The 72,089-nt window shown below is 36.0% G+C and overlaps 1 protein-coding gene across 1 annotated transcript; it reads left to right on the forward strand.

The window, feature by feature from the left end:
* The first annotated feature begins 18,564 nt into the window (after nt 1-18,564).
* On the forward strand, nt 18,565-45,741 carry LOC131049226 (uncharacterized). The gene is made up of 2 exons (XM_057983270.2): nt 18,565-19,288; nt 44,777-45,741. The coding sequence occupies exons 1-2, from the start codon at nt 19,003-19,005 to the stop codon at nt 45,154-45,156; spliced, it is 666 nt and encodes a 221-aa protein (XP_057839253.1). The 5' UTR covers nt 18,565-19,002; the 3' UTR covers nt 45,157-45,741.
* Nucleotides 45,742-72,089: the final 26,348 nt, after the last annotated feature.

The raw sequence follows: 72,089 nt of genomic DNA on the forward strand, positions 1-72,089 counted from the left end.
AAGCCGAGGATTTTCTTTGAACCATTCCTTTGTTTTCTTTGGCGGATTTTCTGTTGCAGCCTCAGCGGCTTTAAGTGCTTGTGTACCACTAGCCAAGTTGAACATTCTGGATTTTGGGTTGGTTTTGATAGTGTCTACTACTCCATCGTTAACAACATTCTTGTTATTGTCTTTGCCAAACTTTCAATACTTGTCCTTCTCTTTAGAGCTAGATCCTGGTTGTGTTTCTTTCCAAGGTGTGATATCCCCCTTGTTTATGAGCACATCTTCCATTCGAATGGCATTATCTACCATTTTGTTAAATGATGGGTGTACTTGCATTTGTATACTATATTTTAGCTCGGGGACCAAGTTATTGACAAATATATCCATTTTCTCAGAGTCTGGGATAGGTCGAGAATACCTAGAAAACATCTTTCTCCAGCGTTGGAGAAAAGTAAGAAGAGGCTCTCCTAATTTTTGTTTAGTATTGCAAAGCTCGATCATAGTCATAGGATGTCGAATGTTGTATGAGTACTGTTGTAAAAATAGTTGGATTAGATCTTCAAACATTTTTATTCCTTTGGGTAGACTTGATAACCATTCCATTGCTTGACCCCCTAAACTCCTCGGGAAAAGGCGCATGAGGTACGTTTGATCGTGCATGAACTCCATACAGGCAGCACAAAACTCTCTGACATGATCTTGGGGATCTGAGGTACCATCATACTTATCAAATTTTGGGATCTCCACTCGTGAAGGAAATGGAGGCATGTATAGATTTTTGTCAAATGGAAAGGGACATATTATTTCCAGAGAATATTGTTTTGGGGACTCGTCCTTATTCTTCAGTTCTGTGACTTCCATCTGTAAGGCTAGTAATTGTTTGTGTACCATGAGTATAGGTGATTCTTTGTTTTTAGTAATGAGTGTCTAGACATCATATCCAGTAGGAAGTTTGGCACCTTGTTTTGCTAGTTCTAAGAAATAGTCTTCCTTTTCTCGGGTCATGATAGCTTTCATCATTTTTCTAAAGTCTTTGTCCTTTTGACAGTCAAGGATTTCTTTTTCTGGAGGTTCAGTGTCTTCGTCAGGCTCACTTGATGATGAGGAATCATTATCATTTTTGGGAATGTTATTATCATCCTTGTTTCCATCATTGTGTTCCGTCTCATATATAGTGGGATATTTAGGCTCATCAAAAATTGGTTCAACTGATGACGACGGTATGTCAGTGAGTGGATCCTTTTCGTAAAATGGATTGTCGGTGTATGAAAAGGGTATTCCTTTGCCTTTGGCTTCTTTCTTACTATAACTCCTGGTTTGTGTAGGCATTTTTATGGATTAGTGCGACCTAAAGTTGTTTGTGATGTAGAGGTCAAGATCAATTTCAGAGCTAGTTGTTCGGTTAATGTATTGTTTGGGAGAAACAACTGAGATTCAGTCTGGTTTCAAAAATGATCTATCATGTATAAGACGTTTATCTAAGTTGATTCTAAGCGTAGTGTAAGATTCAGTCTGATTTCAGGAACAATCTATCTTGTATAAGACGTTATCTAAGTGACTAAAATTTGATAGGTAGTTGATTGAACTAGCTGAAAGATGATCGACCAAATCGTGCAACGCAAATGGCAGAGGTACACTATCTTGATCTGTTTATGCTCAGGAAGATTGATAACCAGTTTTATGTTCGCTGTAAGATGTTTTTAGGCAAGTTTGACTGTTTTGTTCTGACAAAACCAGAGACTTTAACGACAAGATTTTCTGAACTGGACGATAATTTAGTAGTTACAGGACGACAAAAGTTTTGTTTTGTACGATTTGTTGTCTCGTACCGTACGATAGATGGGTATGTGCAGGATGACAAAAGACTTAGAGCAGTTATTTTTCGTATGACATAGGATACAAAACTAGACGACAAATTAAAATGACTCGTACGACACAGGATCAGGTATAGGACGACAAATCAAAAGACTCGTATGAGACAAGATCAGGTGTAGCACGATAAATTATCAAACTCGTACGACTGTTCACAGGACAGAGCCTAGAAATTCTGAGTTTTTTCAATTGCTGAGTATGACCAATTCTGAGATGGACTGATTTTGGACCAGGATACAAAGTTTTGACTTAAGATGGACAAGTTTCTGACATGGACAGAGTTTCGACTTAAGATGGACAAGTTTCTGACACAAACAGAGTTTTGACTTAGGATGGACTAGTTTGTGACATAGACAGAGTTTCAAATCACTGAGTTGTTTCTTATCTTCTCCAATTTTTGGTATTTCAGTTTTTGTTTCAGGGATGAAAACATAGAAAACAAGTAGTATAAATAGTGACTCCAATCACAACATGCAAACCCTAAGGAATTTGGTGAGGAAAGAAAACCTTTGCTTGTAGACTCAGGTACACACCCAATAGCTAATCAGAATACGGCCGTTGAGTCTCACGCAATGGATTCTCAACGCCGTATTATCTGACTCCAAACGCTAATGGGGGCACGAAATGACAAGTATCTTGGGAGAGTTACTATCTCTCTTGCACAAAGATTATCCCCCTTTCGGAGGTGAACTAGGTAGCTTCTAATTTTGAATTGGATTTAGTCAGGGATCTGTTTAGCGCGTCAAGGTATAAACTCAATTAAGAGGTGGGTCAGTGCAAGAAGTTGAGTCCACTTATTGGCCAAAAAGTGGAAGTGTTTTCCCTGATTTTCATATTTTGTCTCATTTGAGCTTAAATTTTGAAACACTTGGAGATTGAATCTTGGAAAAAGTTAGTAAAATAAAAGATAGCCCTTTGAGTGTACCTTCCAAATATTTAATTTATTTTAATACCCACATAATAAAAAATAACTTTTGGAATGGAGTTCTAAAAACTATGTTTTAAAAATGTCTGTTTCAGGACCATACCATGCATGTGTACGATCCACACTTTTTGACACAATTAAAATTATTTTCTCAAATCGTTTTGGGAAATGGTTGGTAACTCAGTGAAGATTGATGAGCATATTTTTTTGTATTTTTTTTTAAATATTTTATTTTTAATTAATTTTTTAATGACCGTAATTATGTTTTTTAAGATTTGACGTGTACGGCCCACATAATTTGACATAAACTTAAACATTTTTAATTTTTAATTTTTTTTAAATAGAAAATAATTTTGTGTAGATTGATGACATATAATTTCTTTTTCAAAATTCATTAAAATAAAAAAGTTATTAAATTAACAAAATTAGTTAATATTTCAAGTTTATGGACCCGATTTAGTATAAATTAAATGAAAAATAGTTAAACAATTAATTTTTAAATAAATTTACATATTTAGAATCTAAACAGTATAATCTGAAATGGGTTTTAATTTTGTATAAAAATTCTCTAATTACAGGCACATAAATTATTTTAGAAGATCATATTTGTGCTTTCATTCATGGAGATTTGAATTTGTAGGTCCATGTCTTAGGTGTGGCCATCCCATGCCTATCCGAGGCCTAATCCCTAGTCAAGTGGTAGGTTGTGGAATCAAATTCTACAGAACGGGGCCCCATTTTCAAACAAGGACAACTTGTTGAAAAAAAAGGAAAAAAATGATTTAGAATGGGGGCCCACTTTTTTAAAAACGGCCCTCGTTTCTAAAAATGGGGGCACGTTTTGTTTAAAAGCGAGCCCCCATTTTAGAACAAAATGGGGGCCCGTTTATTTTTGCTTTGGGCCCCCGTTACCTTTCGGCTCGGGAGCTCGAAGCATAAACGGGCCCCCATTTATAAGAGCATGTTTTCCAACGCGTGGACTTCCACGAATTTGTGACTCATTACCTTGCACTTGCCCAGGTCTCCCAACCTTGAAAACCAAGGTTTAATATACCCGAAGGTACGAAGGAGAGCTATTCCTGAGCACTGCCGTTGACTTGGTTTTCATCAAATCACGTTTATTTTATAGTGGGTTGGAGTACTTGGCGTCTAGTTGTTCCCACTTAGGTCGTTCCCCTCACACCAGTCGTAACGGCTTTAAGAGTTTTTCAACCCCTCGGGAGGGCAGGCCTGCTAAAGATGTACAAATCTCAAACAAAGAAAAAGCCTCAAGGGTCTGGATTTCTGATTGTCTAGAAAAAAACGAGCATACTCTCCTACCTCTCAGAATCTTCTAAAAACACAAAAGACAGATTTGTTCTTTAACCAAATAGCAAGTTAGGTTCCTAAAAAATGAATTTAAAGAATACACGATATTTAGTCGATTCTCCTTAGGCAACCTGCAAAGACAACGAATCAGTAGTCATATTGTCTTTGTGCAACAAGCATATTCTTTGACAAGCATTTTGCAAAAACTGATTAGGCTATGAAAAATTCTGAGATAGATAGATAAACAGTCAGGGTCAGTCGTCAGAATAATCAAAAAATCATGAAAATTTGCCTCTTTTTTTTTATAATTTTTTTTTACCAGAAAATACAGAGTCGTACGACAGTATAAAAACTCGTACGATATAGGATCCCAACTCATACGAGATAGGATTCCAGTTCGTACGACACCTGTAGTTTGTCGGTTCAGCCTGTGGGAATTGTCGTACGAGATGTACGGATGAAAAATCGAAAAATCCAAAATCTGGAAAATAACAAAAAAAAAACAAGCAGTTAGTCTTGGAGGCCGAAAAATGTAGTCTTCTGCCCCACGGTGGGCGCTAGAGATGTGTGTGTGTGAAAAAGTGGTCTGTAAGCTGCAAGCACAACACTTCAATTAAGTCATTATATGCATGGTTAATAATCAATAATCAATAAGTACAAAACCATAACAAAGCGACTAATTGCCTTCTAAAAGATGCGAGTATAAGATTGCTCTCAGATTGTTATAAGCAATACCAGTGACTAGACTACACCAAGACGAAGGATTTAATCTATATGATATTTAACTATATGGATGCAAGATGGATGAATAATTCAAACAAATAATCAATTCAAGCAATAATGGATGCAAATAATCTAAAAAACATAATAATCTTCAATGACTCCAAAGCGAAATTAGCGTGATAATAATCTCCAAGCGTGTTCTCAAAAATCTTTGGGGTAAATTGAAATGAGAGCTGAAGACTGAATTTATAGAGAATCACAAAAGAGAAAAGCTCAATTTAGAATTAATTGAAAATAATTGAGAAATCAGGTTTAGTTAACCTTGAGATAGATTCCAATTATAGTTTAATTGAAATGCATTCAAATTAGAAGTGCAAGATGCATTGGAAATAATAATAAATTAATTCCATGCATTTGTGATAAAAATAGATAATTCTTTTATTTAATTTTCAAGAAAACAGTCTTTTCAATGCAACTGAACTTCTTTTTCTGAAAAGCTTTGAGTTCCAATTTTTAGAGAATAATTCAATAATTCAATTAAATTGCTTTTCTGATTTCAAGTTCTAAATTTAGAAAAAGAAATAATATCTCAAGTTTGATTTCTCTTTCAATTCAATTCTTTTTGTTTAATTTCAATTCAACTCTTTCTTTGTGATTAATCCCACTTTTGTAATAAATTAATTCCTTTTGCATGATTAAATGACAATTTTATTATTTAATTAAATATGCAAGGATATTTAATAAATTAAAATAGGATAATTGATCAAAAATGATATTCTGGGAAATGATTCAATTAATTAAATGAATATTTAAGAAATATTGAGTAATTGATTTGCCATGTGATATTTGATAATTAACGAATTAATAATGTGCTCAAGATTGATTTAATTGCCTTTTGTTAGGACCTTGGTGATGTTGTCGAGATTAGGGGCCCATGGTTTAGATGACCATTTTAGGGTATTACAGTAACGTTGTAGTACGGGAAAGGAAGTCTCAAGAAAAATGACATCCCTGTTGCGAACAATTCTTTTATGAACAGGATCCCACAATCTGAAACCAAATTGCTCTTCACCATACCCCACAAAAATACATTTCAACGACTTTGGATCCAATTTGGTTTGCTTCTCCTTGGGTATATGCGAGAAGGCTTCGCATCCAAACACATGAAGATGCGAGTATGAAATCCTCTTCCCTTGCCATTCCTCTTCCGAAATCCCAAAATCGAATTTAGATGAGGGACTTCAGTTGATTAAATACACTGTTGTGTTACACGCTTCTGCCCAAAATTCCTTGCCTAAACTTGCATTTGACAACATACATCGTGCCTTTTCAAGAATTGTCCTATTCATCCTCTCGGCTGCACCATTTTCTTGAGGAGTGAAAGGAACAACCTTAATTCATCTAATCCCATTATCAGCACAAAAATTATCAAATTCATGTGAGCAAAATTCTCCACCATTATCGGTTTATAAACACTTAATCTCATGCCCAATCTGATTTTCAACTAATGCTTTGAAAATTTTAAATTTTGAAAAGACTTCAGGTTTATTAGAAATCATATAAATCCATACTTTTCTTGTACAATCATCAAGAAAGGTGACAAAATAGTTAGCTCCTCCAATGGAGGTTACCTCGGTAGGCCCAAAAATATCTAAGTATACAAGCTTCAATGGTGTTGTCTTTGTGTCATGCCCACCTTTCAAAAAACTGACTCTCTTTTGTTTGCCATAAAGGCAATGTTCACAAAAGGCTAAGTCAACAAGTTTGAGGCTCGAAAGCTGATTTCTTGTGTGCATAACATGGAGTCCTTTCTTGCTAATATGTCCAAGTCTTTGATGCCAAAGCTCCGCTTTGTTGTCCTCAATCACCATTGCAGCTCCCACTTCACCATGAGTCTTAAATATATATAGACTACCCACTTTATTACCATTTGCAATCAGCATGGTACCATGAGTTACCTTCCATGTATCCGAAAGAAAATTTACATTAAGACCTTGATCAAAGAGTTGTCCAACGGATATCAGATTCCGCTTCAATTTTGGGACATGGCGAACATCTTTGAGCATCCATGTTTTACAACCTTCTAATGGTAGCAACACATCACCTTTGCCTGTAATTTCACAAGCTTTGTTATCTCCTAAGAAAACATTTCCAAAATGACCTTCATGGTAGTTAATGAACGCTTCAAGACATGAGGTAGCATGATGGGAGGCACCGGAATCAAGCACCCATGAATCCAAAGTAGTGTCGGTTGTTGAAAGGATTAGTACACTATCATCTTTATCGTAGACACTATTTGCTTCACTATCCCGCACCCTCTCTTGTGCCCTTTTGAAGTTTCTACAATCCTTCTTTACATGACCAACTTTGCCACAAAACCAACAATCACCATTTCTGTTTCTAGACTTTGATCTCCTTGCTGATTTCGAATATCTATGATAATTATTTCTGCCTCTATTATGGCTTCTACCTCTATTTTTGGTGCTGATCATCGTTAAGGCTTCACCGGATGAAGGTTCATCATTCTTTCTTCTTAAATCCTCATTGAGAAGAGTAGTTGCTACATCATTAAAAATCAACTTATTTTTACCGGATATAGATGTGCTAACTGTTGTTACAACACCATCCCAGCTGCTTGGTAAAGAACATAATAAGAGAACAACCTTGCTCTCGTCATCTTATGTCATCCCCACCGAATTCGCTTGATTGATCAATGTATTAAATTCATTGATGTGGTTTGTCATAGCACAACCTTCCTTCATCTTCAGTTTGTGCGCTTCATGATAAACATTTTATTTGCAGTCGATGCCATTTCATACGTGGCTGTGAGTCTATCCCATACATCTTTTGTTGTTGCATCACCCGGACATTGAAGAGAACATTGTTGGACAACAAGAGAAAAATTGTCGCTCTTGCCTTCTTGTCTAATTTTTCCCATTCTTCATCAACCATCCCGGCTGGCTTCTTTGCTTTCCCTTCAAGCGCAAGTGAAAGGTCTTGCTTTATCAACAAAGACTCCATCTGCACCTTCCATAACTCGAAACTCTGACTGGAAAACTTCTCTATCTTCGCTTCTTCCATGATTTCAGAATTTCAACCACCGAAATCTTAACAACGATCTAACCTCGCTCTAATACCAATTGTTAGGATGAAGAAACGAATTTAAAAGAGCAGAGAAAACAAAATTATAAATACACAAAACAGACAAATGAGACACACGGATTTATTGTGGTTCAGCAATTGCCTACGTCCACACTTAAAGGTAGGGGAATCAATATATTAGTAACCAAGTCTAGTTTGTACACACACAACTGCAAGTAGATCCAGAATTCATCTCTACAAATGATATGTAATTAGCTCTTAAAGAGATTACAAAAGAGAAGTTGAAGAGCCAAGAGTTTTGGCGGTAAAAGGAAGGAGTTCGTTGGACTTCACTTCCAACACATCTTAAGCCTAAGGAATATAAATCAGTTCATATTATTTTCTTCATATGCATCTTTGTGTGTATTAAAGACGTTTAATATGCTTGTTCTTTATTGCCATTGAGGCATCGTATTCAAAGTTTCATCCCTATCTTTATATATCTCTTTGTTCATATTGTGTTCAGATCTCAAGGGAATATGCTATGTGGGTCGAATCTCTTGGGGCTCATGTAAGCACACATTCCCATATAGGAATTGCAACAATGATCTATGGTATGTGATAGAATCCTACTCACCCTGAAGTCTACAATTTTAATTCACTTGGGACTCTTTCTAACCAAGAGATTGGAGGGCTTTCTAATTCTCTCGTCTTGAGTGATGATGCTAGAGGAGAGGGCTGCGATAATTACATATTGTGTTCAATTTTCATAGCTTGTAATCGCTTTAGCTTATGAAATAACTTTTTAGACTAATGTATTAAATAATTTATTATATTATTTTACTTTGTAGAATGCAATCCATGGATTATTTTCCTTCCAACCATGGTGTTTTCTAGTTTTATCTCAATATGTAGGCCATTCATGTTAATCAATTGCCATGAAGCACTCAATTCAAAGATTATGGAGCTAACAATATGAAGTTTTTTTTTCCATCTTTGACTAACCTATGCTTATCATGGGCACACAAAAGACAAATCAGAAAAAAAGGACAAGGCGAAAGGCTAGTGGAAAAGTAAGAAGACTATCGATATAAATGTGAATGATAGGTGTAAAGAAAATTAATGTTATAATTGATATGCTAAAGAAAAACATGCAAAGAGACTTATTGCGAGATACATTTGGGATTAGATCCATATAATAATAAACTATTAATAATATAATGTATTTAATATAAAAAGCTTATTAGAACCTTTCAATTGAATTTGAGCATAGCTTGGTCAATTCATAATGGCTACTTAGATAATAGAATATTCTACGCGAAAAGAAGCTCATTAGTTAAATATGTATTTCTACAAATTTAATGCATTGGTTTATGTGACTTGAAATTTATCATTATAGTCTTGATTTTATCCTCATGATAAAAAATAAAAAAAATAAGTGAGAAAAAATGGTTAGAGAAAGAAAATAAAAATCCACATCCATTGTTATTTCTCCTATACATCATTCTACAAATGAAAATAATCAATATGAAAAATGATCTCCATTGAATTGTTACCCACAATTGAAACATGAGATAGTGCAATATTCAAAGGAATCAAGAACAAGTGAAGATAAGCTTTCCTTTAATCATTTTTATCTAGATAGCACACAAGAAACCTTACAAACTTGAAAGTGAATGGTTTGAATTTCATGTATGATAGTAATTAACAATTGAATTAAATTCATAAAATTATATCAATTGAAAGAAAATAAATTTGAAGTTTTAAAACATAAAAATATAAAGTGGTCTGAATTTCATGTATGATAGTAATTAACATTAATTGAATTAAATTAATAAAATTATATCAATTGAAAGAAAATAAATTTGAAGTTTTAAAACATAAAAAATATAAAGTAATGGACCAAAATTTGGTATATTGCAATTTCAACGAGTTTTCAAATTTCCAATATATGAAACCCTTTATAATGAGATCCATCTAAGTATAAATAGGCACTTTTGAATAGGAGGACCAAGACTCATTCCATCCAAAAGACACATGGTGCAAATTTCAAAGGATGTGAACGGTTGTTTTAGACTTTTCACTTGCACATTATATTATGATAATAACATACTTGAAAGAAAATAATATTATTATTACACACTAGTTTGACCCCTTTTGTAAGTCTTTTCTTAAACAAGCCTAGAATTGATCTACTTTTACTATATTAGCACTTAAACCATCTAAATGAACAAAGAAAACACTTGATTGCACAAATTAAATAAAACTTATTTATCACCTTTTTTCATATTGTAAAATATTCATTTTGAATTCTTCACATGCCATCTACACTCTCATTAGCCTAGTAACTAAAGAAGAATTAAAGTTGGTTGTCTTGGTGAGTCATCTTTCATTATATAAGCAAATTGTGTTTTTAAAATAGGTTGCACTGAGACTTCCTTGAGAATCAATCATCTAACATCATATCCTTTTTCACAAAATTATTTATTTTAATTGAAGTACTTCAAATCATATTATAAGAAGCTCAAAACTTGTTCTTATAACCTTTCAAAATGTCTTGTCTAAAATTATAAATTTTAAACCACTTTTATGCAACAACTCATCATTTCCTTTGAAACTATTCTCATATAAAAATTTGATGATATGCAGAAACTAGCTCCAAAATTGTTGGCAAATCATTACCTATTTTCTTGATCATCCCTTCCTCTAGTTTCTTAGTTATCTCTTCTCTACTTGTTAATTTCTTACAAATTGCTATTGTCGAGCATTGATTATCTTATAACTCATTCTAACAATTGTGCACCAGAAGTTCTTGGAAAGGAATCAATAGTACCTACCATTATTTTAACATCTAAATTAAGTAAGATACTTCATCCTTGAGATTGGTTTTAGTAGATTTGGCCTTTTTTTTTCCATTTCCTATAACATTTACTTGACTAAAGCCTTAGCTATCTATGCCCCCTCTTCCATTGTTGGCTTCCTTGACTTGTAATAGTAGTAATTTTATAATCTTTTGGTTTCATTTATGTTTATGGAACATCATTAAATAGGGTGATTTTTTGACCTTTTCAAGATCCTTGTGCGTCAATGGTTATGTTGGATCTCACCCAAGATTTAGTAGGGGAGGTGATCTAACAAACATGGATGGGAGCGGAGAAAAATCATCACTAGGAGGCTAAAATGTTCACTTATTTCTTTGTATTAAATTTTTAAACTTGATTTAGGATCATTATCACCTATTGTCTACTAATGAGAAGGATGTTGATCTTATAATTTTTTTCTTCCCCTTTTTTATCACTGTTATGGAGAATCTCTATAAACTAAATATTTTCTTGTTCAACTTGAATTTGGACTTGCTAAATTTTTTGAGATCTAGGGGTTGGAGAGGGATTCCTTGGAAGAGAGAGAGATTTTCTTGGAGGAGATCTTCTTGATGGAGTGAGTATTCTTTGTAGAGGAAAATAATGTGATATTTTGAAAGAAGCAGAGGGTTGCATAAGAATGGTGAAGTAATTCTTTCAAGATATGAAGACTTCACTACAAATTAGATCTTATGGAAAGTAAGAGATGGAGTTTCAAAAAAAGAAATCTCATGTACAATTTGAGAAAAATTAGGCCCTTTAGAAGTCCTTGGCTCTTTTTTTCTTATGGTAGGTAAGACACAATGTGAGGAGATTGAGTGTGAAGAGGAGACCAAATAGGAGGAGATCAAGCAAGAGAACTCATTTTATATCTATTTATCAATAGTTTCAAGAATCTTCAATTCTTTAGTAGGAAGTCCATAACTAATTCTTTTGTCATTGATCCATTTCTTCATTCTAGATTCTCTTTACTTCCTTTTATCCGAGTCTATCTTGGGTAAAGGATTATAAGTAATGTACTATTTTCGTAAGGAGGATCAACAATACTTCCATCATCATTCATAACATGTGGCACTATAGCAATTGAATATGCTTTTAATTGTAGAGAGGTCATCTTGGAATGGTCCCTCTTTCACACTTCATGGTCATTTGAACAATTATCCGCAAAATATTTTATTCTTTCTTATTTTTTGCAAATATTTCTCAAACATTCGGTTGTTGACTAAATGTTTAATGAAGACTCAAGGATTTATACAAGTTTAAGTTTATTTGTTCTAATTCAACCTATATACTTTTGGCTACTTGTTTGTTTACAAAGTTATAAAAAGGTTAATCAATATCTTACATGTCATGGAAGCATGCAAGGTGCACTATTAGAGCTCCCTCGCCCTTTCTCATTCTTTTTAGTTTGTTTAGGTCTAGAACTGATCCATATTTATACATATTGATGATGTATCCCAAAGTACAATTATAAATATTAGTGCAAAAAACTCATCCAATCAAATCCAAAAGCAACAATTTAATAAATGTCACACTATGGAAATCTATTAATATTAAGTCATATTTCATCTTATAAATAATAATATAATTAATATAAAAAATATCAAACTCGTTAAATTCAATTTTTGATTAAACGATATTCAACTATATTAATATGATATTCTTCTATGTTGAAAAAAGTCAAAATTCATCTCTAGGAGTTGAACCATTCAATTTTTAAGTATTTTGTCAATTTATTTCAAATTGAACTTGGTCATTGATTTGCACTTCTAGATCTCACAAACGCTAACCTCTACATATCCATTTGACACAAGCTCACTAATGTAAATTTTTGAAGCACTAGGACATGTGGTAAGTAATACTTTTGCATGCATAAACCTTTGAACATTTCTATCAAGTGTGGTTCCCTTGAAATATAACCAAATTTGTAAACTACATAGTGCATTCATTCATAGTAGAAAATTGAATTATAATAAAAATAATTAGGCTTTGTGAATGAGAACAATTGAATAGAAACTCAATTGACTTGTGTCAAATCTATTAGGAAATATAATCACATGTTTATAAGAAAGAAAGATAGTTATATCTAAACTGTATTGAACCATAAAAATAGGGAATCAAATTATGAATTACACATACCTAGTAATCCATCATGCTTAAACCTTTGAACATTTTAATCAAGTATGGCTCCTTTAAGATATGACCAAATTTGTAAAAACTAATTAATTAGTGCATGTTGACAGAGTAGTAAAGTATATTAGATTAGAAATAAAGGTGTTTTATGAATACAATTGATGGGATCCTAAACTAATTTACTTGTGCCAAATCTAGATGAGGAAATAAAGTTACAACATGTAAGAAAGAAATATAGCCATATTGAATTTGCACTAGAATCATTTAAAATTAGAAAAATATTACATACCACTTATGCTTAGTAATCCTTTTTAAATGAGAAATATCCCACAAGCAATCAAGAAAGAGCATTATAGAGAAGTTTTTAATGAATTATAATTGTTAGATATTAATCAACTTGTCATTACCCCAAGCCAAGAAATGTGGCAAGAGAGGATCCACAAATAGGTTCAATCACCCCCTTGAAATATTATAGACTATCACGAAAACATATGACCATGCAACTACCTAATCCAACTATTCTTATAGCATGTACAAATAATATCGATCACTTACAATTATGTGCATGCAATAATCCATCTCCTAAAATATATTCTCAATGACTAGGTCATACATAATTAACTTAGAGACCATCTCTTAACACATCATACAAGCATGAATATATAACCTTCTACATCACTCAAATGACCATGAAGATACAAAGAGGGAAATTCAAATGCATATACAGTCACCATTAAGTTGCCCCCAAGATCCATATGAGAGAGGACCCATGCCTTAAGAAAGTGGATCTCGTTAGGATCACACAAAATTTGGGCTTTCTAGGTAAAGATAACAAATCTTTATTGAGCTAAAGGACCAATTGCAATTGCTTCCTCTTCAAAAAAATCTTTGACTTGCAATAACCATAGGAACATTTCACCCAACACAAAGACATGACTACATACAAACCAACCAATCTACATGCAAGCAAAGAAGACCTCCTTATGCCTCGTCACCACCAAATTGAAATGAAAAATAATGTCATAAAGACAAAAATATTTGCAAGCCATTTAGGGGAGAAGACCCAGTAGTTGAAAACCCTAACTTCACGCTTCTCAAAATCCTACGTGGAAATTTCAATCTCCCAATTTTTTACAACGACATACTTGGCATGTCCCTTGCTTATAACTAAGGTTTCAGGGCCACATCATCAAATATGATGCCACATCAACATGCTTTTTGTCAAGGCGTCCAAAATAGCCCAAAAAAAGGTGAGACCAAAAGTCATGCATAAGGGGGCCTCATACTTGTGCATCTGATGTGGCATCACATGATTGGTTGCTTTTTACAATCAAGGATACATTTCATTCAATTGTGGGTATTAAAGTCACAACTATTGGTGCAATGTTGTCAAAAAAATTGGACACTAAATAAAAAAATATGGGTATTAAATTAACGACTACTATCACAACAATTGAAACACACTTAACTACTCGATACTCTCCCCTACCTACAAAATATTGCAGCCACAAGTCTTTTAAATTTTAAATCATGTGGGTTTTTAATCCTGTACATGGATAATTTAATTTTTATAAGAAGCCATGAGAATCTTATAAGATGAGGCATGGAGCAGTTGGCCTCTACATTTGACATGAAATGTATCAACCTTATGCAGTTGAACAAATCTTCAAATATGCTAAACAACATGTATGCAAAGTGCAGGTATTTTATAGATTGTCTGAAAGTTGTTGCATCTCCTAGAACATAATCATTGTAGCTGACTCGAGACATGAGTATTTTAATGAAGAATCAATACTATTATATCAAAATCAACAAACACTTGTCCAACTTGATCAGCTAAACATACTCCCGGGATGTAATAAAGCAAGAACTTTATAACAGAGTATGTAAATCCATCAAAGGATAACAGGGGATAGTTTCAGGATGGCAATTATTTTTCATATTTTGGGGACAGCTATTGAAAAAATTACATAAAAGTTAATATTTGAGCTAAAAGAAGTTGAGATTTTTAAAAACTATTTTCTGGCTGTTTGTAAGCAGCGACAACTGAGGATATTTTACATAGGTTGAAGCCTCGGGACACCTCGCTATCACCAGAAAAACCGAAAAGATACAAATAGAAGAGGAGCACAAGGAAACTTTTTGAGTTCTTAACAACAAAGAGTTTCCCTCCCGAAGAATAAAACTTTGTCCGCTAAAACATGGCAAAAATTACATAATCAATGAGCAAGGTCCAAAATAAATTTGTGTTGCAGGAGCCGGATGCGATGAAAAGAGCTACAGTAAGCCAAAGTAACTGTATCAGACAATCAAGGAGCTTCAACATATGACAGTTGATCTGAATGCCTTCGTCGCTGTCACCAAGAGAGTATGCAGCCAAATACATTGGTTCTTATTGTGCAGGTTAGTTTGGTTGATTACCAAAACTCGTTTAAAAAATTAGGCGGGATTTTGAGGGGGGAAACAGAGCAGTTAAACTACAGTGGAAATGGTAAATGCTAATGTCTAGGCGAACGGGAACGACAACGACAAGTATGAAAATGGAAAGCTGAAATGCTACGGTAACATGAAAGGTCTGAGCGGCTGAGTAGATTGCATAGATATTTTTCATTTCATCTTGAATCGACTTGATTGCATGCATCAATTGTCTTTATTTTGATATTGATATATTATAATGCTTTCAATTATGAAAACTAACTCATGTTGTGAGTTGATATCTTAGAGTCTAATCGACTCTTAGGGGACATTAGGTGAGTATATTATACATTTATAAATTGTGTTACATTTGATTATTTATCTCTCTAAATTTTACAATTATCCTCAATAAGAATGACTTTCTTAATTGGGTAGTATTGATTTTACTTTTTATTATTTATTTTAATTTGAAAAAACAAATAATGATAGTTTATTTTTATAATTGAGAAATAAGGTAAAATTATTACTAAATTAATAAATTCGGGAGGGGTTAATATAATTGGTCTATCTATGATGGATGATTGGAAAAGTGTGCTTGATTATGGGTTAACCAGGGAAGGGTGTTTCCTTCACCTACCCCAATAGGGTTTTATTGGCCAATAAATTCTTAATTTTTCTCCATGTAATAACACATGTAGTTAGTTCAACAGATGGGTTGTTAGTTCTACATGCATGCACATGTTCCATTCCCACCAGTTGGTTCCGGCTTGCTAGGAAACTCCGTTGTGAGGGACGAGAGCTTATCATGAGCATCCGGGAAGCATAAGCTTCATTTGGTTGGGCGGATAAAATGCCTGGGTCATATGTCTGTCTTCCAATTGTAGGTGGAAGTTTGTTTGAGGGCAATGGAGACAACACATCCATTTGTAAATTGACCAGGATGGTCTCATGTAAAAAGCTATGTAAAAGACCCATGAGGTCCAATGGTGTAATGTGACAGAAAGTCGCCATGTAAGATGTAACTAACAGAAAGAAGAGAGAAAACCCACTAACCTACTAATCCACTAACATGCGTCTTTCCTTGTATGATTTACTCTCTTTTGATTAATTTTCTTTTCACGTATGCATGCATGTTCGAATTTAATCTTTAGTTAATTAACTTGATCGTCATGCATTGATTATGCATTTTGCATGTTAGCTTAATTTCGTGATAATTCATGCAAACGTTACTTCTATTTTTCTTTCATGAATGCATGCATGCACTTAGTTCTAAATCATTGAATTAATTACAACACATTAATTACGGTTTATGCATGTTATTCTACCGTCGTGCACTTTTTACTTATACTTCACTTTTACTACGATGCTTGATTAGTTTTGCATGTTAGACGTGATTCACATGAATGTTAAGTTTCACTTATTTATTACATGTCAATTATCGTAAATCTCGCATGTACATTTAATGGAATCTTATTATAACGGTTTAATTATGCAAGTTTATTTAGGGTTAGGACAAGGGGGTCCCTACAATGAGGATGAGACTCCCCAATTGCGGCCTTGCCAATCAAGGCTACCTAATCCCATATTCACTAATAAAAAGAATTCCTAGGAATAAGAATTGGGAATCATAGTGCTAAAAATGAGAATATAAATGGAAACAAACAACGATGTAAATTTTCTATTCAAATCAAAGTAAAACCTCTAGATAGAGCTCAACAAAGGAGAATTTAATAAATCATAACATAATCAATCAAACTCAAATGTTACCAAAACCTCCATTGTTGAAAGATTATGCTCCAATTGATGGTATGTAAATGCTCATTTGCTTGAAGATTACATAATTTGACAATGTATACTTAGCAAGATGATAATGGATGGGGATGCTTGAATTTATAGATTTTTGGAGAAATAAATGAATGGTCAAGATCAAAAGATGAGATTAAAGGTGGATAATTCTTGAGAGGAATTCCCTAGAATCAAGGAGGGAAAGAAGAGATGCGATTGGAGGTAGTTAGAATACGAATGACTAGGATTGACTGACTAATTTTAGCAAGTTGGTTTGACCATGAGATAAATAAGAAACATGTGCATCTAGTGAGGCTAGATTCTTGGGCTTGTTGGAGGGAATAGTGGAACCACAAGGACAAGTGTTCTTGTGTCCCCTTCAATCATTGATTGTGTTGAGGGAATATAGGCCTAATTAAATAATACTATTATTTAATTATTTTAGTCACATGGGTGAGGTGGATAATAGGCGAAAATAATATTTATTTATTCACTTGATTTATTGTGAAGAGATGGAAAAGGTGTTTAATTAAATAATAAGAATTATTTAATTAAGTTTGAACCTTAGGTAAAGGGGAATTATACCGAGTGAGGAAATGGACTAGGTAACAAGTACTAAGTGATGGTGGTGAATTGGATTAGGCCTAGGAAAATATTTAGGTGTGTAAGAATGATAAATATGTTGTAATAAGTTGCATTTAATTTAAATACATAAATGCAACTATTTAGCACCAGGCTTAATGCATAATATTATTCTACCAAGTATCCCCATGCAATTTGTTATTGCAAGAAATCAAGTTTAGTAAGACAAATTAATTAGAATCTATAAAATCGTTTTTCTCCTATGAGGACCATTTTCATGATTGCACAATTGACTACATGAGTACAAACTCAAACTAAATCCCTAAATTTGATTTCTACCTATGGATTCAATCTTTGCTAATTTTAAGGACTTCACTTCTACTCACCCTAAGAGATACAATGTCTACTCCCACATATAAGCTAGTTTTTATACTTCATGGTTTGCATGTGACGTAGATAATTACTCATTTGTAATTCATGTAAGGGATGTCAGGTCAATGACTTTGCCAACAAGAAATTGTGTATGTGTGTCTTGAAATATTATTGCATTGTTAACATTACTAGTTGAGGCTTGTGATATGTGTTAGAAGGTATATTTTAAAATGAATTAGAATTTGCAATTCCATTATTTTGTACTTTAAGTTAGACTAAATTGCCCAACCTAACTTAATCTAATTTTTAAATTTATTTTTCAAAAGAAAATTTATGAGTGAAAAAATAAATTGAATCACTCTCACGATTGTTAATCTGAAATAAAATAATAAATAAACGAATTTGAAATAAAATAAAAAACCTGGAAAAAAATACACATAAAAATAAAATTCAAAATTAAATCATTTATCAAATACGCATAGGAGACAAATGGGAAAATTCCGCCTAAACTGTGATTTCTTTTTCCTTACAGGTGGCATGCACTACAGTAGAAGCCCTTCATGGAAGAACAAACAAATACAACAGAATTTTCTGTCGAAGTGATGACGCATCCTTTCTGGAGGGAAAAGGGCAATCTGGACGGAAGAAAAGGCTCGAGATATATATATATATGTATACTAGTTGAGGGATGAGACTATCCAATGAAACGTTGAACTTGGGCTTTGTGACGCAGTTATGGTGGGTCGGAGTGGGTGGGCCCTATGCCTTTTTAGATCCCATAGGTTGGTTGCTATGATGACATTCCAGTGGATTTCATCATATTGAATTGGATCCTTTTTAAGACTGGCTGAACCTGAAATCCATATATTTCTGTTTAGCTGGTGATTGTGCTGGTGGAAGTTGATATATGAAAAAAAAAGTTTTTTCTTTATAAAGGTGGGCTTGTCAAGGAGGAAGGATATGATCCAATTACTGTTTCTTGTGTTGCTTGGAGAGGCAGCAGTGGCATTGCTGCTGATGATAAAAGTGGGGCCCTTGAGAAAGCTGAGCATGAATGCCCTAGATCAGCTCAAGACAGGGAAGGGTCCTGCAATGGTCAAAACACTCGCCTGTACTCTTTCTGTAATTATGCTGTCCAGCATTACCAGCATTCTCAAAATTCAGAACAGAGCCACCAAGATAGGCACCATCACTCCCATGGATCAGATTCTCTTGAAAACCCACCTGCTGGAGGCTTCACTCATGGGTACGCATCACTCATATTCTCTCTTTATACTAAACTAGCTTATCTTGTTTGTCATCGAGTCCCAATTTTTGATTTCAAGTTTGGGTTTATTTATTACTTGTTTAGAGTAGCATACACATTTCACTTGGTAGATCCAGCTAGGATGTCACGCTGTTTGGGTCTGCGGAGAGCAGAGCTCAAGACATGCCTAGTTGATAAATAAGGTACAGTTGTTCTTGACTTGAGTGGTAGAAGTGCTTTTTCAGGGCAGAAATATTCATATCCGTGAGACACTAACTTCCTTATTGTTCGCCGTCCTGTTGAGCTAGTCCTTTTATGTATTCTGGTTTCTATTTTTATGCAAATATCTTTATTGTGGGTATGCATTCCTTCTGAGGTGCATTTGAACTCCCTTTGTTATACTTTTTGTTGTACTAAATGCAGCCCCTTTGCTTAAATTTGGCCTTACGTAGATATGAACATATAATCGTAATTAAGTTTGGTTTGGCTGGATTTGATCCAAGACACTCATAACAACCTATGTTAGAGTTGGGTGGCATTCTTTCTAGATTTTAAATATGCTAATGGCTTCAACTTCCTTAATAATCTTGACTGGGATTTATAGCTGGCCAGGCTTGACAAAACACAGATGGATATCTGGATGAGTAAGGTTGTTGGACTCATTCTTCTTGCTCTCAACCAGCGAGAATTTGAATACTTCGTGGCAAGCGGCTAGCAGGAATGGTGTGAGGGAATGGGCAACAGTTTCCAGGGACTGACTGCGTTGGATGCTACGTGTCCAGTTAGAGTGATATAGTATGTTCATTGATGTACTACCCTAATGACGCCTAATCTGGCATCCGTCTGTGACTTTATCTTCTTTTATACGGGACTAGGATATTTGTACTCTGAGAGTTTGCACTGATTTTCCAAAAAGACTAAACTCATCCTTAAACCGGGGAGAAAACTACAAAATTGTTTTGGGGAAACACAATTTTGAGATAGGGAGAGAGTACCATATCTGTGGCCGACGAATGCAATATTTTTTTTAATGAAATATTTAGCCCTAAATAAGCAATTCTTGCTGCCATCTGGTCTATGCCAAGGAGAACATGCTTGGCTTTCAATTTTTTCCTATATCGATCGAGGAATATACAAAACATATTAAATCATGTAAATGGTTGTCTAAAATAGGAATTACTTACTTCAATTGCATGCCAAGAAAGTTGGAGTAGATATTCCGCAGAAATAGGGTTATTATATGCCAGTACAGATTATCCAAATCAAGATTGCCATAAGAGATGGCTGAAGACTTATGAGCAAGTGCTCATTATCCTTGACAAATATAACACACTGCCGCCAAATGTGAGCATAATTCTCTACTTCCTTAGAACTCATACCGGTTGATTTAGTTCAAAACCGAGCATGAAACTATTCTGTGCCTTAGTGAACACAATAAAATGATGTCTTCAGGTAGAACTACCGATGTGTCTTTTCATCTATTGTGAACGCTACAAAATGATTTTTTCAGGTAGAACTACCGACATGTTGTTTCATCTGTCCAAATTTCATTGTTCTTGAGTGCGCTTGAAACTAATCTTTTAGTTGCATCTGAGACTGTCTCTTATGTTCTATTGCTGTCTTCCAACAAGGAAAGGAGAATTTCAAGATCCTTAAAAAGAACCGCCTTCTTCTTCATTTGAAAATGAGGATATAGATTTCCAATTTGCAAGTGCAATTGCCCATGAATGTTATGTAATGTCCCATTTTTCTGAACATGCAGTCTTCCTAGGATTCAGGTATGCTAACATCTGTTTGAGAAATAATCAGTACTTATTTTACCATTTTGATAACACATTGCAAATTTATCACAAGTATTCCAGTTCTTAGAAGTTAGAAAGACTGTTTTCAAAGACCGCTTTTTGCTGGTTACTGCGTATCAGATTGAGAGTATTTGTGAAGTTTGCAGATGATAATTAGCTTAAGAAGTTTAATGGTAAGATTATGGAAGCTCTGTCCTGTGAGATGGAAGACATGCTGTAAGTACCTGTTAATTTTGCAATGCATAGGCCATGCTTAAATTTCCAGCTGTAGTTTGATTCTCTGGCCATAGTTTTTGTTGGACGGGCATTTGGCTTTCCATGTAATTCTGATGCTTCTTCTGATTTAACTTTCATGCTATTTGGTGTGATGGAAGGCACATGTGTAAAACAAAAGCAGGACTCTATAGTGTCTCCTGGATGCCACTTAAAACTAACCAATACACAGGTTTGTCTAGATGTGGACTGCAAATATTTTCTTAGGGCAAGGATCGATGAAGCATAATGCACAACAAGTACATGATTTGCCATGCCTGACAATGCGAAGGAATCCTGCTGCATTTAGTATCAAGGAAGAACCTACCAAAATTAATAAGTGAAGAACCCTTTCATATGTCAAGTTTATAATCATCATCCATGGGTGAGACTTCAAGTTTAGTATCAAGGAAGAACCAACCAAAATTAATAAGTGAAGAACCCTTTCATATGTCAAGTTTATAATCATCATCCATGGGTGAGACTTCAAGCTCAGTAAATGCTTAGGACATCTACTCTAGTTAATTTCCTTTTTCTACCAGATAAAGAGCAAGAAGGTAGAACGATGGCTCCATCCAAGACTCCTAATCCTCTACATTAGTATTGTTAACTAGATATTGTATTAACAAGAGAGATAAGGAGATGAAGGAACAAAATGGAGACTTACATCACATTCTACTATCACCATATAATGTGAACAAACAAGGCTGTATACTTCTACATGCTAACACCACAACCATATCGTAACAAGTTTAGGTATCCCATCATCCAAAAATAAGCACCTGTGAGCTCATTTGTACATCACTAAAAGATGAAAATGAGCCTTCCATTGTATTCATGATTGACACAGCATAATGAATGGTGTTGCCCAGTGAAAACATGCATAAGAAAATAGAAATAAAATCTTATTTATATCATATTGTACAAAAATATAGATAAATTAGAAGATGGATCTAGTTTAAATCACAAACAATCATTGATATACAAAACGAATATCCTTTCTCGACAATCCCTTAATTAATACAAGGGATAGCAGGTCAAGGCCATTGAAAAGCTCAACGTGCTAATCTAAACAATGAAAATTGCCACTAATAAGCATATGTGCACACATTTTTCAGTGCCAAAGTGTCATGCCCCCGATCTTTCCCCAATAATAAGCTTGTACGTGAAATCGTCTTACAAAGTAAGACCTCATGATTTCACCTACAAATCGCTATCAAAGCAACAATGCTGGAAATGAACTTATGCTAGTCGATGGATTAATTCACCCTGATCGGTTTCAAGCTAAGTTACCAGTTTGGGTTCTTTAAATCCTCTAGCGAGGTAACCTTTAACAGGGTTTCAACCTTTAACAGGGTATATAGCCATCCCTTAACCTGGTGATCTCTAACTGGATCGGTTCCTAGCAGAACCTTATTGTAAAGTCTTTAACCGGACTAGGCTCCTAACAGGGCGAGCTTCAAAAGAGTTCAAAACAAGCTTGTGGGTATTCATCCCCATCGTGGTTTTTCCCATTTGGGTTTCCACGTGAAAAATCTGTGTGTTATATGTTATGCATTTTTCATGTGATGTTTATGAAGTATTTGGTTGAAAGATTATACATGCAGGGTTAATAGGTTATGGTATTTTTAGTATACCACATGCATATGTTTATGGGTGAAGTTGATGTTGCATAATTGATCGTATTTGAAGTATTCAGACCTATTAGTTTATGGTGTTTGGTGTCTTATTGTGTTTAATCGGTATCGCCATGGTTAAGTTCATTAATGGTGATAACCAATTGGTTTTGCTTTAGCTAGATAAGTTGTTAAGAGAGTTTTTATCTGTACTGATTCACCTCCCCCACCACCCCCTCTTAGTATTGGTTGGGGTATCTGCTGTTCATCATTATTCATCAATTGGTATCAGAGCGCCTCCAAGTCCTCGGTGATATAAGCTTAACCGCTTGAGGTAAAAGATCCTACTGTAATGATGAAGAGGGAAGGTCCTAAGTTCAATAGAGATAACTTTAAGATATGGAAGGACAGAATGAAGATTTACATCAAGAGTATGGGTGCTCAACACTGGAGCTATGTTGAGAATGCATTTGTAACTCCCACTGCCACTTTGACTGATGATCAGAAGAGAGAAATCCAGGAAAATGGGCAAGTCATGGACGCCCTTATTAGCAGCCTGTCAGATATTGAGTTTATTGATGTTCAAGACAAGGACACACCTAAGGATGTATGGGATGCACTAGAAAACATCTATGGTGGTGATGAGCATGTAAAGCAAGCTAAGGAAGAAAGCCTTAGAGGTAAATTTGAGGATATGAGGATGGTTGAAGGTGAAACCATTCAGCAGTATGGTATTAGGATTAAGACTGTGGTTGGTGATATCAAAAGCACTGGTGGAACTATTGATGATACCACTGTTGTTAGTAAAGTCCTTAGATCATTATTACCAATCTATGCAATCAGAGTTGCTACTATCCAGGAGCTAAGGTCTATTGATAAGACAAGGTATCCTTAGATTCTATTATTGCAAATTAACTGCATATGAGTTGAATAGCTACGATGGTAGTGTTCAAAAGACCGAGTCAGCCTTTAAAGCATCTACCGTACCATCCAGAAAAGGAAAAGAAACTAGTACTAGTTATGAATCCAGACAATGCAGAGATATGGATGATGAAGAGATTCTGCTGGAGTTCAAAGCTCTTCTTGCTAAAAGACTTCCGAAGGGAACCGAAAAATATAGAGGTAAACTTCCTTTGAAATGTTTTTCCTGCAATAAGATAGGACATATAGCTGTTAACTATCCTAACAATGACAATAAGGATAAACCGGAGAGGTTCAAAAAATATAGAAGTGGAAATAGAAGAAATTGTCTAGTTGCTGTGGATGAAGGTGTCACTGATGAAGAATTAGAAGATGAAGAAAATGAAGACATAGTGTTTGTAGAAGTAAAGGAAGAAATAGTGTTTGGAGTAGTAAAGGAAGAAGTGTCTGACAAGAAAGCTCTTGTCTTCCGCATTGACAACTCCAATGAGTGGATAATTGATAGTGGTTGTTCTCATCATATGACTGGTGACTGGATAAAGTTTCTGTCTTTGGAAGAATATGATGGTGGTGTTGTCAGATTTGGCAACGATGCACCATGCTTGGAGAAAGGAAAAGGATCCATCTCACTGAATGGAAAAAGCAGTGCAGATGATGTCTACTGGGTAGAAGGTCTTAAGCATAACCTGTTGAGTGTTGCTCAACTGAATGACAAAGGATTAGTTTTGGAATTCAAAGGTGGAATTTGCAGTATAATTGGGAAGAGTGGTGAAGTTATTGCGACTGATAAACAGACCAGAGGTAACCTATTTCAGTTGAATGCCAAGATAAGTCAGTGTCTAATGGCTAAGTTTGATGATAGTTGGATATGGCATAGGAGACTCTGCCATATGAACTTTGACAACATTGTTAAAGCTAGTAAGATCAAGGCAGTAAGAGGATTACCATTGCTGGACAAACTTGAGAATTCTTTGTGCAGAGAATGTCAACTTGGGAAGATGTCTTCCTCAACTTTTAAAGGTAAGTCTTTTTCAGCAGAAAATTTACTTGATCTTGTGCATACTGATTTGTGTGGTCCTATGAAAACTAGAAGTATTTAGGGAGATATTTATTTTATGATTCTTACTGATGACTGTTCAAGAATGATGTGGGTCACATTCTTGAAAGACAAGTCTGAAGCATTTGGAAAATTCAAAGCCTTCGGAGCATTAGTAGAAAAAGAAAGTGGTAAAAAGATAAAATGCCTAAGAACTGATCAAGGAGGAGAATTCACTTCTGATGAATTCAATAAGTACTGTGAAGATAACGGTATCAAGAGGTAGTTGTCTGTCCCAAGGACACCACAACAAAATGGCATAGCAGAAAGAAATAACAAGACTATAGTTGAAGCGGCTAGAACAATGCTGATCCAAGGAAAGGTTGCTCACACTTTTTGGAGAGAAGCAGTGAGTACTGCAATCTACACTATGAACTGGGTACTCATCAAGAAAGGTAAAGATAAAACCCCTTACAAGTATTGGACCGGGAAAAATCCCACTGTGAGTTACTTTAAAGTGTTTGGTAGTAAGTGCTATATCAAGAGAGGCGAATATTTGAGCAAATTTGATGCAAAATGTGATGAAGGAATATTTCTGGGATATTCCACTAAGAGCAAAGCTCTCAAGTGCTATAACAATAGAACATAGAAGATTGTTGAAAGTGTCAATGTCAGGGTTGATGAACCCCCTGAGGAACCTGAGGAAACATGCAGCGAAGAAGGGGAAGATGAACCAAGTATAGCGTTCTGGGAGCCGGTTAAGAAAGAAATTTGTAAAGATATTAGTGTTCCTGTATCGGTAGAAGCTGCAATTAGTGAAGAAGAAGAAGAAAAGCTAGCAGACCAGGCTAGAATCATTCCTAGATATGTAAAGCAGCACCATGATCCAAAGCAAATCATAGGAGATAAAGATGCAGGGATACTCACTAGAAGAAAAGTGAAGGAGAACTCTTGCATGATTTCTGAATTCGAACCCAAGACTTCCAGAGAAGCTCTTACAGATGAAGATTGGATTAAAGCAATGGAAGAGGAGCTAGATCAGATAGAAAAGAACACAACATGGTCTTTGGTGCCGAGACCGGAACATAAAAATGTCATAGGTACCAAATGGGTCTTCAGGAATAAGCTAAATGAAGAAGGCACAGTTGTCAAGAACAAGGCTAGGCTTGTATGTAAGGGATATGCTCAGGAGGAAGGAGAAGACTATGGAGAAACTTTTGCTCTTGTGGCTAGATTAGAAGGTGTTCGAATGCTACTTGCATTTGCAACATTTAAGGGATTTAAGGTCTATCAGATGGATGTGAAGTCTGCTTTTCTGAATGGAATCCTAGAAGAAGTTTATATAGAGCAACCAGAAGGGTTTGCCTTATCAAAAGATAGTGACATGGTGTGTAGATTACACAAAGCCCTGTATGGACTGAAACAAGCACCTAGGGCATGGTATGAAAGACTACACTCTCATCTTGTGAAGATTGGATTTCAGAGAACAAGTGAAGATAGCAACATCTACTGGAAATCAAAAGGTGATCAGATTTTGATTTGTGAAGTGTTTGTGGATGACATAATCTTTGGAGGAGATGATAGAATGAGTCATGCGTTTGCAAATGAAATGAAGAAAGAGTTTGAGATGTCTTTGATAGGAGAAATAAAATTCTTCATTGGTTTACAGATTCAGCAAATGAAAGAGGGTATCTTTATTACCTAATCCAAGTATGTCAAAGAGGTATTGAAGACTTTTGGCATGAAGGAAAGCAAACCGGTTGGTACACCGATGGTGACTGGCTGTAAACTGACCAAGGAAGATGATTCAACACTAGTAAATGAAAAGGAGTATTGGTCAATGATCGGTAAGCTGCACTATTTGGTGCACAACAGACCTGATATTGCTCATGCAGTGGGCATAGTAGCTTGTTTTCAGAAATGTCCAAGAGAATCCCACTTGATAGCTGTCAAAAGGATTCTTAGATATTTGAAAGGAACAGTTGATTATGGATTGTGGTATCCATATAATGGTGACTATAATCTCAAGGTATATACTGATGCCGATTGGGGAGGTAATATGGACGACCGGAAAAGAACAATTGGTGGAGCGTTCTTTCTCGGTGGAAGATTAGTATCATGGACAAGTAAGAAGCAAAGCTGTACTTCTCAATCTATAGCTGAAGCAGAATATGTGGCAGCATTTATGAACTACACTCAAGCAATGTGGATGAAGCATGTATTGGAAGGTTTTAAGGTACCAGTATCTAAACTGGTGAATATATTTTGTGATAATACAAGTGCAATAAATATTTCCAAGAATTCGGTATTGCATGCTAAAACTAAGCATATTGAGCTTAAATATCACTTTTTGAGAGAAAAAGTTCAGAATAAGGAGGTTGTACTACAACATGTTTCCAGTAAGGAGCAGCTAGCAGATATATTCACTAAGCCCTTACCGAAGACGACATTTACCTATTTGAGAGGTGAATTAGGGGTTCTGCCTCTTCATGAAGTCAACTAAGGTGTGTGCTCCGCATCAATCAAGTACTATAGCGTCAAATCTTTCAGGATTGATGTGTTGAAGGATGCTACTCCTTAGGGGGAGCAACATAGTAGATTTTGGAAGCTTATGCCTCCACTTTGGCATTGCTGTCAAAGGGGGAGAAGATATATGATAGATGTATGGGGAGAAGATATCTGATAATGCACATACACTAGTCTATGAGGTTTTCAGTTGCAATGCTACACTGAGTATTGCCATCAATGCCAAAGGGGGAGATTGTTGGATATCATTGGCATATGATGAACTGGTATGTTGATATGATGATAATGTATGTTGTCATTGATGTCAATAAGTGTAAGTGAACTGGTATGCAGATTGAAGAATTCAGTAAACCGGTGTCGAGGTTTCACTAAGTGTGATTACCGGTTGGTAGTCTCAACTCTATGGTTATCGGTTTGGCGATCCAACTTGTGCGATGCAACTGATGATACTCTGTGATGAGTTAGCTAAGAGATGTGATCGAGGTGCCATGCCAACTTTGTGCGCTTGAAGGATTGAGGCATAAGAAGATCGACCGCATTTGAAGTCTACCTCGAGAATGATCATTCTTCTTAATGGTATGAGAAGAAAGCGTGATGGGTTACTGATTCCCATGAGCGGTGATGAATGAACGATGCAGATTGTCTTGTGATCTGTTTGAAATTGTAATGCTCTATGCAATATGTTTGGACGGTCAAGATTGGACCGCCTGTGTTGTAAACCTAAGATGCTTAGGGTTTAGGGTTTATGTTACTGACCTAACTGTTGTCTATAAGGTCGATGATGTTTGTTATTGAAAAGTTGTTGGCAAATGTTGTGTGTGTGTATCTAAGTAAAGAGATACTTGATACTTGCTAGACCAGTAAGAGGGAAACTGCAAAGTGTGATTGCAGAGTAGAGGATATGAAAAGGATCCGCCTTGGCATGTAGTGCTGTTATCAGATCGAAACTGCAAAGTGTGATTGCAGAGTAGAGGATATGAAAAGGATCCGCCTTGGCATGTAGTGCTGTTATCAGATCGTAGTTTTTCCTGTTGTCTTCTAATCATTTCAACAGATGGAAAATCCCTTCACCGGGTAGCTTTAACAGGCTTATTGTAAAACCTGTAACCAGGTGACTGAAGATCATTGATTTCTTTAAATCCTCGAGCGAGGTAACCTTTAATAGGGTTTCAACCTTTAATAGGGTATATAGCCATCCCTTAACCGGGTGATCTTTAACAAGGTCGGTTCCTAGCAGAACCTTATTGTAAAGTCTTTAACCGGACTAGGCCCCTAACAGGGTGAGCTTCAAAAGAGTTCAAAACAAGCTTGTGGGTATTCATCCCCACTGTGGTTTTTCCCATTTGGGTTTCCACGTGAAAAATCTGTGTGTTATGTGTTATGCATTTTTCATGTGATGTTTATGAAGTATTTGGTTGAAAGATTATGCATGCAGGGTTAATAGGTTATGGTATTTTTAGTATGCCACATGCATATGTTTCTGGGTGAAGTTGATGTTGCATAATTGATCGTATTTGAAGTATTCAGACCTATCAATTTATGGTGTCTGGTATCTTACTGTGTTTAACCGGTATTGCCATGGTTAAGTTCAGTAATGGTGATAACCAGTTGGTTTTGCTTTAGCTAGATAAGTTGTTAAGAGAGTTTTTATTTGTACTGATTCACCCCCTCCCCCCTCTTAGTACCGGTTGGGGTATCTGCTGTTCATCATTATTCATCAGGTTTGTCCATATATATATATATTGAGACTAGTAGACCATTGTGTACTTCTTTGTTTGAAATCAGAAAGCAGTACAACTTTTTAGTTTATGCTATATTTCCGTCCTTATCTTGGGCAGAAAGCGGTTCTGATAGGAAACCCACTACAAATGTGGTGCTTTGGCTCCTTTCTGCCTTGGTAGTGATAGTGAACTGCTGTTATTTTCATAATTATATTTAGTGCCTCTTAGTTAAATTCTCACACTGTATTTGTTAATCCTAGTCTCTCGAGATGAGCTTGTGGTCACTAATTTTTATAACAAAGGATAGCAATCGACATATAGGATTCTTGTGATTTCAAATTCAGCTACTTGAGTTTGAGAATAAAAAGCATATCATTGCAGTTGCATAACGCTGAAAGCTCTGATGCTTTAATTGGTTGAAAGCTTTTCCAGATTTTTTATTTTTAACATTAAGAAAATTTTACGAATTTTACCTAATTTAGTGCCTGGTTTGTGCCTGGGTCCGGACAGGCTTCACCTCGGGGGCCCTGGGGTGAACCCTGTCCGGACTTGTCGTGAACCCAATGCGAACCAGGGTCCAGGACCCACGTGGACCCGGTCCAGGTTAGGGTCTTCAGACAGGCAAACCTAGTAACTTAGGTTTCAAGTGTCAAATGGATATTAAGGCCATATGCAGTCGATAATGAAATTGGATCAATTATATCTGTTAGTAATATTTGTTGAGGCTGGGATTAGCATTCGATTACAAGAGAAGAGAACCTTTAATTGTTATCGGTTGCATTAAGGAATGATTAAGCATAACTAAAGTCCACAATGGTAAAGAGCCACGAACCAAGGAACATATCCTGTGGGACAAAGGCACTTAACGATGAAGAGGCATGTTCTTTCAATGGAGCCAAGGGATATAAAGGGACCCCCATTCCAAGGAGAGGAGCATCGAGAAGATCAGAAGTGTGTATATACATCAGCTGTGTTCAATAAGGAAACAATAAATATTTTCTGGCAAGCATTGTGTGGCAGCCATTTGGGTATGCTGTAACTTACTCATGAATTAATACTGATTTACAGAATGTTATATCTGATTTCTATTAAGAATAAAAGGGCCAATATAGGGTTTAATACATATGCTGTAGCAGTTATATTAGTTAACTGTAGAAGAGTCAGATTTATATGCTGGTTATGTTGTATTCTATCTATATATGTATATATTCATGATACATAAGGTATCAATATATTCATAGCCTAATCCTTAAACATTCTCTATTGTCCCTCATGGAATAGGTTGGTTTTGTTGAGGGAAAGGTGGAGTAATTTCATTCCAAAATAGGTGAGCCTTAAGAGGTGGTATGGATGGGTGTTACTGAAACCCTTGGGCCTATTTGTGGAGGTGGTTTCCTAGTGCCCTAACAAGTAATTCCCCATCCCTAGTTTGGGTTGATGATTAGGAAGAAGTAAGGATTGGGAGGTAACTATCGATTGTATTATGAATACTAATGGTTCTCTAGCTTAATGAACTGATTTAAGGCTTAGTAATATATATTGATGTAGGTTAAGTTTTGGGAAGTTGGCAGCCTCCTAGTAGGGGACATTACACAAAGGTTCTCAAATGCAATCCTGATATCAATGGAGTTCATGCCCCACCTAACTAGCAATAAAAATGTGTACATGACATCCTTAAATCTAGTTCTCAAGGATTGCAATGTAAAGAATGCTAATTACAATCAAAAGAGTACCTCTAAGGAGTATTCTAATTTCTACTAAACTTCTACTCTATATCCATGCATTATTAGAAAACTATCTTCATGTTGTGGCTCTCTTCGGGAGACATACTTTATAAGTATAAATTGTACAAAAAATATAGATAAATTAGAAGACCAATCTTGTTTATATCACAAGCGATCATATACAAAAGGAATATCCTTTCTCAACAATCCCTTAGTCCAATACAAGGGATAACAGATCAAGGCCAGAGAAGAGGCCAATGTGCTAAGCTAAACAATGAAAACTGCCACTAAGAAACATATATGCACACATGACTCGGTTGCCAAAGGTCCTCAAATGCAATCCTGACACCAATGGAGTTCATGCCCCACATAAGTAGCAATAAAGTGCATACATAGCATCCTCAAATCACTATAGTTCTCATGGAATGCAATGTGAAGAATGTTAATTGCAATTCTGTCCTGAGAGTACCTCTAAGGAGTATTCTAATATCGACCAAACTTTAACTCTAATATCCACACGTTATTACAAAACTATCTTCATGGTGTGGCTCTCTTGAGGAAATGGATACTCTATAAGTATAAATAGAATTCTCTGAGGGCTGATTAAAATAAAGGTATACAACAATAGAATAGCTATATAAGTGCCAATGGGAGGCTCCAGCTCCAAGAGTCTCCAATGAAACTTATACAGTCCACATGCAAGCTACCTTTACAAGTCATCCATCTAGCATGCTCCACGCACAATAGATTGGTCTAAGAAGTACATTGCAATGAAATAATAAGAATCCATCTAGATACCAACTAGTCACTATCCTAAGGAAATGGAGTTCAGCAAGTTCAACAAATGAACAAGAAGGGGAAGATCACAACAATGAGATGCAAGTAATACTAGCAGCTGCATTGATATTTGAAGAGGTTTTTATGGTCCACAAGTTCAAAAGTGGGCTGATGCTTACCGCTTGGTCATTGCCGAGTTGGTATCCAAGGTCATAGGGAACAGAGGAATCTGAGTTCATGGGGGTCAAAGAGGATGTAATGTGCACAGGTCATGTCCTTCCTAAAATTTTAGGTTTTCCTTCAAGCACACATCCACCATCAAGGGCTTTCCTAGAAGGCTACCATAATGTGACTCTCAAGTCTGTCTGCTTGTTAGTGTCCATACACTAGCCATTGCTATACAAGAGGCCACCAATGGAAATATCTACCTTATAATATCGATGTGCTAGCTCAAGCAATTACAATTCAAGATGCAACCAACAAAATCCATCTTCCTTCTAGTGTCCACACATCAACTAAGGATATTGTAAACAAAAATGCAACCCACATTGCCATCTACCTCATAGGGCAGACAAACTAGCTAAGAACATCAAAATTCAAAATGCAATCATAACGAATCATCACATACAAACTAAATGCATTAGAATACAAGATGCAATCAACATACACTAGCTAAGGCTATCATAAAAAATCTATGTACTTCCTAGTGCAAATACGCTATTGAAGGCCATCAAAATTTAAGATGCAATCAATATAAAGATATAAGTTCATATTCATCCAAGGATCTTCACTTACCAGAATGCCCTCACAGGGCTCTATCCTCCAATACCATCCATTAGGGAATCCATCTATGTCCACAAGTAGTTGGCAGAGGGCTCATATGCATGAAAATTGTGTTATTTGTTCCAATTACCAATTTTATTGTTTTTTAACAGCTGTGTTCTGAGTCATCTTTTTTGTTCGACTATGTCTTGGTTTTTGTGTGCTTTGAACTCTATGGACTGGTTTGTGGATTATGAGAACTATCAACAATTTTTTTTACCAAGAACATATGCAAAAAGGGTGGTCTGAACCGTAAGAGCTCATAGGAGAAGCATTTGAACTTGATGATGCAAGTTGTAGTGGCTGAATTCTCATCTTTTGTCTTCCACTGTGATAGTCATCCGACATCCCTTACATCAATTTAGGAAGAGGAAAGAGGCACAGAATTTGTTTTCTCTTCCTCATCAAGAGGATACTAAAGTATTTATAGTCAATTTTAATCTTAATCAATAACATCTTCATAGAGATTTAAACACTCTTGTGGCTTATTTGATTTAAATAAGGAAAATAATGCAAAATGCTTGGTGATTGGTCGCATTTGAATTTAGTTTGAATTGGATCCACATTCTGGTCTGATTCTCTTGTTGATTTTATGGAAAGTTGGGTTCATTTGGGGATTTGTGTTTGGTTTGAATTGGATCCATGGTCTAGTTCGATTCTCTTGTTGATTTCATGGAGGTTTGTTTGGGATGAACCCAGGGAGGATCTTGATGGATCCCAATGAACCTACAGAGAACTCGTCACTTTTTTGACAAAGATTATTTTTTATTTGTTGCTTTTTACTTGATGGATCCCCATGAACCTGTAGGGAACTCATCACATTTTTGAAAAGATTTTAAATTATTTTGCTTTTTCTTAAAAATGATTTCATCTTTGACTTTGACATTGATGGCAAGTTTTTCTAGAGTTAATTTGTGTAGTCTGTTGGTGATCTTTTAATGATTTGCAGTGAGTACTCACTAGGAACTTAGACAAGTCGAAGCCCTTGACTCGTGCCATGCATGAAAATATAGATTAAACACTCCAAAAATGTTGTTTTTTTGGCTTTATAAGCATTGTTTTTTCCTTTAAAAAATTATGAAAATTGTGTGCACTATGAAGCTTTGTGTGGTTTAGTAGGTCTTTATTTGGGCTTGGTGGCAAGGGCTCTATCTTTCGATCCTACCTAGTGCTGCCCTCAAACCTCACAAGGGGCATTGCCCCTGGACCTCATGAGGGGTGATGCCCCTTGATCCTGCTGGGGGTGTTGCCCCTAGATCCATGCGGAGTAGTGGATATGGATCCAGAGCATATTGTAATGTCCCCTACTAGGAGTAAGTCTGTTTCCCATAATTAAACATACATCATCATCACTTATCATGCCTTCAATCAGATTATTGAAACTAGAGAACAATTAATCATTCACAATACAATTAATAATTATTATATTTCGGTCCCATCCTTACTTCTTTCCTAACCCTGACGGAGGACGGGGATTTACTGTCATAGAGCGCTTGAAAACCAGTCTACAAGTAGACTCCCTCAAGGTTTCAGGACTTCGTGCATACCCCATCTTGGGCTTACCTATCTTGTGAGGATTTACTCTGCCTCTCCCTACACACACCAACCTATCCTCTTGAAGGCAATAGTGAATGATTAAAGACTAGGCCATTAATATGATAATCTTTCATGTATTATGAATGCATATGTACATAAATGTAATTAAGTATAAATCTGATCTCCCTATTATTAACAAATGTAAATCTTATTGACAATACTTCTTTATATGCATTCATACCCTAATAAATATGATAACTTATATTACAGTTATATATATTTGCTCATTATTCCTGATAGAAGGCAGACATAACATAATATGCAAACTAGCATATGATCATAAGTAAGATACAGCATACCAATCTGCTGTTCTGATAGTGATAGTATTTAATTCTGATTTCTTCTTTGATTCAGACACATCTTTTTCCCTGATCTCCTTTGATGCCCTTTCAGTGGTCAAAGTGCTGAATACATATACCTCCAATATGAATGGGAGGTTATGTCTCTCTCAATGGTCACCATCCTTGCAAAAGTGATGACTCTTCATAACTAATTATGTGGCTATTGTTATTGCACCTGACCCCACCTTAATAGCCCATATTAATGCTGCATTAGGATCGCTGTCTATAATCTTCAGTTAATACTAAGTATCCTTTAAGTGAATCACTGCCTTTCACTTGATCGCTATAGTTAATCTAACATCATTATTTCCTTAATAAATCATCACAACTGATTCATATGGGGTTGCTGTTCATTTGATGATCGCTGATTTAAGGAGTGCCTTTGGCTCATTCATGTGTGTGGAGATATTAATCATTCGTTATCTTAAAGAATTCTTTCTTTATTCACAATATGTCACTGCCTTTCTAATTATAAACAGATTGTTGTTGTGTATACATCCATCTGGGTTCGATTAAATTAAGAAAATTGTGAAGTCTTAAGTTTGAGTTAATTTTCTTGTGCTATTCATGACGGGGTCATGACACATACTAACTTGGATGCTTCAACTTTCCAACATGCTGCACTTGAGGAGTGCAAAAGCAAGCACATTTTAAATGTGAGTGGCAGTGGCACTGTTTTTGGTTCATCAAATGTTTCTACATCATGTATTTTCAATTATGACGATGATTTAAAAACCCGTATGATGCTGAAAACTGATTGTTTAGCTTGATATTATTATTTTAATATTGAACTTGAAGTTTGAACAATGAATATTTTATGATATTTATCATTTATGTTTTAGAAGACATTTGAGTTTATGGTGGTTTTGTTGATTATATGATTCTATGTACTATTCTAAACTTTAGGGTTGCAAATATATATTTGATTTTTAATTTTTTTTGTATGGACGAACCCAATCCCCAAATTGTTTTTGTCAGATCCACAAACCGTTTCTGTGAACCCAAACTAGGATCTGAACCAGAACTGCAACTTAGATATGCAATATAATTATATACCTGAAAGTGCATACCTAATTTCTCTGTCTTTATTCATTCTAAGGAGAGGAGGAGAGAAAAACAATGCAAGTGATAAAATCTTTACCTAATATTTAGGTTTGACAAACAAATATGAGATGCTTGTATTACAACTAAAGCATAACCATCTAGTTGCTAAAACTGTACAAAATGATTAATCAAAAGAAGGCATAAGTGAGTCCAGGAATTATAATAATTATGTCTGTAAATTGCTGCCATGATCATGTAACAGAGCTCATCGAAGAAATAAGGGTATTGTCAAATAGTTTCAAAAATATATCAAAGAGTGCCAATGCAGCTACATCTTAGGTAGTGTGCCCAAAGAAATTTCAAACAGTACAACCCAAAAGCTATTCAGATTCACAACTGCCCAAGTATCAAAATGTTGGTATAATCTATATCAATTTATAGATAAGCACCTTCAGTTTGCCAATTTGAAGGGTGCTTCACTCAACTCTCTGCAAGACATATTGACTTACAAAATTGAAAAGCTGATGAGCTATTCATAATTACATCAAACTAAATAGTAATCTTTGTTTAAGTTGGGATGGGTTCTGGAGGGTGGGGAAGACTTTCTAATATGGGCTTCTATTTACCCTGTCTCAACTAAATGTTGCTCTGACAGAGCCTACTACCATAGGTTTTGATTGTATCTCTTTGCCTAGCCATTCTGATTGCTTGATCGACTACCAATTTATTTTTTAAACATATAATGCACAAATATTTAGATAATAATAATTGTTAAAGCTCTTCCTCTTTTAACATTATCGGTCCTGTTGGAAAGATCATATTAGCAAAAATCGTTCTTGGCAAACCAAAAGATAAAAATTTTATTCAATTAATTGGGAAAAAATTAGGTCAGGGTTAGGGTGTACTAATTTTTTTAAAAATTACTGAAATCATAATTTATTGTCAAAAAATTGGAAATAATATGTAAAAATGAACAGGATTGACCAAAATTCAGGTTTTATGGACAAATATTGAAAATTTTCTAATTTTGAGAAAAAATTTTGATTCCTGAAAAAGTTGTGATTTAATTGGGAATTGATTGTGCTTCGTTGACCAAATAATGGGTTGACTAAATAATTAAAAAACTGGACATTTTTTGGAGAAAAAATAGGCAGCAAGGCCAATAAGTGATTAATCAGAATAAATTCCAACTTTTCAAAGATTTCTGCAATTGAAAATGAGTGGATTATTCTGGTCATAACAATTCTGACAACTAACTATATTAAAGCAAACGGACATCCGTGAAATTTTCTCAAGGCAAGGCCAAATCGTAAATAAAGATTGATGAGCTACTTGATACATATTTATCCAACTTGTTAAATGGAAGGAATCTACAAGCTCCATTAGAATAGACATCTGTGTGTTTGAGCTTTTTCTTTTTATGATCATGGGGCATGCTACCAATGAAAAGAAAAATCACTTTTTCAGTGGAGGCAAATGAAAAAAATTAATCTACTGCAAGGCAAAGCACAACCCCATAAAGTCGACCTTGACCTTGTTCGTATTGGTAGGACCAACTAGAACCCTATTTATGGTATGCATTATCTAGATCAAACAATGAGGGATCTGAATATTGTTAACCAACCTAAAAGCGATTCTTTCCTTTCTGGATGAAACCAGGACCGTGACCTCTACTCGTTCATGGGTGGAGAAAATTCCACAAGCCTCAGCACACAGTTAGATACTAATTCTCAAAGCTTGCAACTTGAACCTGCCAATTTTAGCCTGTTGATAAAAAATGTTCAACCCAGCTATGTTTACCAATACTTTTTCTATCTTTATTCTTGCAAGTGTTTCAGAGACTTGCCAGTTTTGTTTCTGATATTTCAGGGTGTCCAAGCACATTTCTTAATTCCCCTTTAAATCACTTGCCATAGCAGAACTACAAATCACAAGGACCAGCTAGTACTCGAACCTAGGACCTCCCATTTGCTGCTGGAGTGCTCTACCAACTGAGCTACTGGCCCCTCTTTGGCCAGTCCATTGTTGGTCTGGGTGTGGCTTATTTCCAACAATGGGACTTTTTATCCTTTGAAATTAAATGATACTTCCAATTCTGACTATTCAGAGATTAATGTACTGTATTTATTGAGTGAAAAATATATCTCTCAACTGTATTTCCCAAGTTTCTTCGAGGTCCAAAGAGAGATTGGTCTCTTTGGCCTCAAAACAAATCTGTTGTTGGGTCTTGCCGAGGACAACCTAGTTGGTTTATAACTTTATGGTACACATTTTCTCAGGTGTTGGGCTAGGTTGTCAAGAAAAGTCCCAAATGTAGCAGGAAAATTAGGGAACTTACTCCTAAACATGACCAGACAACTGGGTCCCACAATTTGCAGAAAAATCCTTTTCTCTGTGGAAGATGTCTAAAAGTGTTCTTACACATCCTTGATCCCTGCATAGGATTTGTGCATTTTGGGCAGCTACGATAAATGAAAAACTAAAAGGGAAGAAAGCCTTGGTGAAGATTTTGTTACAAATCACTTGTGAATTGTGGGCATCCCGGTAGTCATTAATCCAACATCTAACGGTGGTCTCTAAGCAGACAAGAAAGAACCAAAGCATTCGCAGGGTACTTATAACTTTGATCTTAATATATTCATTACACAGTCTGTACAACTTCTAGAATTTTTTTTGGGTTTTATTTCAGTCTAATCTGCAGAAAAAGTTAATATCTACTTAGTTTGGAACATGGACATTGCTGTTCTTCATTCCTAGATATTGCTATCATGCATTTTATTTGTTTTTTGGAACAAGGACATTGCTGTTCTTCATTCATAGTTATTAATATTGTGCATGTATTTGTGTCCCCTTCTTCAGTTATGATTCTCATATTTGGACCTTAAAAGGAAGGCAAATCATTTCTATTGATGATAAAAATGTCTCGTCCTTCCCTGCTTTTGTGGCACTGATGGGGTTCCCAATTGGTGCCTTCTATTGTTTCAGGTTTCTTAACTCAAGAAGAATTAAGTAATGCACATTGTAAGTTTTAGACCTTTGGCGCATTTTCACTTGGTTTTTCGTGAGTTGGGGTCACTCAAAAATCAAACAATTGAGTTCTTTGGTCCAGGCATGTTTCTTCATAATTGATTCTGATGTATTTTAGAAGTAAAATGTCAGAACATTTGGGCTGCTGCCTTGGACCCCAAGAAAAGGACTTAATTACATTTTGTATGGAAGATGTTTCGTGGTGGAAGATTTCCAAGAATCTCCTATTTTTTGTTGTTTATTCCATCATCTAGTTTAGATGAAATAAACGCAGCAGGATTTTCGTTAAACTGAGAATTTTGGAACTCCTAAATTTCCCAGTGAGAAAGGAGTTGTCATCTCTTTATTTTGGTTTGCAAGTTGTGGAAGTGAGGAGGGTGTCAGTGGTCTTCATCACTCAAGATGATAGCAAATTACAGAGGATGATGTTGTTAATGTTAGAACCAGAAACATAAGACACAGAAATCTGAAACAATAAAATTTCACAAGATCAAGATACACAAGTATTTATCCTGGGAAAACCCTCCACCTGAGGGTGAAAAACCCAGCCACACCAAAAATCAAACTTTATTGAAGTCACAAACTTGAATACAAAAGCTCTCAAACTGAATGATCTAGACACAATTGTTAACCCTTAACCATCAGAAGATGAAGCCGATAACATCTGAAACTGAAGGCTTCTATCTTTAACAGATGTATGCAAATGATAACTCGAAATGCAATATTAGCGTCAGGAGTGGTGAACATACTAGATACTCGAGATTTGATAGTTTGTTGTACATGATTCACCATTTCAGATGGGAATTCAGTAGTCTGCAAAACCTTATCAGGAGCATAGGTAGCATATTGAGCTCAAGAAAAGGTACAACTCATAAGCTATCAGTTGATTATGTGGATTACTGTTGCAAATCAAAAAATTATTTTTACATGAACAGCTATTGGAGCAGCAGAAGACAAATAAAGAATTTGCTGCCAAAAACTGATGCTATACACTTTATATTAGCTAGATTAAATAGTATTACATGGATTATACCGTAATGTCTCGAGCCAAAACAATAATGCAAATCTGATTTTTAACCTTCCGCAAACACTTATTATTTGATTAACAACATTAATGTCCCTATTATTCACTCAGATATTAGACAACTCAGTTAAAGTTACTGTTTGTGCATCAGCAGTATGTAATGTCCCCATCCTAGTCAGGGACTTGGGATTGAGGAGTTAGCCTATTTTTGGACCCTTGTAGGCTAACAGAGTATGGATAAAGGGGTCAGTAATGCAATATCTTGAGGAGTGGTCTGTCTATTTTTTTCTAGTTCAGCGTTGAGTTCAGTTCTGGTTTTCGTTTCATCAGTTTCTGACACTGAGGATTTCCTATTTTTTAGGGAAAAATTGCTAAAAATAGACATGGTCCTATTTTCATTGGCATGGCGAACTGTGGCCGTAGCTTTTGACAGATTCAGTTTTCGAGCAATAATGAGAGAGATATGAATTTTTAAGTGGTTCCACAGGCAATTAATATTTTAATGAAATATTAATATAAAATCATAAAGTGCATCACTTAAATTTAATTTATTTAAGTGAAAATTTATTATCTCCTAAGCTAGGCATTGCTTTTAGGGTTAAGTTGGGAACCCTAAAAGCAAGTTATTATGTTTAAATCCCTAATTGCCAAAAATCGCACCTTTTGGGTATTTAGGCAGCCAAGATTCATTCTTGATATTGAGCATTTGACATTTTCTTTTGAGCACTTGGCTATGGCGGCTAGGTTTTGGACCTGTTTTGGAGAGCGTGCATTCTTCAGAATTTAGTAGCTTTGAGATTGTGAAAGATCAATCGAATTGTTGCAGTTTGGTTGGCTTCATTCAAAAGTCAAATTGAATTGAATTGGGGTAGATTTGGCTTCTTACAAGGCAGATTTGTTGTAGGGTTTTCCTATTTACTGTTTTGTTGTTGATTCTTCTATGGTTTGGAGGCTTCTTTTCCCAAACACACAGCTTGCTCATTTATTGGCACCATCTTTCACTGTTTGGGTGTCTTAGTATTTAAATAAGAGTAGATCTAAATTGTTCCAGAATAAAAATCAGAACTTTGTAAGTTGCTGATTTATTCTTTCTTTTCAATAAATTGGCTAAGGACCTACGGGTATGCTTCTAAATTCTCCAATTCATTGTTTCAGTTGGTTAAATTCACGTATTATTCAATATGTGTTGCAAATTAAAAAACCCTTTTCTGCAACTTCTGTCTATTTTTGAAAGACCATCTTAATAATTAAAAAATTACAAAGAAGATCTTCAAATTACAGCTGGTTGAAGAGTTGAACCAGCAAGGGTTCATCACACAGTACCAGTATATTTCAAACAGCAAAATGACAAAAATAACTTTTGATCTTCCTTTTTATAATGAAATAGCAAACAACATTTGTAAATCCCAATCTCTCTCTTATTACAATAATGGCTGTATTACATTCAAATATTTTTGTAATATCAATTACTACAAACAGCAATGGCAAATTGGATCAACATAATGTGGCTGGAGCTCGTGTCCAATGAAGCTCAGAATGGATTTTGAAAGAAATTTGATGAAGTGTAGGTGATAATCCTGAATGAAAACATTCATTCGTTTATATCCTCCACAAATAGAATAGGTTTGCTACCATGCACACCCGCAAGATCATGGGTAGGAAAGATTCCACTTCAAAAATATTGGTGCCAAAAATAGACTATTGAGAACCTTATAACATGTGCTGGGATGTTAGAAGAGGAGCACAAACATAAGTGGCAATATTGAGGATTGAGTGTTGGCAATATCACAAGAATTCATAGTTCAGTGTTATACTCAAATTTGGATTTCAATTTTTAGTGGTCAATGTTGAGTGCTCATTAAATGATCAATGTCATAAATGTTATTTTTATAATTTTATTTGAATTTCATCTGCTAAGAATGTATAATGATATTTTGCAATTTAATTATGCAATTGAAAATCTGTAATTACATGAAAAAATTCCATTGCCCTACCATCCCCCTATTATATATAAGTATTTTTTCTGTTCCGGAAATGCATCCCCATGTACCCTTGTACACCTGTCCCAGAGCATCAAGGGATGTCCTCCATCTGACAGAGATTCATTGGGGATGTCCTTACATCTCCAATGTTCACCATTATTAAAAATAGAAAAAACATATTTATAGAAAAATTAGTGTGGCACCAAAACATATAATCAATGATCATTAATAATATGACAAGCAGATTAATATTTCAGTGTTATACTCGATTTGGATTTCAATTTGCAGTGGTACGTCATGAATTTTTGTTGTTCAATTTCAATGTAATAGATGTCATTTTTATTTGAATTTCACTTATTAAGAATGTTCAATGATGTATTACATTTTAACTATGCCATTGAAGACCTACAAATACATATAAATGCCCATACCCCCCCATCCCCAAAATTTGGATGCTTTTTTACTTTCTGGAAATGCATTCCCACATTCTCTAATGCACGTGTCCAGAAACTCAGAGAAACAGATTTGCAGCCTTGGTGAAACTCTATATGTGGCTCCAATTCATCTAGTTATCATTGTGCAGATTCTGTCAGCTATTTTATGAGCCTGGTTCAGTGTTCTCTGCGTTTATTGTTCAGTCATTCTATTGTTCACATGTACTTGAAGTATATAATAAATGCTGCTATCTTCTACAATGGCTGGTCTCTTAATTCTGGCTTAAATTGCTACGTTTAGCTGGTTTTCCTAGCACACAAGGTAGCAGTATGAATCCTCCTTCAGCAGTACAAGATTAGGCTGGGCATTTCATATTGCTACTTATAAATGGTTTTCTTAGCACTCAAGGTAGCAAGAGTCTAGGCTGGGGATGTGATATCTACAATCAAGATTAGGCTGGGTGATTCATCCTGGTTTGCAGGAGACTGTCCTTTGGATTTTAACATTATTTGATCTCAAAGCTTTATGCTAGAGAGCTTTCAATTGTCATGATGATTTGATTTCTCCTGCATTTTACTTAAATTAGTTGGCCAAAAAATGGGAATTTCAACTTGGTCTCCATTAGACTATTGTTTGGGTAACGGAGCATTTTGTTTTTTAACATTATTTTTTGTCCAGGCTACACCCTCAATAACCTTTTATTGGCATGAGGAATTAAATTTCCTTGCATTCTTTTTCAAATATTTGGGTGAAGCAATTGCATTGTAAGTGCTTCCTCACAAAAATGATCAAGACAGTGGCTGCACTTATTTTTTTGCTATTGCATTGGGCTCACTGCATGAAGATGATAATTTTGTATAATCTTGTTTCCAAGTGACTTGCAGACTGTGTCTGGCACAAGATGCGTCTTCCCCTCGATAACAATAGCATCATGGCCACAGCACATTTATGTGAAGGGCTGGGAAAGGCTCAATTCAAGAGCCATGATATTACTCATACAACATTTACGTACTGTTAGAAGGGTTGCTTCATGGTCCAATTGGAAAGGCAACCTCTGTGCCTGGACAGTTCAAGAGTGATTAATCACTATATAGGGAGAAGGTTATCAAGATATATGTTGGCAAACACGACAGCTATTTGTAAAAGATGACATATATTTTATAAATTTCTAACATGTACAATGCCATACAAATAGCAAATACATATTTGCAATCAAATTAGTCATAGAACATACAAACATGCTGGACAGTTGTTAAAAAACAGTCTTCTCGATAATATCAATAAACATGAAGAAAGCATAATTATACAATTATAGCAGACCATTACAGGCTAATATTAGTAGCGGTGTTCCATGAGGACACATCCCTGTTCTCTGGGGCTGTTCTGGATGGGAAGGGAACATCCCTTCTGTGTTGACCTTGTTTTTTGAATTTGCTTCTCATGTCCCAGGACCTAGGGACGTTTCCAAAACTATGAGGGGTAGGGTAGGGTATCTGGGGACATCTCGACATTCCCAAGACATCAGGGGATGTCTCCAATCTGATGGGAATACTCTAAGGATGTCCTGATATTCAACACGGCAACAGTTGTATGAAATCATATTTCTAAAACTTAAAAAAATAAAAAACAAGGGGCGCATTTTTGAACAAATGTTTTCACTATCATTGATAAATATAACAAGCAGCTGCTCTTATTTACAATTTGGTCTTCATATTTCAGCGTGCTACTCAATTTTTGATATCAATTTTCAATGGTTAATGCTGAATGTTCATTTTTCAATGTTCAAACATAGATATTATTGTTATTTGAATATAGCTCTTGCTATATTTAATAATGTTTTACAGTTTAACTATAGAACTGAAGATCTATAAAATATATTTTTAAAACAATTTTATTTATATATCCATAAAATTTTCTGTTCTCCTGTTATCCCAGAAACACATCTTCATGCCTCCTTGTACTTCTTGGAAACTTGTAGAAATATAGCTTTAATACAACATTACACATACATTAATAGCCAGGTACAATTAACTTGACCTCAATCTCTGGTCTCTAGACAATGAAAGAATGCTTAGCCCTCAGCTGCACCACTGTCAACATCACCATAAGTATTCTTTTTCTCATCAATCTCTTGTCATTCCAGCTCTACTTACCTGCATCTGTCCATACTTGTGTCATCCTCCAGGTTAACATCTTTCATGCTTTCCAATAGTGTCATGGGTTATATGTTTTGGTCTATTTAAGAGATATTTTCCAACAGTGTACGGGAGATGTTCCATTGGAGATATCAGATACTTCTAGGTATAAAATACATAAAAATCATGTTCATGTTATGTTCACGTTGGCTATAAAGGACAACTCAATGTCTGAAAATTAGATGTTGTGGCATCTCTTACCAGTCAGTGGATTTGGCTGTTACCTTTTAAAGTGAGAGCACCTTTGGGATCTACCCATCCTGTCCCCTTGTCTTGTACCAAGGAATGAAGCAAATCATCAGACAACTCAAGGGATGTATCCACGTGGGACATAGATTCCCTATGACCAGGATAATTGTATTGCATTTTTTTCATCTCAATAATGTGAGTTGAAAATCTCTTCTGGATGACAACTTTATATCTCAAAATTTGAAGTATCCTCTTGAATAAGAGTCTGGTTACTTGATTTTGGCATCCCACATTGGCACAAACATGTTAGTGCTAGATGCTTCTATTTCTTCTTTATTTATAAGTTGCAGATTTTCAAAATCAAGAACCAAGATCTACTCAAAATGCATATGCGGATGGCACAGACACTTCTTATATTTTATGAAATTGATGCAATTTTTTTTCAATGTTGTTTACAGGTTTTACATTGTTTCTTGCATTAACCATTGATCGCCTGCATCACCATCTTCGGAAATTAGGTGGGCTTAGGGCAAATCTAGACTCATTTAAAAAGCAAGCTAGAAGCTTCCAGGAAGAATACACACGTCTTAAAGAACAGAAAGTGGACAAAAGTTCTGAGGAGGTGAAGCTGTTGAAGGATGAGATATCTGAATTGAGGCAGAAAATGCAGAAGTTGGCACTGGAATTAGAGTTGAAGGAAAAGGAAGTGCATGATGCTGAAGCCACTGCTAAAGCTCTCCAGAAACAAGCAGAGGACCTCCTCCTTGAATATGACCGCTTATTGGAGGACAATCAAAGACTTCAGACCCAATTAGTAGCATACGATCAAATGTTTTAAATTAGAAAGAATAAGATGCATCTATTCCTTCAAATTACAAATATAGGGAAATTTGGTTCTTGATTTGGAGCTGGATGGCGTTTTGTTAAGCATTCAGAGAAAGGGAATGCAGTTCAGGCAGAATATTGTTGGGCTATTGGTTTTTCAGTTTGTTGAGTTTCTCTTGAAGGATTGGCTGCTTCCTTTGCCTGTGTACTTAAGATCTCAACAACTGCCAAAGAACAATTGTGTAAAATTTAAAGGAAATGTATCATTAAATGTCTTTTTAGCTGATGTGAGAGCATCTTGTCATTTTAATAAGCCATGTATTTGGAAACAAATGCGCGACTTGGAAGTACATGTCTAGACACAAATTAAAGTTGGCTGGCTTTGGCATTTTCGTCAAATGATAAAATGTTGTGTTTGTTCCAATTTTATTGGATGTCTCCGAAGAGACAAATGATGTGTTTGTTAACTTTCCTAGGTAACTTATACCATTTCAAGGTCATATGGTACAATTTAACATGCGAGTAGTATTTCAATAAGGTCCTTTTATCTGGTTTGTCGTTTGTAACTTTATATGAATATAAATTCCCATTTCTTGCACCTTTGTATCTGAGATTTCTTTATATCAGAATGTGTATCATAGAGATTTACATTAACAAAACTGAAATCATGACATGCTAGACTTGTTTTCTAAAAAGTGTACTTGCAATTTCATGTTATGAAAACGTGACGTCTAAGGGAATTTTTCTTGTAGCAATACCAGGTTTGAAGGTAGAAGAATTAAAGATTAGGATCTAATTTGCTGTCTTTCTCACTCTCTTTTAAGCAGCACTTTTATTTTTGAATTCTAGTTTTTGCCCCTACCTGGTGAAGTTTGTTGCACCCTATCTTGGTTAGCATGGTGGGGAAATGTTACTTTAGGTCAAGATTGAACCACCATTAATGGATTTGAGCCGTTTTACTTAAATTTTTGTAAACTCAAGTTACTGATTGGAAGTTTCATATTGCAAGCATTGTGCTGCTTAGAATGCTTTTTAGTTCATTTAATTATGGTAGGCCATAAAAAAGTAAAATCCCTCTTTCTGCGTGCCGCTTATATATCCTAAAACTGAATGTTACAAATCAGTTGGCCGGTTCTTTAATTTGTTGGAAGCATCCATGATAAACTTGAAGGCTTCCTTTTTAGCCTCCTGTTAAGATTGATCACTGTCAAGACTGTTATTGAATTGGGCATGCATGGGCTAATTCCAGAATTGCTTATATTATGAGAAAGATCCATCGCACGATGCATTGTAATTGTTTCTTTGGAAGTGTAGTGACTTTGGAAGATTAGGCTTGTGACAGCATTTTTGCTAATTTGATAATTCTCTTTTAATCTTGATGATGGATCATTGAGTGTGATCCAAAACTTTGATGCAAAAAATACACAGTTGAATCCAAAAGTACTTTCAACCAATTCTTTATGTTATTAGGAATTCAATGAATGGATTCTTTATCTCAGATATTCTCCAATGCTTACATATATAAAACACGAAATGGAATGATTCCACTTGTATGTTATTTGATAAAGTCCTTTGAAAAGGTTGTGGAATTAATTGTGTTGTTTTAGTGATGGATCCTGCGGAAAAGGCTGCCATTTAACCAGCTAAAACCTCTAGCTGATGCTTGGAGCTCAGCGAAGTCAAGTTGCGTGAAATAGACAAATCAGTAAATAATGCAAGGCTGGCATTTGCAAATTCATAATGGAACAAATTGACAAGGGACTTAGATTTTGTATTTGAGTTGGTACTTCATCATTGTAACAAGTAACAAAAAAGATATTCTAAGAAGACGGGACTAAGTTGCAATGTCATTTCCTGATTGGACTTGGACTTTGTATTTGAGTTGGTACTTCATCATTGTAACAAGTAACAAAAAAGATATTCTAAGAAGATGGGACTAAGTTGCAATGTCATTTCCTGATTTAGTAATTGATCCTTGCAAGTTGTTCCTTCCACCTTGGGCTTTGGTCTTAAATGTGGAAGACATTAGTGTCGTGATGATATGCCATAACAAAGGAAAAGCCAATAGGCTCAGGTGTAGCCTAAAGGCTAGGCAAATTTTAATATGAAACTCAAAATATGAAAACCAGGGAATATAATTCTCCAATATGATGGGGTGAAATTTAGTATTGTGACATTTTCTTCCGAGTAATGTTTAATTTATTGTTCTCGAGGTTGAGGATGTTGATTCAGTTTAGGTTTAGGGGCTTTGGCAAGCTATCAAATTAAGCAATGAATTCAAACTTGAACAACAACTGAAATGACTATTAATATTCAACTAACAAGTTACAGGAGGAGTATATGATTTTTCAATATATTATAGTTCAACATACATGAATGCCTTCATACATGCCTTGGTGTTAAGCCTTACAAATGTGTAAGCCTTCAAACCAACAAGCTTCCTAAACTTCTGTTCACAGCTTCTGTTTACCCATCAGTTTGGGGATGATAAGCTGAGATGAACTCTAAAGTTTTCTTCTTTCACAATGTCTGTAAAAAATGGCCAACAAACTTGGTGTCCCTATCTGAGACAATGCTTTTAGGCAATCCATGCAACCTAACTACTTCTTTGGAAGATAATGTAGCTATATGGGATGCATCACTAGTTTTCCAGCTTGGTATAAAATGAACCATCTTTGAAAATCTGTCCACTACAACAAAAATTGGATCGTTACTTCTCTAAGTCTGAGGCAATCCCAAAACAAAATGCTTGCATATGTGCTCCCATGGTCTCGGGCAATGGTTGATACAACCTTATATTTTGCCTTGCTTCTTTAGCATGCTGACCTTGCTCTTCACATCTGCACTCATTCTAGCCAAAATTACCCCTCATTTAGTTGTACCGACATTTTATCAATTCCAAAATTCCCACCCAAACCTCCATTATGCTTTTTTCTTATGAGGTTCTCTCACATTGAACTTTTGGAGTATACCTTTATTGTAAAAACCCTTACCTAGTTTTCCAATTTGCTTCAGAGATTCCTATCAAACACTAACTTTTCAACCACTTGCATTTTATCAAACAAGTTGCAGTTCCCATCGTCAGCTTTCGAAATAGTTATTGCTCAGGAATTATGTCAAACAGTTTGCAGTGAAGAACTCGCAGGATTGTCTTTCTTGTATGTATAGATCAGTTTAATGCATTCGAATCTCCAAACTTCCGTATACATATTTATGGCATAATGAAAATGTTGGATATTCCATCACTCTACCCGTATGGTTTGTTGTTATCGTTTGTTAGTCTATTCAGGCTACTATTTGTTATTTGATTAAACCCGCGTGCTCTAACGGCTACCATTATTTAGCCTATATATTTGTAATTCACATTGGCATATGATATTCGATTGCATTGCAAATTATAATATGGTATCAGATTAGGCAATAAGGGAGATAGCAAGAGGTTTGCTTTCGTGACTTTAATTGCTGAAAGCATGCACTGTTGAGATCTCCATAGTTGGAACGGGCTACATAGAAAACTTAGCGATGTAAAAATAGTATTATGTTTTGGTGCAACAACTGCTCACGCGATTTCAATGTGAAGTTCCAATATCCATAAAAAATCTGCCAAAGACAAAGCGAAAGTGATCGGGAGAAGCTTGTTTTTGCCCTGTTGGTGCCACGAGGTCTTTGGCATTCATTTCATAGCAACTGGTGGTTCATCTGAATCATTTTCGACTAGAAGAGTGGCACAGAAAGCCCACGATTTTTTAGCAGCAACAAAGGATAGCCGTAAAGCCTCTTGTTTCCCACAAAGGAGCTCACATTGAACCTCGGCAGGTTCACAGTTAGATTCATGAGATAGCACACGCTGTTGGAGATGTGATGCTGTCCAAATGGAGGAGTTAAGCTGTATTTGGTCTCTCTAGTCTATGCCATCAGATCAGCTGTTCGCAATAGTCATAGAGGGTGGCCACACGAAGAGGAAACCCACCATTGGAGCCGTGGCACAAACATTGGTAGCATAGAGATAGCGAGCAGAGGTTCATGTGGACTGTTAACTGCTCTTGGACACGAATATTATATGTTGTGTTGCAAATGTTATGATCGGCTATTCTCACATGGTATTATTTGAAGTTGTTTTTACTAGTCTCGACAGGCCTATGTTCCATAGATTCATACGGTCATCTACGAGGAGTTTGAGCAATTGCTGATTGGAAAATATAGAGGTTCTTTTCCATCCGATTAACAGATTTCATTTTTGATTATTCATCATAAATTAGCTAGTGCACTACACTAGAGAACTCACATATTTAAATGTCTTTGGATATTAGAATACTACAACAATATTATTCATTATGGCCCATTATCTCAAGAATTCTAGAGGTCAATGAATATACAAATCTATTTAATATCAAAATAAGTCAGTTCTAGTAGTGATGACATAGTTAGAAATGAATAGACATTGTGGTGTTATTTTTCATCAATCCAGTTGTGTTTATAATTTTAATGTTTTTCCTATATTATCTTGTCTTCTACGACATAATGCTGTCTTGAATGATAAGTAGTGGGAATAATTATTCCACATGGAAGACCAAACTTAAAATTCAACTCGAGTTTAAAGAAGTTTGGGATATGGTGAACGGTACCAATCACACCATAAGATAGATGTTGATGAACAAAAGAAATTTGATCAAGCCGACAGAAAGGCAAAATTGATCATTATGTTCAGTGTGTCTGATGATGTTCAACCCTTTATCCATGACTCATCCGCAACGAAAGATGCATGGAACAAGTTTAAGATGGTGTATGAGGTGAAGAATCAAAATCAGATCCTGAATTTGTAGAGCCAGTTGCATGGCCTGAAGATGAAGAACGAAGAACAATTGGAATCCTTTTTTAAAAGGATTGTTGAGTTGAGGGCTTCCCTACAAGCATTGGGAGAAACAATTGATGATGCAATTTTGGTGCCTATTGTTCTACAAACACTACCTTCCTATATTTGTTTATAATTTCAGTGTGATCAATAGAAAAGCATGGTATTATTTTTCATTGATCCAATTGTATTTATAATTTTAGTGTTTTTCCTATATTATCTTGTCCTCTACAACATAATGTTGTCTTGAGTGACAAGAATAGGACAAGAAAACACTTTAGTTTGCTAACACAATGGCAAGTAGTTCTCCAAAATTTCTTCTTCCAAACTCTTAGCTACTGGGTGGGAATAATTATTCCACATGGAAGACCAAACTTAAAATTCAACTCGAGTTTGGAGTTTGGGATATGGTGAGCGGTACCAATCACGCCATAAGGCAAATTCTGATGAACAAAAGAAATTTGATCAAGCCGATAGAAAGGCAAAATTGATCATTATGTTCAGTGTGTTTGATGAAGTTCAACCCTTTACCCACGACTCATCCACAACCAAAGATGCATGGGACAAGCTTAAGATGGTGTAGGAGGTGAAGAATTAGATTCAAACCCTGAATTTGCAGAGTTAGTTGCATGGCTTGAAGATGAAGAACGAAGAACAGTTGGAATCCTTTCTTAAAAGGATTGTTGAGTTGAGGGGTTCCCTACAAGCATTGGGAGAAACAATTGATGATGCAGTTTTGGTGCCTATTGTTCTACATACACTACCTTCTAGATATAAAGTATTTGTGACAACTTTGAATGTGACAGAGAAGACACCACTTTTGAGAAGCTGGTGAATCTACTCCAGAAAGAAGAGTCTATAAGCCAAGTTCTTGGTGAGGATGATCATGCAATGATTACACATCATAAAGGCAAGAAGCCTATGAAGTAGTCTGGTGGACAACCCAAATTGGGCAGTTCATCCAAATTTCAAAAGAAGTGTCCAATATGCGAAAGGGTTACACGTGATGTGAAAAATTGTTGGTACAAATCTTTGGCTAAAGGATCATCCAACAAATCACATCCAAAGAAGCCATTTCAAAGTGGCAATACGCGATGGGAACACAAGAATAAACAAAAACAACAAAGCAATGTTGTTGAAGTAGAAGATTCTCTAGATGAGGAATACATGTTTTCAGTCCACACCTTAGAAGATAGTTCACAATCTACCTCAATATGGTATGTGAACTTGGGTGCTACAAAGCACATCACTAGATAGAAGGAGTGATTTCTCACATTGAAACCCTATCACAATACAATCACTCTTGGAGATGATACCACCTATGACATCAAAGGTATTGGTGACATCTCTTTGAAGTTTGGCATACATCGTTGTAGGCTCACTAAAGTTTTGTACATGCTAGGACTTACCAAAAATCTTCTTTTTGTTAATCAATTTCTTGATCATAACCTTAGGATTTAATTTGATACAAATCAGGATAAAAAGGTACGTCTTATCAAAGATAAGCCTAAAAATGTAAGGATTTTTGCTAGTTCTACTGAGATTGGTAAAATGTTTAGGCTTGATCGAATTGCTAATAATCAAGCCTTAGTGACTAAGGACAATGATCTTGCTATTTTTTGGCATTATAGATTTGGTGAGCATTAGTTACTTGCTAAAACTTAGTAAGAAAAGCATGGTCAAGGGGCTTCTATCACTTGAGAAGTCAAGTGCTATTTGTTCTAGCTATGTTGCTGGAAAACAACATCGAACACCCTTCTATCCTAGCGAGAATCATGCAAGCCAACCTTTGAAGTTGATACATACTGATTCGTGCGGTCCCATGGCACCTAGTCATAATGGATATAGGTACTTTCAGCTTTTTGTTGATGATAACACACTAAAAATGTGGGTATATTGTTTACAATATAAAGATGAATCTTTTTCCTATTTCAAAGAGTTTCACACTCTTGTGGAGAAAAATATGAATCATTGTATTTGTGTCCACTCAGATTGAGTGGGGAATACGCTAGCACATAATTCTCCACATACCTAAAGGAAAAAGGAATTCAACGTCAATTGGTTGTAGCTTACACACCTCAACGAAATAGAGTTGCTGAATGGAGAAATCTTATCAAAATGGAGAAATCGTATCATCATGGAGATGGTACATAGCATGTTAAAGGATTCTCAACTAGGAGATGCATATTGGGCTGAAATTGTACACACTGTAGTTTATCTTTTGAATTGTGCACCAACCAAAACACTTGATGGCATCACACGAGAAGAAGCATGGATAGGGGTAAAGCCATTTATCTCTCATCTTTGTGTCTTTGGATGCATTGCCTATATGCACCTTTCTAAACAACAAAGAAAGAAGCTTGATGAAAAATCAATGAAATATACTCTTCTTGGTTATAGTAATGAATCTGCGGCATATTATTGCATGGATTCTAACACGAAGAAGATATACATTAGTAGAGATGTAATTTTTGATGAGAAGAGCGAGTCAAGTTCTCATACCACATCATCACTTGCTAAAGATAATGCTCTTATGTTCAACATGGATGGGAATGTTGATAGTCAATCTAATTCAACACCCACAAATGACACTAGACCTATACCTAAGTGGTATACTAGTACCATTTGTGATGCAAAGCTAGAAAAAGTTCTAGACACTTCAACTTTAGGTTCAAGGACTCGCAACATGGCTCACAATGAGGTAAATCTAGCACTAATGAATATAGTTGTTGATAATTTTGAAACATCTAATGTTCAGGAAGCACTAGAATCAAAGCTTTGGAAAGAGGCTATGGATGCAAAGTATCAATCTTTGATTAAAAAAATGCTTGAGAGCTTGTAAATCTACCACTCTGTAAGAATGCAATTGGATGTAAATGGGTATTTAAGACTGAATATAAGGCAAATGGTAGTATAGTTAAACATAAGGCTGAACTTTGTTATCCTCGTTTTCAGCTATGGCACAAACATGGGATAACCGATACGAATTTTGTCCAAATTTATAATCTATCTACTCCACGCATGTTTTTCAAAGCGATTTTTCACTCCCTTAGTCTGTTCTAGGGTTCTCGTGGTAGTCACCTCAATCCTAGTTTAAGTCATTAATTTCAAAAATTAACAAAAAGCTTCTTTCAAAGAGCTTTTATTAATCTGGTGTAGAATTGGAGTTTCACACTGATTTTACACCTATTTTGTGTCTCTAGATGTTACAACTCTGAATTACACTGCTTTAGGGTTTTAGGTGCAATTTGGAGTTGTAACTCCGAATTAGACTTGTTTTGGGTGTTAGCACGAGATGTGCATTTCAGAGTTGTAAACCCAAAATACACATCTTAGTGCATTTTGGGTTTAAAACTCCCAAATGCACCATTTATTGTGCACAATTTTGTATTTATTGTTAAGTGTTTGAAACCGCTTAAGTTTCTTTTTGCTTTGAAAGTCTTCTTTTTGTGTTTTTATTGTCTTTTCTCATCATGTTTGTCTCTTTCGTGCCCTAGCATCGCTCCTTGCCTCCATTCTAGCTTGTTGGAAAGATTTGGGACTCAAGTTTTGACACCTACAACTCCTTTCGATTGACTTGGTAAGTCATTTTTCTTTGTTATATTTTAAGTTTTGTCCTTTCATTTTTATTTAGGGTTTGTTTGGTATGTTTTAAGTTTTGTGCTTAGTCATGTTTTCAGTGTTGTTTGGGTATGTGAATCCGAGAAACACCCATTTTTGTAAAATGTTAATCAGATTCACATACTTGAACAACATCGAAACCTCTTTATAGTTTCGTGTCGTCTGTATACACTTTGTGAGAAGTGTTGTTCGGGTTCATGAGCCCAAACAACGCTCACTACAAAGCTAAGGCGATGGATGAGGAAGTGAGAAGGGTTACCATGAGATTATTCAAAGCCATGAAAGAATTTGATTATAAGGGAGTGAAGAACAAATTGAAAAAGAGCTACACTCACGTGCATCATATAGAGGATATTTGAATAGATCGCAAAACTAAGGAAGATATTATAAGACTTGACTTCTATTGTCATACTCTAGAACAAATTGAAGTTCTAAATCTTGCAGATATTCCCAAGGGGATTGAAGATGATGGGAATGTCTTGGATGTGACACATGTGAATAAAAGGATTGCAAAAATACCATTGCCCCTCATTCATTGGTCTCAAAAAGAAGTAATTTCCATTAGGTCCAGATTTCAGAATATCCTTGCAAACACCAATGTTTGGTTGTCAGAGAAAGGCATACAATTGAAGTCATTCAATACCAAATTAGAGGATGATACGACTGGACTTGTAGGCAAATGATCCAAGCTTAGAACTAAGAACAAACAAGATCCTTCTACTCCACAAAAGGCTCCTAAGTACAAGTTCACGGTAGGAAAGAGTAAAGGCAAAAGTCAAGGTGAGTCTTCTATTCAAGTTGCTCAACAAGAGACACAGAAAAAGGTGAATTAGAAGATGAACCTATTGATGAAGAACAATTTGAAGAAGAATTTCCCAATGATGACCAAGAAGAGTATGATGAGGAGAGATTTCTAGGAACTCCTAAAGCTCCTCAACATGAGGATACACAAGGATCCACTCCTCAAGTGATAAATCTCATTCCAACCACTACACCCCCATAGGCTTCTACTTCTGAATATGCACCTTTTGGTTCTACCATTTCATATACTCCATTAGCCACTAGTGTGGTTTTCCATACTATTGCATCCTCAACAAACACTAAGTTAGCTTTAGATACTCCTCAAGATAACATTGAAATTGTATTTTCCACCTTCCTAAATTTGTTTGAGGTATCTACTACCATGCTTGATGATTTTGAAAATTTCATGTCAGATACTACACCTGTTCCTAATGTATCCACTACAGAAGTCCTGCCTTCCATTGTGACTCCTACCACACTTATCATAACTACCACTATTCAGGGACATGAACCCTCTTCATAAACATTGGTTATAGAGATTGATGATGATGCTTATATGCCACCTTGGTTGCTTTCAAATGCTCCTAAGAGAAAGAAACAAGTCATCTCCCTAGATGACATTGACTTCGACCAGTTGGTTCCTATTAAACCGAAGATTATGAAGAAGGCAAAGACTATCTCAAGAGTGGAGGTGGATAAGTCTAAAAATAAGTATGTGGAAATTGTAGTACCTCCTCATGACAATAACATTACTGAGATACAACCCACATACTATGTCACAAATAGAATAGATTTGGGCAAGCAGACTCATGATGGAACCAAAGAAGATGCTCAAGTAGCTTTTGATGCCCTCACGACAAGATATGATGAAGATAAGGTGAAAAAAGACAAGCTCAAAGCACAAGTGGAACAACTCACTTTTGTGCTTATTAAGATAACACAATCTTCATAAGTAGTCGAGTCAGCGACTTCATCAATTGATGAGCAAGCTGTAAGGCAATTTGAACGAGTGACCTCTTGTGGTAGAGTAGTGGGGGAATGGATGGATATAATGCTTAGTCAAGGGACACATCTATTGAGATCTGTAGTTACTTTGATTGATAATCTAGAAAGTGTAAAATTTGAGGTTGGCAAGACACTAGATCTCTTCTCTCAGGAGCTAGAAGCCTAGAAAAAAGTCTTCGACACTTGGTTGAAGTTAGAAGATTTTGAACTGGATGTTTTGGTTGACAATAAAGTACTTCCCTATCAGGATATGTACATTGAGCAAAGAGAAGCATTGGAACATCAAATGAATACTATGGAGAGACTCATCAAAGACATGAGGAAAGCACATAAATAATGTACTAATAAAGGAAAGGAAATACTTGAAAAATATAATAATTTCCTTGTACATTCCTTGATGAAAATCATAAAACTCTTCATGTAGATGCCATCATCAAAGAGTTCAGTTTACTAGTCATGCAAAAGTCGATAAAGACTTTTCTATATCTTTGATTGATCATAGGACACTTACGAATTTTTCATGCTTTTTAGTTTAGGTGCATTTTTGTAATGCACAATCGACACCCAAGGTGTGTTTATGTATTTACATTTTTACACTTTAGGTTAGCACAAGTCCTAAATCAAATAGGACTTAAATTTTGAAAAAAGTTATAATTAGTTTTACTTTTTCCTAGTTTGGTCATAGCCCCTCCCCTATATATACGAGGGTGCTTTTTGTAAATATTATCTTTTAACTTTATGCAACTAGATTCTATTGAAGTGAAGAGCAAATTGAAACTTTGTGTTCATTTGCAATTTTTGCAAATTCAATCAAAAGGGAAAGCATCTTTGACATTCAAACTTTGAGTTGAATTCATTGTGTTTCTTAGTGAGAATGTTCTTATGTCATTCTTGTTATAGAATCTAATTTGATTGAGTAAAAGCAATGTGTAGAAGTATTGTTGGAAAGTAGAGTAAATTCAGTTTTGTAAATTTTGTGTTGCAATTCAGATTTTGCAAAGTAAAATTTTTAGGTGGGTAACAATTTGAAGACTTTGAGCTTTGTTTTGTTACCAGAATAAAAGTTTTTGTACATAGCAATATAAAGACTTTGAGCTTTATTGTTTTATTTTTGGAGAAAGTTCATAGTTGGGTTACAAAAGTTATTCATAGAAAGCTTGATAGGATAATAATGTGCTGAAGACTTTGGGCTTCTTTACTTTTTTCTCATCTCGGGAAGCAATGAAAGACTTTGTGCTTTCATAGAAACTTTGCTTGTTTACTCATAAACTTCATATATATGCTCCTAGGTTGTTTCTTAAGAACCTAGTAATTGTTTGAATTATTATTGCTCTAAATTGTAATATCCTCTCTAAAAGAGAGAAAAGGATAAACATATATTTTGAAAAAAAGAGAATGAGATTGTGTAACACACAAGCTTGGAATAGGATTAATAATTAGAGTTTTGTTTTAAGATAGTTAGAGTAACAAGCAAAGGGTGAGCCTTCCCTTACAAGTAAAAGAGATTTAATCTCACATACTATGGTTGAAACCACCATTTTGTAAAACTTACAAGTTTACAAAATTTTCAACCCACAGTTTTTGGCGACTGTTGGGGACACAAGCACGTGACCAAGGATCTTCATACTTTGGTTGGATTATTCTTTGTTTCTTTATCATTGGACTCTTTTATTTTTTATTTATACTTTATTTGAAGGGTTACTCTGGCAGCACAAAGCTACACACGTGGAAGGAGTCAAAACGTCATTGATCCCATTTTTGAGTTGCTGCAGAAGGATCATTTTTACTTTCTTCCTCCTAGAGCATGTTTTTCTCTTCAAAGTACAAGAAGTTTTTCACCTACACATGCAAGGTCTTCTATACTTGGAGAAGCTTCTAATCTTGTTAGACCTTTGGTTATACCACAACTACAAAGTTTTGTAATTTCACCATATCAACCAGTACAACCAGCGATAATGGCAACACAAGGTCCTTGGGGGCCGAATTTCAGCCCTCTCAATTTGACACCACCACTTCATCTACTCCCACAACGTTCACAAAAGAGTATTACCAAGTTCTATGGGGATGAAAAACAACATCTAGATGAGCACATTGCAACTTTATATATTGCATGTGGCATTCTTGGAGTTGAACATGAAGATGTCTCGATGGGAATCTTTGTTGAGACATTACAAGGTGCTAATGTGGATTGGTTCTATCATTTAGCACCACAAACTATCACGTTGGAATATTCTTAAAACCCCATATGCAGAAAATTGTGAGTGCAAGACTACGAAGATCAAAATATTTAAACTAACAATCAAGTAAACACAAATTAAACAAACACTAAAGATAACGATGCTAAAAGGAAATTAAAAAAACAAATAATGTAAACAATCACAAGTGCAAATTCAGTTTCCTTGATTTGATTGTCCATTGATTTGATGTGCGCTCACTATGTTGCAAATGCTCGATTGTGCTTCATGATTATGCAAAAACGCAAGATGCTAAGCTAATGGTGGATGCAAATGTTATGCTAAAATGATAATGGATGCAAAAGATGAGTGAATAATTCAACATTATGATGGTATGAAAACGTGAAAAAGTGGATGCAAAAATGGGTGTAAGATGATTCAAAAGTGCATTATAACGATATGAGAAATGGAAGTGGATGGATTGTGAAGGAAAATGAAGGGATTAAATAGGCATAGTTGGAGACGAAGAGTCATGAAAATGAGACACTTGTCCTTGAGAACAGAAAATGTCATGGATGGAAATGACAATTGTCCTTGAGAAAGGCAAGTGTCATGGAAAAGAATGACAAATGTCCCTGAGGACACATGCCTATTTTAGAGAGAGACACCCAAATAAGAAGATTTCATTCCAAATATGAAGATATTTCCAAATATGAAGATAATTAGGAAATTTTCCCAAATATTTAGGAAATTTAAGATATTTTGGAATGTACACACATATGGGGTGGAAAAGAGGTTGGAAGGAATAAAAGGATTCATTTTCAAATATTAAAATATTTTTAAATATTAGGATATTTAGGAATACACACATATGGGGTGGGAAAGAGGTTGGAAGGAATAAGGTTGACTAAAACCCAAGGTTAGTTAATGGGTTAAGTTAGAGGAAGAGTTAGATGAGGGTTGAAGTTAGGAGACATGTGAGGAAATATAATTAATTAAATTAATTAATTCCATAAGGGATATTAAGAGGAAATGACAAAAATGAATTAAATAGTCAAAGTATGCATTTGATTTATTTAATAGAAGAAGGGATCAAATTTAATTAATTAATTGATTTATGATTGTCAATTTATTAATTAAAGGATGACTATAACATAATTAACAAAAGTAATTAGATAGAAGGAGGGATCACTAATTAATTAAATAATGCATAATTATTAAATTTAAGAGCATTTAGGATGGCGAATTTCAATTAATTAAATTAATCAAATTTAGGTGTCTACATTTTGTCCCTCTTAGTGGTGGTGCTAAAATAGTGTTAATGTGAAGACAATAAGAAACTAGTGACCCAAAGAATGGGGAGTGAGAAAATGCCCCAGGCAAATGGGGGAATAATTAATGATGCCCCCTCGAGAGGGTGCATGGGAAACAGAGGCCCGAGTGATGTCTCGAAAGAAACATTGCCCCAATGGATAGGATGAAGGACAACATAAAATGAAACCTAAAAGAAAAAATAGGTGGGAAAGAGGAGTTAATGCAAATGCAACAAATGATATGTATGAAATGATCATGGAATGTTAGCACCCTTGGAAATAGATTAGCATGCAATGAGCATTTATTTTGATTTAACATTGTATATGATGCACTAGGGTACAAAGAACCAAGGTGATTTCATAACCAATACATGGAATGATGCAACAAACAAACACAAAAAGGTTAGTCTAGGACCACATAGAGTTGTAGAGAACGTTGTGGGAAATAATGCTAAAGAAACACACAAGTAGAAGATATGCCCCGGTGTAACATGAGATAGATGAGACCTCATGAGGGTACAACAAGGGACACATCAAGAACAAACACACCAAACAAAACAAAAACAAACAAGATCACACCCCTAGTTTTGTTATTCCTACGCACCATGATATAAGGGATTGTGATGACCAAGATGAAGCAAAACAAAGGGGCTCAAAAGGATGAACAAAGATTGAAAAAAATCAAATCCAACCTGAGTGCCTCAGATGGACTGATGGATGAGGATTTAATGATGTCTAACTCAAGGAAGGATACATCCTATGCAAACTGAGGACTGGATGAGGGATCAATGAGATTGATCAAGAAAAAGGAACTTGATATGATCACGATGACAAAGATGCTTAAAGATGATTGTTGAAGAATCGACAAATGGGAGATGATCTTGACAATGCAACCGACGTGCATATGTACAACCGTAAACCTATATACAAGGCACACCTATACACAACTAACTTGACAACCTAGAAGAAGCGCAAAAGGAATATACATGACATGACTAAAATTATGTACAATCGACCAACGCAAATCCTATGCATAAACAATTATGAATAGAAGATAATTTCACATAAACTCAGAAGGAAAGAATGCAAGGCGAAGCAGATGGATGTGAATCATGGAAGAGGAGATGCAGTTAGTAAAGGATACCATGTTGGGAAAGGTAAATGCAAAAGGAATGTTGATGGAGGCGAGTAGCAAAAGATACCACGCCAGATGAGGTGGATGGGAGGAGCTAAAGGGATAATGGAATCACCCTTTACATACAATGCATGTTTCTAGGTTTTCACCATCTATACATGCCTAAGGCGCCATTGGAAGTGGTTTTCACCATAGGACAAATTTGTTTCTCTTTACTATTTTTCTTTTTTCTTTTTGTTTTTGCTTTTCCCATTTTTTGTATTTTTGACATTTTTTTTGGATTTTTCTTTTTTTGACATTTTTTCATTTTTTGGACTTTTTTTCTTTTTTTTTGACATTTTTAAAATATTTTTGGATTTTTTTTTGAAACATGAGATACACTGCCACAAAAATGCCATGAAATCTCTTCAGATGTAGGATATTTACTGGATCATTGAGAGGCTCCCCTTCTGGAGTAGATAACTGGTAGGCTCCTAAACCATATTTTGCTATGAGTACATATGGGCCCAACCAATTGACTTCAAACTTTCCTTTGTTTTTTTGATCCTACTAATTTCGTGGATTTTCACGAAGCACTAGATCACCCACCTCAAATTTACGAGGGTGAACTTTCTTCTGATATTGTTTCTTGAGCTTGGTTTGATATATCTGCAAGTGATCATGTTCTTTTTGATGTTGTTTATCAAGAAGATCTAGTTGAGATAGCCTTTCCACCATATAATCTTCCTCGAAAACCAAATCTTTCAAGGATATGCACAAAGATGGTAACTTAACCTCGATTGGTAAGACAACTTCTGCACCATAGACAAGGGAGTATGGAGTGGCTCCATTGAGAGTTCAAATATTGGTACGATATGCCCAAAAGGCGGGATTGAGATGGAGGTGCTAGTCACGTCCGGTTTCATTGACAACCTTCTTGAGGATACGTAGCAAAGTTTTGTTGGTTGCCTCTGCCTAGCTGTTTCCTTGAGGATAATACGAAGTGGAGCAAAGTTGTTGGATATGAAATGTGGAACAAAGGTCACACATATGTTGGTTTTTAAAGGGGTTTTGTTATCAGTAATGATAGTAGAGGGAACTCCATAGCGGAAAAGGATGTGATATAGGATAATTTTGGACACTCAGACACCAATGGTAAGAGTAAGGGGAATAACTTCAACCCACTCGGTTAAGTATTCAGTAGTTGTGATGATAAAATTGTGCCCATTTGATGGAGGGTGGATCTTACCAATGAGGTCCAAGCTCCATGTAGAGAAAGGCCATGGTGTTGTAATTAGATGCAAATCTTGTGCTGGAACATGGATCAGATCTCCGTGCCACTGACAAGACACACACTTCTTGACAAATTCACAACAATCATGTTCCATGGTGGGCTAGTAATATCCCACTCGTATGAGTTGTTTGGCTAGAGCATATCAACTCATATGAGCACCACAAGTTCTGATGTGCACTTCTTTCATTGCAAGATTAACTTCGTTCGAATCTAGACATCTAGTGAGGATGCCATGATAGTTGCGACGATATAGATTATCTCCTATAAGGATAAATCGAGCATAATGGCAGATGAGGTTTTGGCATTCATTTCAGGATATGTGAGGTGGAAGGGTACCGTCTTTAAGGTATGCATAAATGTCATGATACCAAGGTGATTGGGGGCCAATGATGTTGTACACCATTTCTATATGTGATGTTTCAAATGCCGTCTATAAGATTTGTTCAACTAGGAACTCATATTTGGGGCTATCTGACTCAATGCCAAGAAGAGAACCGATAGTGGCCATTGCATCTACTACCTTGTTCAGCACCTTGGGGATCTAATCAAATATGATGCTCTGAAATTTTTGTTTGAGGTCATTGACCATTATTTTATACAACATGAGCTTATCATCTTTAGTTTGGTATTCATCGTTCACCTTCCAGATGACTAGTTGTGAACCCCCATAGACAAGAATATCTGTGATGTTCCACTGAATAGCTATCTTCAAACCAGTGATGAGACCTTCATATATATCTATATTATTGCTACATGGAAAAGTCAACTTGAATGACTTAGGAATAAGATCTCCTTGAGGGGTAACAAATAGGAAACCTATCCCCAACCCTTTTGTGTGTGTGAGAACTATCAAAATAAAGCTTCCAAGGGGGTTATGATGTGATTGTGCAGACATATTTATTTGGAAATTTTGTGACCAATGGATATGCATCAACCAATGGTGTTTCCACCAACTGATTTGCAATGACCTATCCTTTGATAGCCTTTCTATCCAGTTACTGGATGTCAAATTCGCTGAGTAACAAAACCTACTTATCCATATGACCAGTGAGGGTTGTCTTGGACAATAGATACTTCAGGGGGTCAATCTTACAAATGAGCTTAATAATGTGACTTAACATGTAGTGTTAGAGCTTTTGTGAACCAAAGACAATAGATAAACATGCTTTTTCCATAGGAGAATAATTAAGCTCATACTCCACTAAAGTTCAATTGATGTAGTAAATTGCTCACTCTTTCCCGTTATCACCATGTTGGGAAAGAAGTGCCCCTACTGCAACTGGGGTAACTAAGAGGATGAGCTAGATATTCCTTTATCTTATCAAACACTTGCTGGCATTGGATATCCCACTTAAACTCGACACCTTTTCTGAGGAGATGAGTGAATGGTTGAGATTTATCTGCAAGTTGAGCAATGAAACACTTGATAGATTGTAACTTTCCTTGGAGACCATGTAGGTTTTTTAGCATTCTTGGGGGAGGCATTTTTAAAATCACTTTGAATTTATTGGGTTCAACCTTGATGCCACGTCTAAAAAAAATGAACCCTATGAGCTTACCTGATGTAACTCCAAATACACATTTCTTAGGATTGAGGTGTAACTTGTATTTAGCCAAATGCTCAAAGATCTATTCAAGGACAGCTGGATGTTCTACTCTAGTCTTGGATTTTCCTAGTATATTATCTACATAATCTTCCAATATTTTATGCATGAGGTCATGGAAAATCACTATCATGATGCATTGATATGTAGCGCCTGCATTCTTGAGACCAAATGGAATGACCTGATAACGAAAGGTTCCCCAAGGAGTGGTTAACACCATTTTATGCTAATCTTCTTTTTCAATCTTTATTTGATTATACCTAGAAAACCATCCATAAGAGAAGCATTTCGTGCCCCGCTATCAAATCAACAATGATGTCAATGTTGGGGAGTCAAAATTCATCCTTAAGGCATGATTTGTTGAAGTCTCTAAAGTCTATACACACTTTAATAGCACCATTTGGTTTAAAAATAGGTGCCATATTGGATATCCACTTTGAGTAATCAATAGTTTTGATAAACTTGACCTATAGTAATTTTTCTAATTCTGCCTTGACCAACAATGCAATTATGGGATGCATCTTTCGGAGTTTCTATTTAACTGGTTTGGCATTTGGATCTATAGCTGAGTGGTGTACTACCAGTTCAGGATTGAGGTTGGGCATGTCTGCATAGGACCATGCAAAGCTGATGGGCTACTTGTGAAGGATCTAAGAGAAAACTTCCAGCTCATTATCAGATAGGGAAGCGACCACATAAGTGATATGGAGGTTTTCTACGATACCTAAATTTATTTCTCTGGTCTCATCTATGAGAATAAGTGATCTTTCAAGAACATGCGTTTCAATGAGGGGAAGAGGGGAGTCCTCATTCTCTGGCGCCTCAGAGAGGTTTTCACCAGAAGATACACCCTTTATTTTTACTATTTTATGATCTATAGGTTCCTAGAAAGGTTTTCACCATTAGACTCTTGATCTTTTAATTTGCGGCTAAGGATCCCCTCTTACCCAAAACAACCTTAAGGATCTAGCTTGTACATTGTGTTTTGCTCAAGATGATAGTATGGTACACACTTAGTTTCTCATAGGAAATGAAGGAGCAATGTATCATTTTGGAATGTGTAAAGTTGTGCAACACTTTGGCCCTAATCGATGAGTTCGAGGTGGTGAAGTAGAAGGTCAATTAGAAGAAAGAATGTGTCAAAAAGGTTGGATGTGTTGAAGGTAGAGGAACTATCCATATTTTTGTATGCTTACCTGATAATCTCCTCAGGTATGTGTTCGACATCGACTGAAATATTTTCATTGTTTTTGGAAGCGCCTGTTGAAGTTGAGGTTTCATGGGAGGGATGCCCAAAACCAAGACCTTGATGGTGAACATTGGAAGTTGGTTCAATAGGTCTCCTGATTCCATTTTCTTCTTGCCCTAATCCTCTGCCTTGACAACCCCATCTCTTAGCAACCAATTTGTGAGCTACTGGATATTTCTCTTTGAAGTGGTTAAGGCACACGTCATTATACACAACAATATCTCTGAAAAGCCATTGGTTGATATCTCCTTCTATAACCTCATGAATAAGTTCTCCATGAGATTAGAATGTAGTAGAACCACACATTCTGACCACGAGTTCTTTCTTCTTCTATTCTTTGGAAATTTTCCCATGAGTATGAGGATCTAGGGGTAGTGCACCCATTGTAAAGGTTCCTTGTAAAGGATATTCGACATATCTAGTGATGCTGATCTTGAGCTGGGAAAAAGCAAATGAGATGAAAGTTTTCTCTTTAGTGGCACTGAGTATAGAATCAAGGTCAACATATGAGGATAATGGATTAGTTTGAGAGGTTCTAATGTTGATGCCTAGGCAATGATGAGAATAAGGTGAGGAAGCCTCAAGAGTGCGAAAGTACTCAAAGGGTTGAGCATCACTACAAATTGTGATTTCACAACCCTGATATGGTAATTTGAGGCACAAATGGTAAGTGGAAGGGATGGCTTGCATGGCATGGATCCATGGACGATCAAGGAGGATATTTAATGGAAGATCAAGATCAATGATGTGACAAAGCGTTTCTTGTGTTATTGGGCCCACCTAAATTGGAAGGTTAATCATTCCTACTAAGTTTCTATTAGCCTTATCATATGCCTTGATAGTGATGTATTGATTGTGCAAATCCATGATAGTGTACCCCACTTGCATGATAAAATTTAATATACAAAGATTCAGGGCAGAACCATTATGAATCATAACTCACTTTACCTTGTAGTGTTTGATAATGGCCTTGATATTAAGTGAACAAATGTGATTAGGATCAGGAACCATAACATCAGATTGGGTAAAGATGAGATGGTACGCGATAGATAAATGTGCTGCCAAGGCTTGGAATTGCATAGGGTCTATGTTACTGGGAACACGAGTCTCTTGCAGTGCACAGGTGAGAATATCTTGATGAGTAGGTGAAGCTTTTAGCAAATCTAAGATGGAGATCTATGTAGAGGTCTTTCCTAAGTGCTCAAGGATGTTGTACTACGTAGACACAAGAACCTAAAGTGTGGTAGGAGCTGGGTCTCCAAGGACTGTCATGCGATCTCTTTTGGTGGTTGTTGCACATTGAGTGTTAGTTCCTTTGACGTGAATCATATTGACATATTCATCTGAAGGGGTAATGCAACCTATCACACTTCCATAGTCAAACACAACATTGTTATAATTGATATTATTGGTTGTACAAGATTGACCTGCATTAGATGTACTAGCTTCTCCTTGATGCTTGGGAAGAGCATATTTATACATGCCTAGATTCACAATGGATGACTTTCTTGTGGTAGGGTCAACATCATTTTTTCCTTGGTCAATACGATCTTGGACTAGATGCTTAAGCTTCATAAACTTGTTCGTCACATGACTCTTGACACAATGATAAGCACATCATTCATTTTCCTTATACCAATTAGGCTTAGGTTTGGACTCATCAAAAGGTATTTTTTGTGGATACACAACCATATTATGCTGCTCCATGTGTTTGAAAAACCACATGCAAGGGTTCTCCCATGGGTATAAAATGACATCTTGGATTGCTATAATTTGTCTATCGAGGAGGTGCTTAAGAAATAGTGATGGAATTTGTCTAATTGTCTTGCATATTTGATATCTACGTTTGAGGATTATGATAAGCCTGAGGTGACAGATTAACATGTATCGTTGATGAGGGATTTGTTGATGTGAGTTTTGATTTTTCTCAACATTCATAAACTCTTTCTCTTAATCCTAAGTTTATGTTCTTGAAAGGTTTAGGGGACCTAGACCTCAAGGCTCGAAATGTCTGGTAAGACCGTGTGGTTTTGCTCAGTAGCATACATCAACTGTTTTATATGAGGGGATTCTAATTAACTCTTCTAAGATAACCTAGTTCTTTTATTTTCTGGAGGATTATTTCCGTTATAGCTCTCAATTACTAGGATACTTTGAAATAAAACAAACAAAATGAACTTAAGTGCTGAAATGAATTCTACTATTCTAAGCTAGTATTTCAATACATGCCTTTATGAAATAATAAGTAATGGTAAAGAACAATCTTACAAATAACCAGAAAGATTCTCAATTATTTATAAAACTATGCGATTTACAAGTGAAACACTGAATTAAATAAAGCCAGGGATATAACACACCGAAAATCCGTGCAGAGTTATATTTTACTTCATGTAAAACAATGGAGTACAATCACATATCATCAGTCATAAGTCCTTCAGACTTTATCATCACTATTACTTGCAAAGAACAGACACTACTGAAATAACTATTTCGTAAGAGAAACAAGAAAAGAGGCTCGAACTTGTCAGAGCTCTCACAAGTCTACAAATCTCAAACTATTTTTAAAATGAACATTATTCTACCTTTATAGCGAATTTATTAGCAAAAGGACAAAATATTGACAACTCAGCATCATTCTTGCTCCTAGTCAATGTTTGACTTTTCTCTCTGCTCGGCCACATCCTGTTGTTGCTCCTAGTACTATCAAAGGCTTGTCAAAACTTGGGCCATCTCTTTACTTTTAGACTACTTCACAACGGAAAAATTATATTCTTGTACTCGACATTTCGCCCGCAATGGTTCTGTGTTCTGATCCTCCTCGGAGACTTCGTCTTCATACTACCTTGACCAACTTTGGATTTGTCCCATGTCTCCTAGGATTCGTGCATTGACATCCTTGCCTAACTTCGACGCTCTCTTTTTATGATCATCTTCAAACTCTTCTGATATTGAATCTTCACCTATCTCGATTATGTCTTCTAGCGGCCCTCCCATCAATATTTCAATAAGTTTGGCATTCTAATGCTGGGCTTCCATTGTGTCTCTTTTTGCTTCTCGCAATTTATTTGCCAAGTATTGACAACTGTTCTGATTTTCACTTGGGGCAATTGCTCTACACTTAGTATATGCTGGTTAATGATCTCTTCTACAGTCATTTCTTCCACCATCTTGAAATATGACATTTCTACCATAACATGCCCTAACGGTTCTTCATGTGTCCTGCGGGTTCTATTAATCCTCCTGATCAGTTTTCCCCAAGTGGTATATCTATCTATTACCTTTTTTAGTGAAGATTTGCTCTTCTCTAGTACTTTCCCGATCCAGTCATCCATCAATTCGACCTTTCTTCTCAACACATCCACTGCTTCGGCTTCTTCTTGGGACACCAGCACTGGATGAGCTGAGATTTTCTATGGAGTTTCTCCCCTTTTGGTAATCCCTTTTTATTATAGTTTACCAGTCGATCTATTTGCATTTTTTCTCTTTTATCTTTCTTTCATTCATCTACATCCTTTCTTCCATTAGGGCGACTCCTTCTTTTGTGACTCTCACCGTTTCTGCCCTTGATGGTTTTCTGAACTAAATTGTAGTTATTTGGTATTCTTGATCAGTTGGTTCTTTCTCACCCTCTCTTCTTACTAGCTCTGCAATATGTAATTCCCTTTCTCCTCTGGGATTGACCTGGGTTGTGTATCAGGCTTTGACCACTTTTCTCTTCTTCATGCGGGGCACGCCTGACAACAGACTGTTGAAGTCCAACGAAATCACCTCTATCAGTCCGCTAGGCCTTTTCTGTTGTTTTAACCATTCTGGCATGTTTCCAGCTTCTTCATTTACTATCTTGGCTCCTTTCTAAATGTTATTCTCCTTCCTTGGTGGGATTTTCTTTCTGCAGGGATACAACATCCCGGATTTCTTGAAGCGAAACTTCAAAATCTCTTGGTTCTTCTTGGTACGGAGGCATCGACACTTCTTGGTGCAGGGGCGTCGACACTTCTTGGTGCAGGGGCGTCGACACTTCTTGGCGCGGAGGTTCTTGTACTTCTTCATTTCCAATACCTAATTGTTCTTAATTTTCTTCCGCTACTCGCATCTCCGCATTCTCTTCCCTTGTTTTTTGTTGGTCTTCCCCACGAAGTGTTGGGTTCTCTTCTACTCCTCTTGCCCCGCAGTGCAATTTTCCTCCGCTCGCCGTTTTATGTCCTTTTCCCTCATTGTGTCTTCCTCGGATTCTCCTGAGCCTTCCAGGTTTATTACTTGGTCCATCATGTTCTTGCTAGTCGAACCTTTCACTCCATGCATTGGATTTTGTGGTGACTTCCCCTGTTCCATCTTCTTTTGCAATTCTTCTAAGTTTTCCTTTCGGTGTTTTTCTAGCACCTAATTCAATTCATCATACAATCCTGGATCTTTGTCAGGTCCGACACCAACTAGTCTAACTATGTCATCGAAGGCGTTGTTGATTGATGGAGGAGATGTAAACAAATTTTCAGCGGATTGAGACACGTTTATGGGAATAGCCCGCAACGAGTGCTCTTTGAAAGTATGTTCCTGCATCTCAACCCTTTCTCCTTGAGTGAGGATTTTCACTATTTTGCTGCCCTGGTATTGAGGCTCCTTCCTTTGCTTCTGGCCAACATGTTCAGGTCTACGTCCATAGTGAATACCTCGACACCTCTTTGTTCCAGATCTTCTGCTTCCATGGTACTTGGTTCTATGATTATGGCCATATCTATACTCCTCTTGTGAACTAGAAAATCTGCATTTTCCTCAATACTTTCCTTTCTCTTCCTCTTCCTCTTTATGGTGAGTTTTGTTCCTTTCTACACCAGCTCCGCTGTATATGCCTCTAGCCATTTTCTTGTCGCTTCTAGGAGAGGTTGATTCACTTGGTCCATTGTGATCATTTTCAGTTCATTTGGTGCAGGCTCTCTCACTGGTCTTTTTTCTATATTATGTGCCATGTAATCCGGCCTCAAGATCTCCTTGTCATCTTCAGTTATCTCTACAGGTACTTCGATCCCTATCTTGTTCGACCCTAACCGCTTTATCTATGCTAGTGTTAACCTTTGGTAATACTTTCTCTTTCTAAGTTCTATTTCATCTTTGTAATCCATCTAATAATCTTCTATGTCTGTGGTATGTTTGACTCTCTTGGCAATATACCTCTCTATTCTGTGCAAAGGATCATAATCCTTCCTTATGTAATGGAAGTATTGTAGATGCCTGGCCAATAAATCTTCTTCTGCCTTCTTCGCATTCTGTACTGATTCACATCCAAATTCTCCTATTTTTATAGGGAATTTAAACCCTAACTTTTGGTGAGAATTGAGGCAAGTGTAGTGAAATTATACCATTTGTCTGCAGAATTCAGTTAACCATGCCCAAATTGAAGGGTACCTTGGCAATTTGAAAGGCTCTCCTGAAAATCCTTGCACTCACAAGTATGACCATGTGGGAAATTGTATATATTAACCTCCATAACACTGGAGCACTTTTCTTACTTCTTTCGACACTCTTTCACCAAGTCTCCCTTCTAATTCCCGAGCCAGCTTCATGATGAAGTAGTCATTGACTTCTTTGTAATATAACATTGACTCTTTCTTTCCCAACTGCGGAAAATATACATATACTGGGTTGTGGCCTGGCTCTGTTCCCAGGAGTCCTACAGTGTTCAACCCTTGAATTTTTGCTTTTATTGTGCATGCATATACTATGTAGGAAGACATGTAGAAACTTCCTGATGTTTCTTCTATGGCATGATATATTGAATCGCTGATAAATTGGGCCCAGTCATAAGTTCCCCTATTCTGCCTCAGGATTTGGATGTAGGTGAACATCCACTCATGAAATATGCCATTGATTTCCAATCCAGCCATCCTACTGAGATAAGTGATCCCAATGTATACATCGGGGTGCATTTCTTTCCTTAATACCAGAATGGGTAACTTAGCCAGTGTTCTTCCTTGTTTCTTAATGTACCACTCTTCGCGTATAATTTTATTGCATGCTAACCTGGACTCCTAAAATTCTTTCTCTACTTGTGTTCTTATTTTATCCATCTTGTTGGGGTGGGAATCCCCAAAAGCTCTTTTATACCTCCAGGTGATAGGTCTACATATACTCTATATCGTAAATGACCTTTCTTTGGTGTGCATCGTAATGCTGGATGCATTGCTTGACGAGATCATGCACCTCTGCAGCAACTGGAAACCTTACTGCCTGTATCAGACTGGTTCCTCCCATATTCTTCATCTCCTCTGTGGCAATTGGTTCTCTCATCCTGTCGATGAGGTCAATGAGGTTACATTCTCCCATGTGGGTATCCAAATAAAACTTGGTATTAGGTATTATTTGGGGAAATTTCCACTCAAATTCCCTCTCCCGTTCAACTTTCTTGGTACCCATTACTGTGTTTTTCATTCTCCTTGGTGATATTTTCTGTGTTATTACTATGAATTTTGAATTTTGAACATTTAACATTTTAACCTTGATTTTATCTTAGCCTTACTTTGCTTCAATTGACAAATCTTTCGCATAAATTCATTGGGCTAAGTTAAGGTACTTACCTATATCGCTGGTTGAATCACTAGAGGAGTCTGAGTATACTACCCGTTGGGATGCTCTGGGCTTTCTCATGTATCCACTCCTGTCTTACCTGTAGCTTATAACATTGCAAATTATATCGTTGCATAATTTATGCCATTACTGTTACTTCTATTTAAGAGCCAATCATGTCCTACACTAAATTCGGCGCATACTATACCACTAACACATTAAAGGCACCTACTTGAAGGGAAATTCAAAAAAACCTATATCTAACGGTCCCCATGGCGCTTCCTCACTTTTGGGTTAGAGTACCTCCTTTTGAGGATGTTGACACGTGTTTCATCCTTTGAAAGTACTTACGCGAGCTCTTTATTACTCCACAATCCCCCACGTCAATCTTTCTACAATACTCTCCGATATTGCCAGTGGTGCTTTATCCATTTTTCTTTGCTACCAATTATGTTCGCTTCTTTTATCTTCTTAGTTGGTCTAAACCTTTGTGGGGTGATCTTACTTCCTCTCTCTCTGGGTTTAATTAATCACTTGTCAATTCTTTACTTAATGCTTGCTCTTTCGCTTGTTCTTGGTAAATAATCCTAATTTTGCGGGATATCGAGCTACGGAGATTCTGATTTCTGTCGCTTCTTCCCCTTTTCTATCCCACCATGTGATTTTTCTCCATGACTTTAATTTTGCGGTGGAAATGAATCATCGGGAATTTTGAACCTTTTCTTTCGTTATGGTCTATTATCCTTTGTCTATTTATTCTCGCAATCATCTTTTCCCGCAAGGCGATATTCTTCTTCTCTCGAATTGAAAGACCCATTAATCAAAAAATTTGGCGGGTCCCCATTTTGTATCTTAAATGGGGCGTGTTGTATTTTCACACAACATGATTGACATATGATTGTTGTTGGGGATTTGAATATGCTTGTGAGGGTGGTATATTTGTAGCCGCAACCATTTGAACTATCTTGGAATCAATGACCCCATCTCCCACAACATTCTTGTTTTTGTTCTAATATCTTTGTTTGTCACCACTTGGCTTATCAAAAGACTTTGTAAAGTTTGATGATTCCTTCATCAATCAAAACCTTCTTTACTGATGGTCCTTTGGGCATGATATCCTTGAATGTGCCAACAAAATTTAATCGGATATGATAGGCAAGCTTCACGTGAAGGTTATTGATGAATACTAGAACCAATTGAGTATCATGTATTATGGATGAAAGACGACCAACAAGGGATCTCCATGTTTGAATATAGTCTAAGAGACTTTCACCTCCTTTTTGTTTGGTTTGACAAAGGTCCAGCATGGAAATATCATTTTCCACATTGTGGTGATAATGAGCCACACATCTCTCTAATAA

This window comes from Cryptomeria japonica, chromosome 11 (assembly GCF_030272615.1).
Source record: "Cryptomeria japonica chromosome 11, Sugi_1.0, whole genome shotgun sequence".
Classification (NCBI taxonomy): Eukaryota; Viridiplantae; Streptophyta; class Pinopsida; order Cupressales; family Cupressaceae; genus Cryptomeria; species Cryptomeria japonica.

What these genes read in the sequence shown, in the direction of transcription:
- LOC131049226 (XM_057983270.2), top strand. Translation starts at nt 19,003, where the DNA reads ATGATCCAATTACTGTTTCTTGTGTTGCTTGGAGAGGCAGCAGTGGCA. An exon ending in GCTGGAGGCTTCACTCATGG is followed by an intron (nt 19,289 to 44,776) that starts GTACGCATCACT and finishes TGTTGTTTACAG; the next exon opens with GTTTTACATTGTTTCTTGCA.